Source organism: Hydra vulgaris, chromosome 10 (assembly GCF_038396675.1).
Source record: "Hydra vulgaris chromosome 10, alternate assembly HydraT2T_AEP".
Lineage (NCBI taxonomy): Eukaryota > Metazoa > Cnidaria > Hydrozoa > Anthoathecata > Hydridae > Hydra > Hydra vulgaris.
In genome coordinates, this window is record NC_088929.1 from 24,465,573 (window position 1) to 24,526,520 (window position 60,948).

General features: G+C 28.3%; 1 protein-coding gene across 1 annotated transcript; it reads right to left on the reverse strand.

Annotated features, from left to right (window-relative positions):
* Nucleotides 1-35,451: 35,451 nt before the first annotated feature.
* LOC100201151 (small nuclear ribonucleoprotein Sm D3) lies at nt 35,452-45,961 on the reverse strand. Its single transcript, XM_065807579.1, has 2 exons — nt 45,595-45,961; nt 35,452-35,724 (listed from the first exon to the last, which is right to left on the reverse strand). Exons 1-2 carry the CDS (start codon nt 45,917-45,919, stop codon nt 35,657-35,659), a joined length of 393 nt encoding a protein of 130 aa, XP_065663651.1. The 5' UTR covers nt 45,920-45,961; the 3' UTR covers nt 35,452-35,656.
* Nucleotides 45,962-60,948: the final 14,987 nt, after the last annotated feature.

Consider the following 60,948-nt stretch of genomic DNA (forward strand, 5'->3'; position numbering starts at 1 on the left):
AAATGTTTACTCGATCTAACTGCAATACAATTTGACCCTAAATAGCCTACTGATTTTGGCTTTCCAAAATTGTTACTTTGAATAACATCAGTCTTAATAATATCAAATAAGCTGATCGTTCGATTGCTGAAATCAAATCAATGTAAACTCTTGATTTATCATTTTGACTGAGGAAACAGGTTTGGCTATCAAAAAGCGGTACAGAAGTGGCCATTAGAATATTTTACATGGTGGTCATTTTGGGCACAAATTAATCAGACAGGTACAGTTGTTTTGAATTTTTTCCTCTGAAGCTATTGAAGGTATACTCCATCTATTTTGACTTTAAAGCCATTTTTTTTAAAGTTGTTTCATCGAGTTTTTTAATGCTTCCATAAAAAACATCACTGCCTCTTATTGTGAAAGAGCCATGAATTGCTTTGTACTGTAACAGGTTACAATAAAAGATGTTCAATTCAAGACAGTTTTCAACTATTTTTTTCAAATTCTGCTTTTCGTTTTGTTTAACTTGATTTTTTTTTTTAGTAGCTATTAAGCTATTTCAAAAAGAGCAAACCAAAACCAAACTAAACCAAACCAAACCAATGTCCTTTTATTGAGACGAATAAGCGACATCGGTATGGAAGTGGCGCTTTTACCTTAATATGTCTAGTAAACATTCTTAAGCGGAATTTCAGTGAACCTATATAGTTTTGCTAATCGATTACTTAGTGGACCATTTGTAGAAGCCGCCAAAAATGACTAGCTGATGACTAGTCAATATATTACATCTTGAAAATTTATCAGCTAGTCACTTATAGCGGATGCCTTTAATGGCTCACTAAGTAACCTATGGGCAAAACTCTAAAGTACCAAATTTTCTATATAGGTTCATTGAAAATCCATTTCAGAAATGTTTGGTTGGAGAAGTAATTACTCAAGCAGAAGATTAATTAAGGTGTAAAGTCGAACCCCTAATCTTTTAGTTTTGAGCCTCTAACCACCGCCACGGCTGTTAAATTTTTTTTGTGTGTGAATAAATTTTTATTTTTTTATTTTTTTATATTACCTGTTTATTTTTCATGTTTGACTACTAATTGCTTAATTATAATCTTGATTTTTACTTTTAAAGTTAAGCAAACATTTTAAACGAAAACTAGAAACTATGTAATTATCCATATGAAGAGCAAGATTTTTGAGTTTAGTTTTTGAAGAAATTTAATTGTCAGAGTAATTTTTTTTAAATGAAAGGTCTATTTTGTTTTTAATTTTTTATAAAAATAATAAATAAAAAACAGCCGCAATAAAAAATAGACAATGGAGAAATTTATTATTCCGAGGTTACGATAAAGTTATCAGTTGCTCTTGAGTTAAATTTATTGATATACTATGAATTTATGTAATTGTGAGTTTTCAATAATCAGTTCAGATTTTTTCTCCTCTTGAAAACCTTGATTTTTTGAGATAGATGAGTTAGAACAACGATATGCTAGCGTAGATATTATTTTTTTAAATATTTAGCGATTTCATTTACTTTAATAAGGGGGGCACCAATGGGTAAGTTTATATTTTTTTGGTTTGAGTGAAATAAAATATATCTAGTTTATTGTAAGTTTAATGATAACTTGTTAGCTCTGTAAGTTTTTAAGTCCAAAAAGACTATTAAAAAGGTCATTGATAGAGGTACAGTATTGGATAAAACATTTGCAACCAACATCGAACAATGCTAAAAAGTGTTCCTAATTTTACAAGTTTTAAAAACGAAACGAACTATACTACCACAGCAAACAGTTCAGGAGTCTGGAGTCATAGCATGCTATGACATGAGCAATCAGCTGACAGGTGACAGCACACAGGCAGAATTTCGTTGACAAGTCTCATTTTGCAGCGGACAAAACAAGTGCAACTTTTTTGGTTTGTTTCATTTTCTTAAGCCTGGTCCGTGTCAACGTCACAGAAGTTTTTTAATAATTAAAGGAAGTATCCAGAAGTTTCCAGAAGTTTCCAGAAGCATGCAGAAGCTTCCAGAAGTTTCCAGAAGAAGCATCTGGAAGCATCCAGTAGCATCCAGAAATATCCAGAAACATTCAGAAGCATCCAGACGCATCCAGAAGCTTCCAGAAGCATCGAAAAGAAGCATCTAGAATCTTCCAGAACAGGTTCACACAGGTTTATTTTACTATATAAGAGACATGTAAATCGACATGTAATTTAGTCAGTATATGAAAGTCAATCAGTCAGTATTATCAAGACAGTTTATCGAAGTGAGTTTTATCAAAGTGTTTTATCGAAGAACATCAATACAAGAAGTGAAATACAACAAGTGTTTCATTACATCAATACAGTCAACATCCAACCAAGACGATGTGTTCCACAGAGCATTATTGTATCATCACAAGGTAAATGTAACACGGTAAGCTTTGAGAAGCGTGATTATTTATTTTTATTATTTTTATGACTTCAAGGGCAAAAATGGTTCCCGACAGTCTTGGATTGGAACTAAGAAAGAAAATTATTGGCGATTACGTAAGTGGAATGTCACAAAAAAGTATTTGTGATAAATATCGCGTGAAAAAATAGACCGTATCAAGACTATGCTCCAAATATCGTTCTACGGGGAAGTTGGCAGGAGATAACAAAGGTGGAAGACCGCATTCCACCACTTCTAGAGAGGATTCTATGATCGTCAGATCCGTCAAGAAGGATCCCTGGATATCATCAGTCGAGATACAAAAGCAATTAGAGCTGCCTGTATCGGACCGAACAATCAGACAACGTGCTGTTGAAGCCGGATTGTTTTCTCGACGCCCTGCAAAGAAACCGCTGATTTCACTAAAAAACCAGAAGAAAAGACTCCTGTTTGCTACATCTCATATTGACTGGAATGTGCAGAAATGGCAAACTGTCCTGTTCAGTGATGAGTTGAAGTTCAACATCATTGGGAGCGATGGCATTTGCCGTGTACGTCGACCGGCCGGAAAACGCCTCGATTTACGTTACTGTCATAAGACCGTGAAGCATGGTGGAGGCAATGTAATGGTCTGGGGGTGTTTTTCTGCTAACGGTCTTGGTCCAATACATCGAAACGATGGAATAATGGACCGTTTCATGTATAAAAATATACTGAAAGATGTTATGTTTCCTCATGCTGAATGGAATATGCCAATAAAATGGGTTTTTCAGCAAGACAACGATCCGAAACACACTGCAAAAGTAGTCAAGCAGTGGTTTCAAGACAACCACCTATCGGTGATGGATTGGCTGCCTCAATCTCCGGATTTCAACCCTATCGAGAACCTGTGGGAGATCGTCAACCGTAGAATTAATCGTGAAGGTGTTCGTAATAAGGATCAACTGTTTGAACAAATTCAAAAGGCCTGGGCAGCGATTCCACAAAGTTTCATTGATCACCTGATCGAATCTATGCCTCGAAGATGCAAGGCTGTGATCGACAACAAAGGATTCGCCACGAAATATTGATAGCGAAATACAGCTTGGTCAAAATTTTGTCGAGTTGCACTTGTTTTGTCCAGAAAGAAATCAACTTTATTTAAATACTTTTGATTAATTTATTAATTTTCGTGTACAAATAATGAACTTTGTGATGAATAAAATTTGAAGAACTTTGTCTCTAAACAGTTACATAGTTATTTCTCTAAATTGAAAAAATGCAGCACTTTTATCTAAAGAAACTAAATTAGCGTTATTTGGTTGCACTTGTTTTGTCCCATGCTGTAGATGAATTGATTGATAGAGGTAGATGAATTAAACAAGTTTGTATCAACTGCTAACAATATAGTCAAGAATTGTGGAGGCTTTAGGGAGCTCGTAAATGGTTCAAGGAATAGCAAAGATAGATCACCGGGGACACCACATTTTACTTTTTAAAGTTTTGTATCAAACTGCTAGTGAACCATTTGATAGTTTGGTTTTGAACACCATGTTTTTTCTATTTTTCAAGAAGAATTTTGTAGTCGACTGTATCAAAAGCTTTTTTAAGATCAATAAAAACTCCCAAAATAAATCTCCTTATACCAAAAGATGTTCTTATATTAGAAATATGCGCTAATATTATTAGGTCTAAGGTTGCATGTTCCTTTGAATGATTAGATTGAAAACGGTGTTGACTTGAGATTTTATAGTCTGTTAAACATTTTAAAAGTCTTATGTAGATTGTTCTTTCCAGGAATTTGGAAAAAATTAAAAGAATAAGGATCTATAGGGGTTTAAATAAGGGTTTAATTGCTTAGCAATGACGTCCCAGTAAAACATTAAACAGTTGGTAAGTAGTTGGCCCGATCCTAATAACCAACTATTAGCTACAGTTGGGCCAACAGTCGGCTATTTAGTTGGTACCGTGAAAAAAACGTAACGCTTTTACCAACATTTAGCCAACTGTTGGTACCATTAACGGCCCAACAGTAATAAAACAGTTGGTACCATTACCGGCCCAACTATATAATTTTTTTTCGCGAATTTCTAAATTCGCTTTTCCACTTTAATTAAAAGTGCAAATGTTATAAATGTTTACAACTATCTTTACAACTTGACGTGATGGTGAATAATGAGTTGCATATTTGAAATCAAAATGAGAAATGCTATACAAAAAACAAATTGTTTGCTCGGCACCATAAAAAAAAAAAAAATTATTTTGACCTGTGTAATAATACAGTAATAATCATTATAATAATAACAGCAGTAATAACAATAACAACTAGAATTATAATAACAGTAGAAATTTACAACAGTAACAATAATAAAAAACTAGCAGTAAGCAACCCCTAATACAGGTTATGAATAATTAAATCATTAATAACTTGATATATTATCTAATAAATTAAATACAAATTTATCTATAAATAATATTTTAACTTTGACTCCCTATCAGCAATGTCTTTGCTTATAGTTAACGACATAAAAACCACATTAACATCTATTAAGTTCTTTTTAAAATCTGCCACAACACACCAGAAAAAGAAAGTCAAGTAAAGCCTGCAAATACCTAAAAAATGAAATAATAAAAAAAAAAATTACAATTTTTAATTACAAAAAAATTATTTGAATTTTATCGTTAGTAGAATTAGGATAATAATATAACAGAAAACATAAAGAATAAAAAATAGCTATAATCTATCAGCCTAGATCTATTAACACAAAACACGGTAACAATAGCGCATAGCATAAAATATTTGTAAGCACACATTCCTGTCTCCAGAGTAATTAAAAAAGAAAATAATATAAAAAGGCTAGACAACACAATGTAGTAACACTAGCAAATAACACCACAACTTAATAAGATATTTTATTAACTAAAATACTTGGACTAAAAAGATTTTATTTATTACAATATTTGAACAATCGAGGGACAATTAAAGTTAAACAATTTGAACAATTATACCATAAAATAGCAAGCAACTCGCAAAATATTTCTTATAAATGGTCATTGTCAATTGTGGTATTAAGAAATACGTAAGAGGTCAGTAATTACATAAGTTTTGTTAATTCTCCCTCTCATCTAAGGAGAGTGAGGGAGAGAAAGTGTTTCCAAAGCAGCATGTTAAAAAAAGTAAAAAAACACGCAATAAATAGTAGTAACTGGTTCTATTATGTTACCAGTAAACAAAATTATTTTTACCTTGATTTAATTTCCAGCATTTCCTTATTAAGCTCCAGCTTCTCTTTAACTGTTGACTAATGATTAATAGAGTAAATTTCACATCATATTAAATTTACAAAATTAAAACCATTTTTTAACAGTAAGCAAACTAATCAAGTGATGACAAAAGCAACTAAAAAAAAAGAAAAGAAGAACATAATTATGTTTGAAACTATAAAAAAATTTAAAATTATTTAAATTTAAAACTGTTATTAATTGTTACTATAAATAGTAAAACTCATACTTTGCTTTGTTCTAAATTGTCTAAAGTAAAATCAAATTAAAACATTAACAATGCTTAACACTGAATTTTGGCAAGTAAGTTTTCTGCTTGCTGAGCAGCATTTCTTCATTTCAATAACGATTAATTTCATCTATCTCTTTCACTTGACAACAACTATTTTCAAGTTGCCTATTAGCATTTACATTAATAACTTCTTTGAGCCTAATATTATCCACTTCAATTTCACTATTATCATTAAACATATTACTAGTAATATTACTATTGTTACAACTGAATAATAAAAAAATGTAAAAGAATCTTACAAATTATGATCCTTTCTAAATCAAAGATTATATTTAAACTTAAGATTTATTGAAACCCATATCTTTTTATGTTTATATACATAAGTCATTTATCAAAAATATTAAACAATATTTATTTATATCAATTATTTTTAATTTAACAAAGAATCTATAATGCAATGCACAAAATTATTTGAGTAAGTGATCAATGAATTACTGACTGTAATTTGTCGATCACTTTCGTGTCAACAAATTAGTTAACAAATTAGTTAAAATTATTAAATTAAACAAACAATTTTCCATGTTAAATACATAAAATATATCTAATATAAAATAAATCCAATATAAAATTAAAAAAAAAGTAAACTTACTCAAATCAGTACCAGTTATACTGTGTGAAGTGACTAAAAAACACTTCAGTTCTTTCCAATTGCACTAAAAAATAAAACAAAACTTGCTTAGCTAAGTTGCCTAGTTCCTAAGAATCTGAAAACAAATAAGTAAAAAACCAAGAACAAACAAACATTTATTTATTAAAACTACTATATTTAAACAAATTGAATTAAACAAAGAACAACATCAATTCTCCTTAAAGGCTAAAAAAAATTTTTCAGCTCAAACTTGCTTGCAGACCTTGCTTGTAAAACCATGTGAATAAGATAAACATTTAGAAAAGTCTCGAAACTACTTAATAATGACATATGCGACATTGAAGCTTAGATGTTGACTGGACTTATTATTAGCAGATGTTTTTAAAAAATTCATACAAATTTACAATAGTGTGTTCTTCTATATCGCATAAATCCATCATATGATAAATCTGAAATGAAAAAACGAAACGAATAAGTAAATAAAAAGAAAAACATCATATATGAATTAGGGTGGCCCTAAAAACAATTTTTTTGAAAAAAATCTGCTCCCACCCTTTAAATGTGTTCTAAATAATACAAAAACACTAGGTTTAAAATTTTACTGAATAAAAAATATTTTTAGAGGTCCCCCAAAATCCTTTAATATTTAACGGGTCCCTAATATTTAAAAAAAAAAAGTTTCTCGAAAATAGGTCAACCTGGTACTCAAATGAAGCGAAATTATATAAAAATTTCAAAAATAACATTCATTTTGAAATAAAGTTATTTTAGGTTTTACTACGTAAAAATCTTGTTTTTTAGCAAAAAATGAAATAAGTGAATTTTTCATAATAATTGTGATAAATAAGTTTAAACTTCAAATTTATTTTTCAAAATGAATAATATTTTTGAAATTTTTATATAATTGCGCTTCATTTGAGTACCAGGTTGACCTATTTTTGAGAAACTTTTTTTTTGAAAATATTAGGGACCCGTTAAATATTAAAGGGTCTTGGGGGACCTCTATAAATATGTTTTTTTCAAAAAAAATTTAAACCTAGTGTTTTCGTATTATATAGAACACATTTAAGGGGTGGGAGCAGATTTTTAAAAAAAAAGTTGTTTTAAGGACCACCCTAATATGAATCGAAAATTAATGTATCGATAGATTATTGCCAATAACAATAAGGGCATAGTAGTCGTTTAGGGAAGTGCTAAAAATAATACCATATAAGCTACATATACCTACATTTATAGATTCAGTCACTCTCAAACACAAAATGCATACATATAAATTATTATTTTATAACATATTATTTTATAACATATTATTTTATAACATATATATATATATATATATATATATATATATATATATATATATATATATATATATATATATATATATATACACAAATATATATTATAACATATTATAACATAGAGATAGATATATATATATATATATATATATATATATATATACACAAATATATATATATTAGAATATAATAACTTTCATGTATTCATGTTTTATATATATATATATATATATATATATATATATATATATATATATATATATATATTATATATATATATATATATATATATACACACAGAAATACATATGTAAACATACTACTATATACGCACATATACATTTTAGCTGTATTTTAACTCTTATTAATAGTTAAAATAGAGCTAAAATGTCTAATACAAGTACAACAATGGTGTTATCATAAAATTAAATTAAAAACTCTAACAAATATCAAAATTTATATATGAAAATTTATAACAAATGTCAAAATTTATATATGAAAATTTATAACAAATGTCAAAATTTATATATGAAAATTTATAACAAATATCAAAATTTATATATGAAAATTTATAACAAATATCAAAATTTATATATGAAAATTTATAACAAATATCAAAATTTATATATGAAAATTTATAACAAATATCAAAATTTGCGTAACTGCAGGTATATGTACTGCAAAAACACCAAAAAAATCTCAATAACTTTTTTATTATTTGCTTTTGAGAAAAACTGTTTTGAATGTGTTGCTTAAAATCAGTTCTTCCCCGCTAGTTTGACTAATTTTTAAGAAATAGTTTTGTTGTTATTGTTAACTGAACTTTTGTTATTTTTTGTATGTGTACCCCAAAAACCACATTCAATTTATCGATTGCATCTCTGCAGTTAGTGAACCTATGAAGCTTTGGCGTGTCCTAATATTATTTGATCTGCTTTAAATAAAACCAGTTTCTGCTAACTTAATCTTGAAGAAAATACCAGAGGCACCACAAAAACCACAAGATAGGTATACCTAAAAACAACATTGTTGTTTTTAAAATAACATTTTATAGGCTATACATGTGTTCTCGCTTTTTACTATGATTATACTTGATTCTATGTAACTTCTTGATTCTAAATTCATTGCAGTGTTTTAAACAAAGTTTGCATCGTGTTTTTTACGCATTAAAAATCAATAACATTTTTGGAACATAATAATTGCAAGAATTTATTAAAACTTACTTTGTGTTTGAACCTAGAGCAAAATCTAAATTTTTACTTGAAAGTTGTTTTTTAGTATTTAGATATATTCTGTAAGCGACTAATGTACTCTAAAATGTTTAACGATAATTTTTTTAATCAAATAGAGTTAGAAAAAATAACATAGATATAGCATAAGAAGGAAGCCAAAAGAAAGAAAGAAGAAACTAAAGAAAAATTTATTAAATGTAAAGTTGAATGTTTTTGCAAACAAAGAAAATGTCAAGCTCTTGGCCTAAAGCAATGTCTTAATTGTCTTGATGTTCTCCGTTTAATTTGCAGCAAAGTGAGTTGCAGAGTTGATGGTGTTATAGCGGTTATGCTTTTACCAGCAAACCAGCACTTCTCCACATCTAAAAGACTGATATACGACCATTATAACGAATGCAACGACAATCAATAATCTTTTTTTGAATTAAAGTAATCAGTTAAAGTACTATTTTATTTATCTGTTATCTTAACATTGTTGCGGTAACCTATTGTTGTAATAATTCAATGAAGTCTGCAGCCATTTTAGATGTCTGTGTTATTACCGCTGTGTTCAAATATTGTTTTTAAGAAAAATATATATTATTTTCTTTAAAAAAAATCAAATACAATGGTAATTTATTGTTGTTGTTTTTTATTTTAAAACATAGTCTATAAAGTGAATTCCATAAAATGTACCCCGAAAACAACAATAATACCTCCTTTCTTTATGAGGGTGTTATAAAGATTTATAACCACTTGAGAAAAAAAAATCTTTTTTCAGTATCTAGTTATAAACCATAGGTAATAGAAAAACTACAAAACAAAAAAAACTAAATAAAAACTTTTGTACACACTTTTATAATTGAAATTTTTTACTCTATTGCCAATACCAAAGTATTTAACAAATAAACTTTATACGCTTAATACGCTTTTTTTTTCGTTCACCCCCCCCCCACATTTTGCAAGAAGCTTTTTTGAGTCCCCTCCACCTCCCTAACAGTACCTACGTTTTAAACCTATTTATCTAACATTTTATGATACTTTTTAAATTCAGGGTTTCCTTTCTTTTATAATTGACCCACTGCCCTCCCATCTCATATACCCCATTTGCAGACCCCCTCTTCTCGACCGAGCGTACGTAATTTATGGATGATTCCATAATTAAAAGGTAAAAAAGGGTTTGAAAGAAAAAAAAACCATTAATTGCTTTAAATTAAACTAACTCTATTCACCTAGATCATGCGGCTAAACATTTACATAAAATATATTTATAAATACATTTATAAAACTTACAGGAAGCATATTTTGAAACCCTATACAGGCTCAGAATAGGCAGAAAAATGAGCAATCTGATTTGCTGATTTTGAAAGAGATGCAAGTGCGATTTTGTTGAAAAATCATAATTAAAATCAAAACAGATTTTTGAAATAAATTTCAAAGTAATGATATACTAAGTTTATCAATACAAGTCATGTATTACTATCAACACAGGAAATTCATTTTATTTTATTACTCTTCAGAGTATTTAAAATGTATTTGTTCAAGAGAATTTTCACTCGTAAGAATTTCAAAATTTCAATAAAGTTTATCTTGGTGATGAAGATTTTATCTATTGTTTCTTTTAAGAAACAAAAAAAAAAAAAAATGTGTTGAAGTAAATTTGAAAAAATCTACAAATGAGTTTCTTTTAAAATACGCTCTTGGCCTTAAAGCATTCTCAAATACATAGTTTATATAAGTATGTTGTACGAGACTAATAGTGAAGCTTTTTTGCATACATAGTTTATATGCAGTTTTACCTGACTACTTGTGAAGAACTTTATTTATAAACTGATTTACATATTTATTATAAAGAGTTGAAAATTAGAGTTTTTTAAAAAATAAAATTTTTACTAATTGCAAAACTAGCTTATATGTTCGATGTCAATATATGAGCTCTGAGATTTTGTTTTCATGCTTTGTTTCAATCATAGTTTGGAGGAGGCTGAAATATTTTTTTATTACGTAACTCTAATAAATCATCGTGTTAAACCATTAAAATTTTTTAAAAATTTAAAATTTTTTTGGCAGACTACATTAGTTTATAAAATATTTGAAAATTTAACAAAAGAAGTGAAATTTATGTTTGTCTACAGAACAGTAAATTTTGTACAGTTACATATAAACACTGACATTAAAAGCAAGAAAAAGTGTTGAAGTCAAATAAGTTAACCAAATAAAAGTGGATTTTTTGTATTGTAGTAATTGAAAAAAAAAAAAGATTTAATAAACTAAACTAAGTGGTTAAAATCAAATGTTTTAATGAAAAAAGAGTAATAAAAAAAAGAAAAGAAAATTATCAAAAAAAAAGAACAAAATCAGTCATGCTATAAATATTTTTGCTATTATAAAATGTGTTTTGTATGTATAAACTCTTGCAATATTTCACTTGAATTTGCATGTGTGCAATTTTGCAAGATTTCTAAATGTGTTTCTCATCAAATATAATGTCCATGTTCTATAAAGCATGCTCGATACAAAGTTTATATGCAATTGCACCAGACTACTGGTAAAGTACTTAAAATATGCAAAGTATAAGTTTTAATCTGAGGCAGCGGTTGTTCTAAGCTTGTTACTGCATCTTTATACCAACTTGTTAATTATAAACAGTTAAACATTTAAAATTTTTACAGATGTTTTGCCAAACTAGCTTACATGTTCCATATAAATCTACGAACCCTGAAGAAGTTACTGTTCTAAATTTTGAGAAGGCTGATAAGGTGTACATCAATATTTTTCTTTATATATATTATATAGGATGAAAATAGGATAATAATCTAATGGAAATAGTTTGAATAATAAATTGGATAATAATCTATTGGAAAATTTAACAAAAAAAATGATATTTTTTTACAAAAATTGCCATAATTCACCTTTATTTGGTTAAATTTTTTGACTTTAATACTCAGTAAAGTTTTACTAAACATTAAAACTTTACTGAGTATTAAAGTCAAAAAATTTAACCAAATAAAGGTGAATTATGGCAATTTTTGTAATAAAAATAACTTCATCAAAATTAGCTTTGACATTTGAAGAAGCAAGTTTTCTAAAAAATTATTAATATTACATCAAAATAAAACATGACGCATCTCTGTTTTTTTATTATTAAGCAAGAGATATTCACAGAAATTTAAAAAAAGAACACTTTTTTTTATTGGTTAGACCAAAAATTAAATAATGAAACTATTCATAAAATTTGTAAATATGGAGTACATTTTATTTAAGGTTTTTTTTCTAATTTTTTAAGAGCAGACATATTTTCATTTTCTTCTGGAGTATATAGTGTAAAATAAATTATTAGCATTATAAATATATAAAGTTTATCAAAGTTTGCTGCTTTATTTAATATTATTTACCACCAGTTGCTAATAAAGGATACACATTTTATATTAATTATAGAATACAATAACGAGTATTTTGTTCAGGTTAAAAGCTATATATCAACAAACATGTATTGAGTTTTGAAATTGAAATAAACAGCAACATGAACTTGCATGTTTGCAATCTTTCTTGTTTCTACCTTTTTACACTTAGTTTTTCATAAAGGTGTGGTAAGTTGAGAGTTATTGCTTTTAGTAATCAGTTTATTATATCAAAACACACTTGTGGACATCAGGTTATAGATTTTTTCTAATAGCTTATTAGGCTACAATGCTTTGTGATCTTTTATTAATATACATTATTAAAGGATATCTAAATTCCCTCTTACTTACAGTTGCTTTTAATTTAAGAGTGTTGCAAATCATCTGGGTTAGCTATAACAACCAATAAGCAATATTCTCAAACTTTTTTAGTGTTGTATATAATTTATATATGGGAGTAATATGTGTAAAGTTCTAAAAAGAAATTAGGCTATATTTTCAAAATACTTTTCTTGCTAAATGATTGAATAAATGGGAACTTAATTTGAAAAAAAGTATACCAAGTTAATAATAGTCTATTGATATTAGTAGGTAAATTTTAAAACTGTTTTAAAAAATTTATCGCATGAGAATCACAGCATAGTCAAGTTTTACCATCTGGTTTATAGTTTGTTACAATGGTTGTCTTTTTTATATCTTAGAGTTAAAACAATTAGAAAAACAAACTAATTTTTTTAAATCTTTATTTTTAAGAAAAAATTCTGAAAATCACGGATGTTTTGAGTTGTGAGGGTTTGTATAAGTATTTGTATTATATTGCACAAAATTAGATAGAAAAATCATAATTTTTTTTGCAAATATTATTTGGCTTTTATGAAATTACTCAAATTCACTTTTATTATTCAATATGTTTTTTGACATTTGTTTTGATTTAAACATACGCGCAAAAGCCTCTCTTTCAAAATCAGAGAATCAGATTGAGCATATCTCTGCCTATTCTGAGTCTGTATAGGGTTTTAAAATATGCATACGGGAAACTTTTACGATTCAAAAACATGCGGTATACAATTGCTTCATGGTTGGCACGGGATGCAAAAAGCTAGCCAACTATAGCCAATACTGGCCCGTCAGTTGGACCAACTAAAGCGTGTTTACTGGGGTGTCTCTAGTTTTAAACATTGGTAAAATTTTTGTCAAAGTTTTTAATTTGTCAGAGACGACTCCTGTTATAATTGATGAGTTAAAATTAGGTTAGCAATATAAAGCAGAAGTCAAAAGTACGCCTTGTTTTTAAAATCGAAACAGTTGCCGTAATTATAGTTTGCGTACTTTTAACTTCTAAAACAAATGTTATACCATTATATTACCAATCTAGAATAGACGACACAATTATACCTCGCGCTGTACTTTTGACTTCTATTGTTGGATTTGTACTTTTAATATCGCTAGTATTATAGCTGTACCTTTGACTTCTATTTTATGATTTGTATTTTTAACATCGCTATTTTCGGCAGCCGTACTTTTGACTTCTTTTACATAATTTGTACTTTTAATATCGCTAGTTTTATGGCTGTACTTTTGACTTCTTTTTTATGATTTGTACTTTTAACATTGCTACTTTTGGTAGCTGTACTTTTAACTTCTATTCTATGATTTGTATTTTTAACATCGCTAATTTTGGTAGCTGTACTTTTGACTTCTATTACATGATTTGTACATTTAATATCGCTAGTATTATAGTTGTACTTTTGACTTCTATTTTATGATTTGTATTTTTAACATCGCAACTTTTTGTAGCTGTACTTTCGACTTTTATTTTAGGATTTATTCTAGAAGTACTTTTGACTCCTATTAAATGATTTGTACATTTAATATCGCTAGTTTTATAGCTGTACCTTTGACTTCTATTTTATATTTTAACATCGCTACTAAAATGACTTAAAGACTAATCAAGCAGAAATGCGAATAGATGAGAGCTGTTCAAGTTGATCGCCCAAAATACCAAATCACTTGAGTATAAAGAAAATTTATATTTTCAACATGACAAATACAATATAGTATAGTAAAATAACACATAACAAATAGCAATAAATAGTTTTAGAATGTTACCATTAAACAAAGTATTAAGTACCATAATAGTATTGATTTCCAGCTCTTTCTCTATATTGTCTTCTAACAATAACAGTAATAAATATTATAATATATATACATAAATAAATAAAAAATAAATATTAAAAAGTATTTTACATAATAATAAAAAACATAATTGAAGCTCATTTATTGCTTGAATAACTTCAATAAAGAATTTTTTTAACATTTCTACTTACCAAAATTATGACCAATGTTTATCAAGTTTGAAAAATAAACCATAAAAATCTTTTATTTAAATAAGAAAAGTTTATAGGCCTCAGAGACGATTATAGACTAATAGCAATAGAGAAGCAATATTTATTAAAATATATAGCAACTCTATTAAACTTATTATTTTGAATTTATTAGACAACTGACAAGATTATAGTACATAAGGCAAATGAGAATCTGATAAAGTCGCGAAGCCAAAATATAAAACTCTACATCAATGTAACTATAATGAAGAGTGCAAACTTACATTACAACACTGCAATGTAAAGTTTCAATGCTTAATCCATCTTTAAGATCTAAATTTATAAGTAACAATCACACTACCAATATCTCGGTTAAAATTGAATGTATTCAATTTTAATCAATGAGGATACATACCTGAAAAAGTTGAATTGTTCAAAAACTCAAAATTAAATTTATTCATTTCATTATTATAACTTGTAAGAATTCTTACAATTTATAATAAATCATGTTAAAAAAGGCTGTTGAAATCAAAAGGAAACTCTGTTTTATTGTAAAGAATGTTATTATTTAATACAATAAATAATCATGAAACTGTACTTGCACAACAATGACAAAACCATGATGATCTACGGTTCTTTAAAAAGAAGACAAAAACTGGAATGTTTTCACACATTCTGTGAAACCACTGTTTACACCCATTACACTGCGCCGTTTGTTTATTTTTGTTTTGATTTTCCATGGGATTCCAAGGCATCCTAAAATTGCAAAACAGTTCAATTAAAAAGTCTTTTTGAAAGCATCTCTTGCAACTTGCTAACGATTGAGGGAACAAAGAAACTTTATTAACTTTAATGCAATGTAACATATGTGTAACAATGTAACTTCTGATATAGAAAATGTTACATTGTCTGGTTTTGTTTTTGTACTTGCAACATGATATATAAAAGCAATAGCAAAGACACCACAATCCATTTGACTGTTGTTGCACTGGTAATACGCAAACAGTTATCTTGTCATATGTGCATTTCATGATGGCACATATCTGTTGTATTATAAATTTAGCAACTTTACCATGAAATAAACTGTCCATCAAGAAAACCTCACCAGGTTAACAACCATATGTTGAAACTGCTACCCAGTGATTACAACCATCATGCAAAACTTGAACAAAGGGTTTATTTATGTAGATACTGGAAGTAAGATTTTATCTGAGCACAGTGTCTTGAAGGCCATTTACTTCTTTGAATTGGTCTTTTATCGTGTTTTGAAAGATATTTATAACATTGTCAGATAGCCATTCATTGTTTAATATATCTGAAAAGTCGCTCTGACCAAGATTTATTTTACTTATGCAGTATCTTTGATCTGTATCTACATTTTCCTCATCACTGAAAATTATTATCGTGTTATCTGCAAGTTCTTTTAAGTTTCTAAAGTCTATCAAATTATCATTTATAACTTCAGTTTCTACATTGCTTTTTCCCTCTGGTTTCAAGGTTACTTCAATTTTGGAAGCTGCCAATAATTTTTTCCTTTTTTTCCCCAACACGTTTATTTTGCGTACTCTTTTTTTAAGGGGCTGGTAGCTTACGAAATTTAATGGAGCTTTTCGTTATAGGAATTTTTTTAATTTTATTAGGTAGTAGGGGCAAGCAACTTTCTTTGGGTACATCACTTTTCACACTTGTGATGAGATTGTTTAACTCTTTATATGTATTTTCAAGGAGATCAGTATCATGTTCAATTAAGAAACTCAGACTTCGTAAGTCATTCAAAAGGCTTCTTAGGGATTCACCTGTTATAGACTTCCTTCCTGCATTTTTTACCTTTTGAGTATCAGCCTTTACCAACGTTTCACCCACTTTATTTGTCTCAGTAATAGATGATTTATATTCATTGTAGAAGGTTTCATTGAAATAAGTAGAACTGAGTTTATCATTATATCTTTTTATCTTTGCTTTATCAAGATCAAAATCAATATCAATATTTAAATAAGGAGACATTCGGTATAAAAGAGAAACTGATTCTCAATTCCAACAAGGATAATTTTTGAAAATGACAAAGAAATGCTTGCAAGGATAACAAGAGTTTTTTGAACCCATGCAGGTACAACTAGGCATGTTGTCTTCATTTCCAAAATCTACTACATAACTTGGTTCTTTGTTGTCTCTATAATATCGCAATGAGAATTTTCCAGATCCTTCAACTTTAAGTGCTGTTATGTTTAAATTCTCAGCAAGGGATTTCTTTACTAGACAATGCTTCACCATTGGTCGAGGGCGATCAATCATCCAATCATCAACATCATCAGAATAATGCATGTATTTAGAGCTCATTAATCTATTGTTGTCAATATAGCTACAAAAATAAATAACTTGTTTCATTATAAAATATGTATTACAAAATTGTCTAACAGTGACATAAATAAGAAATTATTTTAAATCTAAAATTTGTCAGAAACAGCTAATTTTATCATACCTCTCATACTTATCAGAAAGAAAACCGTCAATCACTATAAATAACATTCCACTGAGAGAACTATTTCTGTGATTCAAAAGATACTTTTGCTTTAATGTGTTGTGTTGTCGCTCCACACCATTATTTGTATTGCAATTGACTAACAAACAAGCCTGATGATATGCTTTCACCCAACGCTAATAATAAAGAATAATTAGAGTAATTAATAGCTGCCTCAACTGTAGTTGCCTGTATACTTTTTACTTGCCTGTATACTCTTTAGAGGTAAAATAAAAAATAAAAATTATACAGTTTTCCATTTGCAGGTTTCACTCAGCTTTAAAACTCTCAACAAATAAAAACTTACATGCTTTATTGGTAACCAATATCTTGATAAATAATTTCTTAGAGTTTCAATATTTATCCAATAAGAAGAATTTTTTTAAATTCTGTATTTCAGCCTCGCATACCCCAAGTGTATCTGCACGGGCTATCATTCTAAGTAAGCATAAGATCTTAAATCTATCTTGAGCTAAGCCACTGGATTTTGTTTTCAGCCAACGATCCCACGCCTAGTTTGGAAAATACGAATAGTAAAGATTTTAGCTCGCACCAACAAAAACATTCTCTTAACTATTAATTTCTTCAACACAATAATCTGACATTCCATATTTTGGATTTAAGTTATTATTCCAAGACCTTATATACAACAGAGCTTCACTGATAGAAATCTCAGTTTCGTTTTCACACACAAATAACCCAACCACTTGATAATCAATGTTGGTTTTTACTACAAAAAAGAAAAGTGGCAATGCATAGTGTGTGGTACGATATGTTGCATCCAACAATACCAGTTCATTACCATATTTAGCTAACAATCTCTTCTGCCATCCATTTTGATAAACAAAGAGTAAGGAAGTTTCGTTTGTTCCTGTTAGTTTTAGATTGTCATCTTCATGGTCACTGTCAACAGTAACGTCTTCTACAGAATGCCCTGAAGTTTAAAAATATTGTTTTACTAAAAGCAATCCAAAAATGGATATACACAAAATTGATCAAAAAGAGAATAACAAACCTTTGGGTCTAAAGAATATACTTATAGTAGGATCAGATTCTCTCCATTCCTTGATCTTTGACTGGAGACATTCTTGATCAATAAGAGATTGGCATAACTTTCGTCCTGAAATTGTTATATGATTTTGAATGGTGGAATTCAGAGGATAAAATCTTTTATTTGAGGATTCTGGTAGAACATGATCAGCTTTATTAAAATTGTTTTTTACTTGGATTTTTATTAAGTGTTTCATTTCTTTTGTGCTCAATACACCCTCTTTAACGTACATGTCAATAACTGATACCAGTTCAGGGTCAATTCTCTGTGTTATACCAGCATCCTTATATAAATTTTTTATTTATTACTGCTCTGTTCTATAATAACACTGAGAACTCTATTCTATGAAAAAACAAAAATAAAAACCATGGATTCAAAAATACATATATATATATATATATATATATATATATATATATATATATATATATATATATATATATATATTATATATATATATTTGTACATATATATATATTTGTACATATATATATGTATATATATATATATATATATGTATATATATATATATTATATATATATATTTGTACATATATATATATGTATATATATATATATATATATATATATATATATATATATATATATATATATATATATATATATATATATATATATATATATATGTATATATATATATATATATATATATATATATATATACATATATATATATATATACATACATATATATATATATATATATATATATATATATATACACACACACACATACATATTAGTATAAAACACTTATCTTTTTTCTTCTACTCTGAGTTTTGCCATTACTGGTTCTTTAGGAAGAGTTACTAAATCTCAGAGTTGAAGAAAAAAGACATTGAACACTCTATTTGTAAAACACAAGTTAATAATCATATACATAAAATTACAATAAAAAGTTTGCAATAAGATTACAATAATAATTTAAGAATTCATGACAATTTTAATATTTTTTGAGCTGGTTCTTTATTTGAATGAGGAGTCAGAAGTTTACATAAATTATTTAAAAAAATGCTTGAAAGAATATTTCCGTGATGTTGATGCATCTCAAAGTTGTAAAACTCTGATACCATCATTAGAATATTGCTCAATGAAACTCTGCATACTTGATCCTTGATCGCATTAAAAATTATAAAAGAAAATATTACCCATTGACAGGTATTATCAGTGGGAATATTAAGTCCACCACGGTCAGTTGAGTCTATGTATTGTCCATATTTTTGGTGGTAAAAAGTTGTTTTTTCTAGCAGCTCATTTTCTGATAGTTCGATATCTTTACGAGTTAAATATCCCGATATGTATATAAGTGCCATATTTGTATCAGGAGAAATGAAAGATTCAAGATCTGGTAAGTTGTCGAATATCTCAGCAGACGACTCATCCAATAAAAAGCCGCAATTTGGACAAGAATGGGTTGTATCAAGACTTATGTCAACAGCCAGGTTATCAAGTGACAGAAAAAGCTTGGCTCTTGAAATATTCAATTTTTCAATCACCTGTTGTACTGTTATAAAATATGTGCCTCCGGAACCTTGTCGCAATTTACTAAACTCTTTTTCTAATGGATCAGTAGAAAACTCACTAAGAATGACATATTGATGTGAGCTATTCAATAATGATCGACATAATTCAACAACACCATTGCACGTGTGGTAAATTGATTGTGCAGTGTCACAAGTAAGTTGTTTCTTTCTTTTACCTTGCTTTCCAGCCATCTTTAAAGCCATATTTCCAAAATTTAAAATATCACCCAACCTATTATCATTAGGATCTCTAATTACTGCTTGAAGTTCATCATTAAATCTAATATCTGCACCTGTTCCCTTAACATTGAGAACTTTCCACCACGATACAACAATGTTAATAAAATCTGCTGTTTCTTGTCTTTCTTTTATATGCTGCAGTCCTGGATGGTTAATCAAAGCATGGTAAGTTTTGTCACAAAATATCCTTAAACAGGTAGAAACTGACTGCCTCTCAATTGGCTTTGGAAATATTGAAACCTCGTTTAAATTAGATAATTTAACTAAATTTTTGGATTCAAGTTCATAAAGCTTTTTAAGATGATCCCATTGTGCTACTTTAAGTACTCCTTTATCATAAAACATAAGTTGACCAGTTTTTTCAGTAAGCCAATTATTTCTAATGTTTTTAAGCAAATGTACATAATCAAAGATTAAGAAAATACCATCATTAGTCAACCAGGGTTTATTTGGAACTGTTCTTTCGAAGATTTTAAAAAATGCCTGATTAATTCTATTTCCATCACATATTATGGCTTTGACTTGACCCAATGATTCCTTTATTGATTGGATAGTAATGCTAATTTGTTCGAAAAGAAATTGCGAGTTTAATTTACTTATAGGTATCATTTTGGTAATGAACGATGGTCCACCGAATAAGCAATTAACCATTAAACCCAATACAGTTTTTGCAAGAGAAGTTGAATCGTCCATTGCTTTTCCAAACAATGTACCACCATGATATAATAACATTTTTTTAACATAAACCTCATCATGCAATAACAAACAAAGTTTCTGTTTTTCTTCAATAGATTGGAAAATATTTGTCAAAAGAAGCTTCTCTTTTAATTTAGAAACTTTTGAAGTTATTCTTGTCAGAGTTCTTACAGAAGGCAATTGGTAATCTGTTCGCAATTGATTATACAAACTTCTGGACATAGCAAAATACTGAAAAGATCTAATAATAATTTCTTTAGAATAAATCTTACTACCAATACACTGTGAACCCATAGAAGCCAAATGTTCTTGAATTACAATTTCTTTTCTTCCAAGAATCAAATTCTTTAAATAACGTAAGACTTCTTCTAATATTGACCATGCATTAATTTTGGAAACTCTGTTTTTAGAAATTGTAGAAATTTTAATTTTGACTCCATAGTGATAGGTTTCAAAATGCAAATCGTCACTAATCTTGATTAAAAAACATGGAACCCCATTTGAATAAGCTTGTGATTGCAAATGAATAGTGTTATTAATCATAAAACATACCGATGGAATACCTAAATCTCTTTCATTACTTAAAATAATTTTTTTCATTTCAGCAAAAGTTACTCTATCTTTTTCTAAAAAGGTTGATAGTTCATCTTGAGCGAAATTTCGAAAACACGAAGAAGCACAATTTGTTGAACGTGATGGAGGAGATTGAGTGGGAATTTGACAAGAAGGTATGCCTGGCCAAACAGATGGTGGGAATTTAGGACGATATTTTCCTCTGACTTGTTGTTTTTCAAAATTTATCGGCCAATGCAACTCACAAACTACAGTGTCATTTGTTGCGTTTAGATTTGCATTTGGAATTACTTTAATCCACATTTGTTTTTCTTCTTCATTTTTAGGAAATCGATATACTGAGATCTTCAAATTATCCGATTTCTTTTTAGCAGATAAATAATTTGTAGTACAGCCATAAATACAACACTTTTTACCCATATTTCAATATAACGAAAATGGCGATTATAGTTAAGTACAGTTTAAAATAGGCCCCCAGTCAAACACGCTGTTTGCGCGATGGCAAGGCCTTCAGTATAGATCGCCGTGGTTAAAACCATGCAACCCTGCGTAGCAATCAAGGCTTTGTGGAGAAATGTTAATTTCTCCCTGCTGAGGTAAAAAAAATATAAATGAGTGATAAACTGATGTATTTTTTGCACATATAGTTTTAGTAGTATTTTAATACTATAATAATAACAATACTGAATAATAACCATTAACATTAGATTATTTAAAAATATAACATTTTTAGATTTATTTCAATTTTCAAATGACATTGGTATGAAATATCCGGTATATAAAAAACTGGATAAAGTTATTATCCAGCCAGATATTGGATACCAAATAATACTATCTGACCCGGATATCCAGCTGGATAGCTTATCTGGTACACCCCAAGAAAATACATACTTATATAAATGTAAAAAAGTATATATAATACTGATTAATAGTTTATAAAAAAAATCATTCACAGTGTTTTGTTACTTTTTTTAAATGTATTTCAATAATATAAAAACATAGGTAAAGATCAACTTAATTCAAAGAGCTTTTAAAAAAGTTTGTCTTTGTGTTCTTCTCAATAAAATCTTTCTTCTTTTTGAGTGTATTAACTTTAGAGATTTTTGAGTGTATTAACTTTAGAGATTCTTATATAAAGTTTATTAAAGAGATAATTGTTGTTTAAAGTCATCACTTATAAAATTTAATTTTTTTTTTTTTAAATAACATTTATTATAAAAAAATCTCATAAAATTAAATAATAATATAAATATAAATTTATACAACTTTCATTGATATATTTATTAAAATCATTACTTGCTATATTAAAAAATGCTTTGCTAATATAAAAACATTAGTAAAGATAGTCGTGTTGAAGTTATTTTTGTTAATGTAATTAAAAAACCATTTTTTTAAGCAGATTTTTAAAATTTTAAAAACCGTGGTCAAATCGTCAAAACAAAATATTATTTGCGCTGTCATAAAAAGCTTGTTTTCGCATGCCTTCTTGGTTAAGCCTGCTTGTGCTTTCTAACATGCAAAAGGAATTGGTTTTAGGTGAGGATGCAGATTTGCTTATCTTTTTATGACTTATGATTTTATGGTTAGAAGCATTAGTGTTTTAGAATCTGGTTTGCTTTACAGATTTGCAGCAGAGTTGATCAATTAGCCATATACACCTTTAGACAGTCACACATGATATTCATGCAGTATTTTGAGGTATGACAAGTTTTAGTCTACCTGTTTTTCTGTATTCTGCCAAAGAATTTACTAAAATATTTTACTATATGTACTAAATGATTTTTAGGTTGTATTTTAACAAATTCCTTTGAGCAACTATATTTGACTGAGCAACCATATTTAACAACATCATTAGTTGTCATCAATATAAAATTTTGAAATTCTAGGTGTATAACTGATTAAAATGCTGAATTAGTTGCAAAAATTATTCTTGTAACAACATAATGTGACAATAATCCAGAATTGGCATAATCGGTTAATTTTTTGTTGTTGATCTTTTTGAAAATACACCTGAACTTGTTGTTTCATATCATCAACTTGACTGTTGGCAGATCTAGCCCAATTTGTGGGCATAGCGCCTGCGGAGTCACTGGCACTATAGCCAAGCCAATTAGATGTGATTAGCAATAAAGTCACCAACAACAGCGATATTGGCTGAAGTATTAAAAGAAAGAGCTTGGTCTAATTGTTGAAAGAACGTTGAGTGTAGTCTTGAGATGAAGTGTGATTAACAACAAAGAGAAAGGTGAAAGAGTGAAGTGGTGCTAAACGAAAGCACATATGTACATGTTAGGTAATTCTATAATATGAAGCTATTTTCTCCTATTTCCCTCTATCCTTTCCTTCTTCCCAGCCTAAACCAGGTTTAAAAAAATCTTAAGTTGAGGTCAAAGTGTTATCTTGCTCTGTAGACTTCATCTTTTCTCTTCCAGTAACTTCCAACTCTAATAGTGGTTGCTTGCAGCCTTGTTGAAAGTGAAGATGTTGAAAAAAAAAAAAAAAAAAAAATAGATTCATATATACTTTTTTGAACAGTTATAGCAAGTAAAATTAATATGCTAGAACTATTTTTAAAAGTTTGCTAATAATAAAAGTTGCAATGAAATGAAACCTGATCTGACCAGAAACATTTTTTTGTAAGTATCAGTTTAACGTCTTAATTAGGATGTAGGTTTACAAACATAAAAATCTTCTACTCACTTTATATTCCGGAAATTCTAAGTATTCCGTTATAGTAAGTTGTGCTGGGCAATAAAATTTCTTACAATTCTGTATTCTAGTATATTTTCTTCTGAAATCATGATCAATGTTCTATAAAAAGATTTTTTAAACCCAAATATGGAAATGAAATCATAAAATATTGTTAAATATTATGACATATATATATATATATATATATATATATATATATATATATATATATATATATATATATATATATATATATATATATATATATATATATATATATATACATACACACAAAAATGTACATATATATTTTGCTTAACTCACTATTGCTTTTCTGTTTTTTTTTGTTAAATTCTTTTTGACTTTCTATCATATCCATGATGACAATCAAGGATTTTTGTGCCAATCATCATGAATGGTATACCAGAAAACTCAATGGAATCAGTGGACCAATAAATTTTGTGGGTTTATTTCTTAGCATCTATAAAATAAAATTAAAAATATATATATATATATAAGTTATACTGCATACTTCCGCTAGAGCAATAACGCCAAACTGATTTAGGGATACTGATTAGGGATAGCCTTCAGTACATACATAGACTGATTTAGGGAGAACTTGCAAGGGAGTTGATAACACACTGAAGAGTTTGGGTTAGGGCAGGGATCCATTTATTTTAATTTTCTTTCTTTTTCCCTCTTCTTTTTGTATAAAAATTACACTTAAAAAAAGGTAACATATTTTATCACGCTATATTTTTATGTGACTGTAATTGGAAGAACGAAGTGTGTATATATATAAATATATAAATATAAATATAAATGTAAATATAAATATATATATATATATATATATATATATATATATATATATATATATATATATATATATATATATATATATATATATATATATGTTATTATACCAGTATTTCCAAAATCTTTGGTAGAAAAGAATGTACTGAATCGAACAGTATACTCAAGTTCATGGTCTTTAATGAAAAAGTGTGCTTCATCCAAACTAAATTCAGTTTTGAAAAGCAGCATAATCAACTAATTTGCATTACTAAACATAACAACTGTATTTATATACAAATTATAATGTACATTTATATATACTTATATAAATGTATATAAATGTATATAAATGTATATATATATATATATATATATATATATATATATATATATATATATATATATATATATATACATATATAAATGTATATAAATGTATATATATATACATATACATATATATACATATATATATATACATATATATATATACATATATATATATATACACATATATATATACATATATATATATATATATATATACATATATATACATATATATATGCAACTTTAATTATTAAAAACATATTTCTTACATCATCCATCTAGCTAATTCTATAACATACTTAATTTAAAAATGTTTTAAAACTCGCGACCCTTGTATCCTAGTTAAAGTTTTAGAATATTTTTCTCCAGTTAGGTTGCCACAATAAATTAGATTGATTAAATCAGTTAAAAGTGTCCAACAAAAATTTACTAAGAAAATTAGGAACTTAAGAAATTTGTCCAATCATAATAGACTATAGTTGCTTGGTTTGGAATCACTTGAAGTTCCGTGCCTGTAAAATGACTTAATAACTTGTTTTAAAATTTTCTATTAACCTATTTGTACAGAACAATCTACGTTTTTTGCGATTGACGAAAATAGAATGGTTCTACGTTTATGACATATATATCTTTTATATATATTTATTTAGTTAAAAATCATTAAGTATACCAACCATGACATTTGCGAGCACAAAAAAGACATACTTTTTCTCTGGTTTTTTGGTGATCTAAAATAGTCTGAGGATGTGATTTACCGGTTCTTATCATTTTTTAAACAAAATTTGTTCTATGATTGTTTTTTGCAATTAAATTTGTGACAGAAAAAAAAGCGGATTAAAGATGGTTATAAAGACAAAAAAGGCGCGAAAATAAGGCGCGAAAAATCTTTAAAATGCCATAATTACTTAATAGGAGTTTTCTGATTTGGTGGACTATATGCATAGTCAGTGTCGTAACTAGGCAGGTGCAACAGGTGCACTTGCACAGGGCCCGTAGATGGAACTTTAAACTGACGAAAAATTATTTGTTCTATTAATAAATACTTCTATTAATTTTTTTTTTTAATTTTTTTTTTCCTATTAAGTAGCACTGTATTGTATTTCAATACAGTCCTACTTAATTCTATACTGCAATTTAAAATTTCTATATTCATTTCCAATTCCGAATTGTAATATTTTGGCGCGAATTCAATCAACGATATCTGGTGGGCAATAGAATAAAACGTATTGTGTGTCTAGTAATGTGGTGAATTTAAAAAATGTGTGAAGCAATTTTCATTTTTAATCAAAGCAACATAAAAAAACTTATTGTCATTATTAATGACACATTATTAATGACACATTATTACAATTTATAATTTCCAATTAGAATTTAAAATATACTCGTTTATAAAAACATCGTAAGTTTGTTTTATTTAAATATAGATTGGTTAAAAATAGCTATAAAAAAACTAATTATTAAACCACATCAAGCCAATTATTCTATTAGTTACATTAAACTAAATCATCAGGTAAGCTTTCTAAAATAATAAAAACTTAATAAAACACTTGAATCGTAAGATAGCGTTGGCAAGCACATATTTCAATTTACCGATAAATATTTTATTTACAATTTTTCCAAAAAAAAGTTAGGCTTAGGGGGCCGAAAAATGAAATTTTGCACAGGGCACTAGAAAAGCTAGTTACGGCGCTGTGCATAGTGATCAGTAAAATATACTCTTTCAGAAAACGTTGAAATTAATTTGGACACAATTCAGAAAACCTAAATTTAGCTAAGGCTAACCGTGTTACTTTATGTGAGATATATTTGTTAATATGATTTAATAACTTTACTTTTTATTTAGTGTATGTAAAAATAAGTTCAGGAGGAAAAGAAAACCTACAACAAAAAATATAAAGTTAGCAAAGAAAAAAACAAAGAAAATGGAACAATGTTATACCAAATAGTGTCTTGAAAGCTTAAAAGATCTCAAATTTTAATCAACCCTCTTGTTCCAGCAAATTTTCGTTCGCTGGAACAAGAAAACTTGTTCGCTGTTCGCTGAACAAGAAAACTTGTTCGCTGAACAAGAAAACTGTTCGCTAGAACAAGAAAAGCTGAAACTTCAAGCATTTAAAACGATAATTCAATGTATCAGATTATTTTATCTTTATTCATTTTCCTGTGTTGGAAAATATTGTTCAGTCTCTTTCATGCCTAGATAAATAGAAATAAAAGAAAAGAACTTTCACATAATCTATTATTACAATGTTGCAATGAAAAGTGTAAGTACAATAAGTAAAATGTAAGTACATTTCTATATCTCTCGAGAAATAAAAGCAAAATTCAAGGAACCAGTTTGTAGGAGATAAACACTCGAGCTGTTATTGCTTTTCGATAAATTAGCTGCGAATATGCTACAATGAAGACATTCGTGTCAGTTATGAACATTCATTGTTTAGCTGAAAGTGCATAGATTCGCAACATAGACTTGCAGGTTAGAAAAGCCTATAAAAAAAACTGCAACAACTACCATAAAAAAGACAGCTATAGAAGCTCCTCATACTTAAATTATTGATAATATTCGTTATATTTAAGTTTCTGTCGATGGCTTACGGAAACAACGTGGTTATTCTTCCTTGCGTACGATTGTTACAGTCATAAAAGGTGATAAATGTGTTGATGTTGATATCAATTCAAGACATTGCAAATTGTGGGCAGGGCCGATGAAACCGAGGGGAAGGCACATGCCCCATCCCCCACTTTTTTCTAAATGAGCTTTATTTTTTAAAGAAAATTTTAGATATAGAGGACTTTTTAGAAATTAACGATTGTGCCCTGCCACTTTGAAACCCGTGACGTCGGCCATCGTGGGTAGGTAAAGAAAATACATTAGAATACGAGCAGTGGAAGCTAGACTACAATTATCAAATAAACTATAAAGGGTCTTCAGGATCCATGGAATCATCAGGTGCTGTTGATATATTTCATCGCTTTATTTCAAATTGAAACTTGATTTATAAAGAGTGCCTTTGAGATGGTGACACAAGTTCATTTTCAGATGCTGTAAAATCACAACCTTACATTGCACAATAGGGCCTAACAAAGCAAAAAATGGGCATAAATCATAAAAGTCAAGTTTTAATTTTTTTTAAACTTAAGATGCCAATTTTATATCTTATTTGTAGCTGCATCTAAAACCGATTAGTTTGGATTTAAAAAAAAGTTGGATGTTGAGTTAACATTTGACTCAAACTCATGCTGACAGAAATGAGTGTTAAAATTCCTATTTTGTGTTTATTCTAATTACGGCTGTTTTAAGCATATTTATATATCGGTGTAAAGATAATGAAAAAGTCTATCAATATATGCTGATGGGGCATTAATCAACTGATGGGGCATTAATCTTCAAGGTCTCAGGAATCACCAGATGTAAAAATTAAAATATAATCTCTATAGCCAAAGGGGAAAAACATATTTAAAGTTTTATAGCACTTTGCGCTACTGATCGCACTTGGAGCCCCGTTCTCCCTTTTTTTTTTTTCATATTTGGGTTATCGAGTTTTTAAAAAATATCAAAAACTCTTTACATATATGTGTCGGCTATAACCTGACAAAAATCAGCTCTTTAACACTTGTGGTTTGTGTACAGGGACCTAAAGTATAGGGTGTGGCACTAAAAGCCTCTTTAAAAAGAGACAACGGATGCTTTACGTTTTTATTCTAACCTTATTATGGACTATGGAAGTTTCAAAATTTAATAGAATGAAGCCTTGGCATGTATCTTTCAGGCAAAAAAAATAGAAGCAAGATATCTTTTATCTGTGCAAAGATATAGCTCTTTAAGTTGGAATATCGCCTTTGAAAACGGCCAAAATATAGCAGCATTTTGTGGTTTTTATGCTTTTTAAAGATTCAAAGTTACATCAAATAACTAATTTAGTCACAATATCATGTGACTAGTGGATATAGAATTCTATGGTTGTTAGACTTCACATTTATGCGTACTTTGTCTGCAAAAATCGTCCGCAGAGAATCAAATTTGCTTTAATATAATCACAACTCCAAGAGGTTGTGATTATATTAAAGTCTGGAAAGAAACTATTAGTTAAATGTAAGCTGTGTTTGACGTTAATAGATGGAAAGATTCAACCATTTATTACAAAGACATCTTCATTTTAACGAAGTACTGTGTGCGGTTGCTCTTCAAAAGATATGTATAAACTAGTAATTTTGACACAAGGAGTATACTCCTAGTCCAAAATTTACTAGTTTATTCATATCTTTTGAAGAACAACCGCACACAGTACATTAAATATATTTAATGTTAACCCAGTAGCTCTACAATATGGTTTAAGCATTCTTCACATGCATATATGCTGTTTCAAAATGTTACACATTTCTTGGAGGTTTTGCCTGAAAATCAATGGTAAGTGCATGGAAAAAAAAACGAGTCAAAAATAAAAGCAAGGAAGATTGAAATTCAAAGCCGATTCAAAAACAAACATAACATTTCATTTAGACATGCCAAAATCAAGCGGTAGTAATACAGGAAACGTTGCAAAAAGAGCATTCGAAGATTTGAAGCTCTTGTCTGAAAAATTAGACTTCAATTTGGAGCATATTCAAAAATTAGGAGTAGGGGAGACCGGGGCTAGTTGAATCGGTTTTCACTCTATAAGCTCTGTAGCCCTAACGGCACATTTTTTTGAAAATTTTAAAGTGTAGTCCCAAAGAGTATGAATTTGGGTAACTTTTAAAAGTTACATTCATTCACAAAAAAAAATTCTTGGGGCCTTCCCGAACCCTCAAAAAAAAAAAAATTGCAACAACTTACCCCACCACGGGGTAAGTTGCTTATACTCAAGGGGTAAGTTGACTCACAATAATAAAAATTAAAGTTTAAGGTCTTATTTATATGTATTCCAACCCCCCCCCCCTTTTTTTAAAAAAAAAAGAAATCATAGCTGAAATATACTTTTATCAATATCATCAAACTTTTGGGTCAAGTCATTAGCAAAAGAGTAATTATAAATAAGTCATAACATAAGCAAAAGAGTAATTATAATTATAAAGTATATAATTAAAAAGTATAGTATAACAGTGCTCCCAATTTATGGTTATACAATAAGAGTTAAAACGTATATTGTTTTATAATATGAATATTTTCAACTAATTAAGTTTCAACTCGGCTACCAGCAATTATTGCAAATGAAAAACAAAGAGTTTCCGATTATGCAAGACTCGTGAGCCCAAAGGTGACATTGAGTGCATTGAACCCAGACTTCTTCTGGTTTACTTTTAGAAAACATTCCAACACAAATCAAACAAAAACACTCCCTTTCTACAGAGCTATTTGGACAATTCAAACTTTTTCCTATTAAGTGTATACTTTCTTTACTAGTTGATCTTTTACTCATCATATCATTATCTTTATTTAACTTTTTTATTTGTTTTCTCTCTTCAATTGCTAACTTTTTCTTTTTAGCTGAATCTTTTTCTATTTTTAAAACATTTATTTTTGGTGAATCTGTTAGGATTGATGTGGTTTTATATCTTTTATTAACCCTAACTCTTTTTCTTGGTTCTGCTTTTTTGAATGGTCTTAAATCTTCAGGCAATAGAACTAAAGTTGACTCTGTAGATGCATTGTACATCATTATTGCTTGAATATTATTATGTGGTTCTGTATCTTTTGAGCAACCAGCTTCTAACATGTAGTGTATTTTTTAAAAGGTCCGATTACACTTCGAGCTAGAGGTTGAAGTTTGTGGCTGCAATGAGGAAAAATGAACAAACTAATACCCCATTTTCTTTAAAGTAATCTAAAGCCTCTACTGAAAGATGAGAGTCATGATTGTCTAATAGCAAAAAAAACGGGTCGTTCTTTCGTACTTCTAGCATATTTGACAAAATGATGGGAAAACTGCAAAAATTGAACTTCGGTCATCCAACCAGATGGGTTTGCAGCGCCTGCACTTCCATTAGGAGCACCATTTAAAAAATAGCTTTTAAATTTCACACGAGGAAATATGAAAAATGGAGGAATTAAATTTCCACTTGCAGAAACAGCAACTGCCACAGTTAATAAATTGCCTCTCTCAGCGGAAGTAACACGTCCAATTTGTTTAAACCTTTTTTTGCTTAAATATGACCTGGAGTTTGAACTGTGGTAATACCAGTTTTATCTATATTCCAAATATCTCCACTTTCTAACTTTAAACGATTAAGAACAATTTGTAAATTGTTGTAAAACTTTTGAACATTTGTTGGATTAAAACTGGAAACACGTGCTTGACTTGTTGCCTCAGGTTTTCTTATTGATAGTTTTTTGTGCCTTTTGAGGTAAGCACTGAACCAGTCCTCTCCAGCTGCTTCATTTGCGCTCCAATTATGAGGCATTTTTATGCTATTTGCTTTTCCATACTGATAAGCTAGTTTCCTCACTTCCTTAGAAGAAAGTCCATAATAAATATCAGAGGCTTTGGTCACATATTGTTCTAATAAATCTTCTTGTAAATCAGTAAAGACCTAAATGAACAATACCAATATTAAAATAAATAACACTATATATATGCACACACACAGACACACAAAACACAGTTATAAAATATAACTGCTATGTTCTTTAACACACACATAGGTTAACACACACTAACACACAGTTATAAAATATAACTGATATGTTCTTTAAGACCATTGAGCACTCTATTTGTAAATAAAAACACTAACATAATTTTTATATATAATATATATATATATACATATATATATATATATATATATATATATATATATATATATATATATATATATATATATATATATTATATATATAAGATATTATATATATATACATATATATTTATATTTAAACAACTTTAAAAAGTATTCTACACAATAGAGTGCTCAATGTTCTTAAAATAACAGAGCAATTATATTATTAGTAGAAAATCACTTAACAAAAATTTTTTCCATTTAACACTGTGTTTCATCAACAAAGATTCATCGGAAATGGATGATCAAATTAATAAAACTTCAATTTATACCCAAAAATTAAATTACAGGAAGTTCCAAATGTCTTAACTACTGTAACATATATACATATATATACTGTGTACATATATACATATATTTTTATATATTTTAATATAATATTTCAAGAAATTAAAAATGGAAAGCTCTCGAAATTTACGTCCGATCGCGATCGGATCAAGTTGAAATAATAGGCCAACTTGCCCCGCCAATATTTTGACAACTTACCCCGACAGCTATTTGGTTACAAACTCCCGTACCGATCCCTGAAAAAGGTAAATAATAAAAAATGGATGGTTGGACATATTTCACTGAACCATGCAAGATATAGCTTTAATCAAGTTTACGTGCACTTGATGCAATTGCTTTTAAAAATCGAAAAAATAAAGAAGTTGCAAAAGTTACAAAAATGTGGAAAAAACACATAAATCACAATATCTTTTATGCGCATGCGCAAATCCTTACAATACTACATTGAAAGACGAAATGGTCAACAAGGAAGGTTTCCTGAAATTATTGGCACTTTCTGATGAAAGACTTTGCAGATAAACGCAATTCGTCAACTTACCCCTGCTGCCAATTAGCCCCGGTCTCCCCTACTTCTGTTGTGTATTTTTTCTATCGATTTCATTTTGACCTAGTCAAATTTAATGACTAGTGCTTCTCAACAGCATCTCGGTATGTTAAATTAGAAATTTCCTATGTATCCCACGTTACATAAACTTTTGATACATGGCTCACAAATCATATTAAATTTAGTTGTCCCTGTTAGCATATTATCCAAAGAAGCTTCGGAAAGTAGAAGTAAGCTTTTTAGATCAATCGAAAAGATAGTCACCAACACAACCTCTTTGATGTATTCAAACGTGAAATGGAGACTTTGTTGTAATCTTGAACCAATTCTTTCAAGTTCAAGATTAGTTCAAGAAAGAAATTAAAAGTACAAGAAGCATAAGATGCCTTCCGAAGTAAGAGAACTTTAATAAAATTTCCTTAAGCTTAAATACAAATATTATTAATGAAAACTTTGATGATGTTTTTTAATAGTGAAAATGATATGGTTGATTTTGAAAACAGTGATATGTATGAAGCAAATGTAGATTCTAAAATATATCAATAAGATGATGTTATGACATTTTATAATAAAAAATAGCAGACGTGGCGCAGTGGTTATAGTGTTGCACTCTTTACCAAAGGGGTTGCGAGTTCGAATCTTGCTTAAAGCATATAAGCGTTGTCAAATAATTTGCAAAAGTGAGTACCAACCCATTAAATTATCTATGATAAGATCATTAGGCCTTTCTGAAGTTTTCTTTAAAAATAAAATACAGTAGCAATAATACAAAAAAATTGCTTATATTTAAATATATATAAAAAAAGATCGAAATATAGGATTAAAATTGAACGAAATATTTTGTACATTAACTTTTCTCTATTATTTGTTTGCAACATAGATAGTAGCACGGGTTTTCATCTTTTGTAGAAAATTTTTTTTTCATATTATATTTTACTCTTTATTTTAAAAATTTGAAAAAAGTATTTTTTTCCGGAAGTCTTTGATAGAAACTATTTTGATAAAAATAATGCTGTAAAAAATTCACGGAACGTAAAGTTATTGCTAAAGCAATCCTTTTAAGACTCTATTTTGAAAATAACAGTGACAATTTTTTCAAAAATATTTGTTTTTTCATTCAATTTAGAATACTCTTTTTATAAGTGTGCAAAATTTCAAATCGACTGGCAGTTTTTTCGATTTTTGGACATTTTCCCTTTGATAGGCCTCATTGTGCAGTGAACAAGGAGTAGTTAATAATAAAACTTTAATGTATTGGACATATTTAAAAGTATATGGGTACCCGATTACGGAGTTTATTAAAATAACACGATAGCACTAAAACACCATTGTCTGGTAGAAATAAACTGATAGATAAGATAATAAATTCGATGCAGGACTACTATGACATCGCTATTAGAAGGAACACTACTAATATTTATGCTATATAGAAATCTATATATGCCTTTTTTTTCTTCCACTTTAACAATATTTCAAATCAAGATGAGCGCCAATTTTAAAACGAAAGATATTACGTGACAAAGTTATTCAGTTTAATGCATTTTTAAGACAGCTTTTACGCCATTATGGATGTAAAAAAAAAACTTCTAGAAAAAATTTAATTTCAAATTGTTTTTTTTTATAAATTTCTGAAAAAAATATCAGAAAAATATTGGTTTTAGGTTTCATTTCAATTTTACATTAAAAAAGTGTTTTTTAAATAGTATACCACCTTAACTAAGGGTGGAATGCAAGAAGCAAACTTGAGTCAAGTTTGACTTGAACCTTACTTATAGCGGCAGAGTATTTTTTGAGGGGAAAACCCATACTCTGCCGCTATTGGTTACAATGTAAAGTTCAAGTCGAACTTGACTAAAGTTCGCTTCTTGCATTCCACCCTAAAAGTTTTAAATGGAAACAGAGGACTCCTCAGTCAAAAACTGCTCATCTTTTTTAAGTCATTATTTTTCTTTTTAATTTTTTATTGGTATAATTAGTTTATTATTGGTTTAATTTTTCATTGGCATAATTTTTAAGTCATTATTTTTCTTTTTAATTTTTTATTGGTATAATAACTAATCCTTAAGAAGCTTGATATCAACAGAACAAGTCACTCTTTATTCTTTTTTTTACAAAAATTTTAAAAACATAATCATATTTTTAATAAACGTTGTTAATCAATTACTAAATAATAAATAAAAAAGCATAATCACAATGTTTAATTGTTTAATTCCGGAAAATTTATAATAGTTTTAAATATTTTGATTAAAATTAAAATTTAAGCTAAAATGTTATTTACTACAAAAATAGTAAACAATATTATTTACTTCTTGAGCTAAAGCCATATTGTTCTTTCAATTTATTTTTTTGTGTCATCAAAATTAAGCAAAACAAAATATTCTGAAATATTAGGAATTGATAAAAGATATTTTTTTCAGACACCCTACTACACGACCTTTCGCTGACATATTAAAAATTTGTAATATGTGATTTAACAGCAAATAATAAAGAAAAAAAAATACCAACACTCGCAAATACCATAAGATGAACCTAATCCATGCATTTAACATTCAGCGGTTCTGGAGTATTACAATATTTATTGTTATTATTACTATAATATTTATACGTATTATATTATGAATTTTTAGGTAGGCAATGAAGAAATTTTAAAGATATTGTTTGTTGAAAGTACACTTGAAATATATAAATTTGGTAATCATAAAAATAAAGTTCTTCATAAACCTTTGTCACCAACAGTGTTTCATAACAGCAATGAAAATCCCAATAGATAGAAACAACTTCTTAGATTTCTAAAGGTGTTTTTTAGTAATGATTTAGTTTATAATGGAAATCTACCATTCTTAAGCTGCTTTATACGAGTTACCGCCTTCTTGGGAAAAAACCTCGACCACCACGGCCACGATCACTTCCACGACCTCTAGCAGCAACTGAAAAAAAGTGTGAATAATATATATTAATTGAAAATTTTACTTAGCATGGTTTTTTTATTGGTTATAATAAAATTACTATATATATATATATATATATATATATATATATATATATATATATATATATATATATATATATATATATATATATATATATATATATATATATATATATATATATATATATATATATATATATATATATATATATATATATATATTTGGGTTCTCACTATTAAAATTGAAGCTAAAAGTAAGGATTATAAGGAGATATTTTCCTAATATTTAAGGAGATTAGGTCGCGAACAACAAACTTTTTTTTTTTAAAAAAAAGGAGAATTAAGGAGTAAATTTATGAAGAAGTAAGTAATCTTATTTTCTTCAATAAATTTTAAAAATAAACAAAAAAAAATTATTATAAATTAATATTACTTTAAATATATATATATATATATATATAATATATATATATATATATATATATATATATATATATATATATATATATATATATATATATACAACCCTCGGAATTAGGGTCGGCATTCGGCAATGCCGACCTAACTGCCGACCTGAAAGTGTTTGAGGTCGGTATAAAATTGCCGACCTCGTTTCTATGTTTTATGGTTAGACCTTTGTATCAAATAATTTTTGCCGACCTGATGCTGACCTCTAAAAGATTGAGGTCGGCAAATTATTGCCAAAATCAATTTTCCTAATTCCGAGGGTTGTATATATATATATATATATATATATATATATATATATATATATATATATATATATATATATATATATATATATATATATATATATATATATATATATATATATATATTCTATCAAAGAATTATATATTTGCTTCTTTATTATTGAGTATTCACTTTAATAAAATTTCCTAGATGATTTAAAAAAAAGAAAAGAAAAAAAAGGAGAAATTAAGAAATTAACTTTTTAAAAGGTTATTTAAGGACTTTTAAAGAGGTCATTTTTTTAAAAGGATATTTGAGGTTTTTAAGGAGTGAGAACCCTGATATAAACAGAATTAAGGTCGACATATATATATATTAGGGCTGCGGGAATTAACGATTAATTAATCGCTTAATCGCTAATTTATTTAATCGATTAAAATTTCTTTAATCAGTAATATTTCGATTAATTTTTGCCGGTTTTCCGTTATTTTTTTTTTTTTTTGCCGTACATATATATTTTTACAAGTTTCGTAATTTATAATAGTAATATTTACAAGTTTCCTTAGTCAAAATATATAAACGAGATTATAATTATAATTAAAATAGTACAGACAGGACTTAAAGAAGATCGTACTGATCTTATCACGAAGCCCTTACAAGTGAATAATATATATTATGTTCAATATAGGTAATATATTATATATTAAGTACAACTAGTTGTATTAAAACTACTCGAATATTAAAGTTAACTTTAATATTCTTCAATTAGAATAAACTCAAGATTACCTGTTTCTCTTATATTATATTTATTAACGTTATTTATAAAGAAATTATTTGTGAAGTGGTATGGTACTTGGCCTAATTTAAATTTTAGCATGAACAATATATTTTGATATCTGTTAATTTGATAAATGTTAAGCATAAAAATTAATAAAAAAAATATATCGTTTTCATATAAATCATTCGCAAAGAAGTTATTTTCAGTTTTAAAAGTTTTAAAAACGTCTAAACGCAACTTTTCAAAATCAATTGTTTCAAAGTCATTAGCCATGACGAAAAAGAGTATTAAATTTAGAATTTTTCAATAGAATTCAATAAATATAAAATTAATTTTGAAAGTGCGTATCTTGAAAATCTCGACTAAAAATTTTGTCATATTTTAAAATACTTACTGACCTGGGAACATTATCTTACATTTCTATATCTGTTTCTAAAGTAAACAAAGTTTGTTTTGCAAATATGGCTGCGGCAACTAATGAAAGCAACGTTTCTATCAAACATTTAACTGGAAAGTTAAGCATTTTGTTTTCAAGTTGAATGCTGATGGTAAAGTAGACGAAGGTGACAAAATATACTGCGTTCACTGCAATAAACAGTTTGCTTTCCGTGGCTCAAACACATCGCTGACTTATCACCTTCAGCACAAGCATCCTCTGAAATATCAACAGGTTGTCGACAGTGAACGTAAGATGACCCCTCAGATAAAATCAATCACCAATTTATTTACGTCAGTCAAACAAGCCTGTCAGTGAAAAGGTCTCAGCCGACCTGAAGGTGGCAATAGCTCATTGGATTGCCAGTTCTGGACGTCCAACAGCAATTGTAGAAGATGCTGGACTAGAGGCGGTGCTTCGTATTGCCCTTCAAAACCAGACTTATACTTTGCCCAGTCGCCGTACAATCGACACTGTCATTGGAGAGATGTACAATGAGAAGTTGAATGAGCACAAGAAAGCTCTAGAATGCATTCATAGTATTGCTCTAACTACTGACTTTTGGACCTCCACCAACAATGAATCGTACTGTGGGATAACAGGTCATTGGATTGATTCTGAGTGGAAACTGACGTCTGTCGGATTACAGCCATATACCGTGTATTGCACACTGTCTTCAACTGAGCATACTAGCAGGTTTAAAAGCAGCTGATTCATCTCCTATTCTGGCTAAATGTCGACACCTAGTTGGACATTTTAAGCGCAGTTCAAGGAATACATCAGAGCTAAAGGCCAGCCAAGCCAGTACCTCTAACAGGTCTGACAATGTGAAGTTTCACAAATTGCAGCAGGATGTAGCTACGCGGTGGAACAGTACCTACCTAATGTTAGCCAGATTGCTGGAAGTGAAAGATGCCATTAAGCAGTATCATATTGACCATATCGAGAATTACACTGGAGATAAACTAAGGGAGTTGGACTGGGAGAAAATGTCAAAATTTGTCTTGGTATTGGGTCCACTTGCAGATGCTACTGAGTATATTGGTAGTGAACAGTATGCTACATGTTCGGCTGTACTTCCATTAGAAGCATTTTTGCGCAGACTTCTGCGGGTTAATGATGACGATCCAGGGTATATAGCACGTTTCAAATCTGCAACACTAAATGACTTCTCAGGTCGCATTGAAAACATTGATGAATTGCCAACGTTGCAAATGGCTGTGGCATTAGACCCACGTTACAAAAAACTCGGCTGTCTCTCAAGTGAGAAACGTGAAGCAGCTTGGACAATACTTTCTAATGCATTTCGGGTGTACTGTAACCAAAGACAGAGAGCTGAACGTGAAACTACTACCAGCACTGGTGAGGCATCAGAACCTGTGCGTAAGAAACTGAAACTTACTCTGTTGGTCAGCGACTCGGAATCGCAATCCTCATCAGATGAATCACAAACAGTACATGGCTCACTGGCTGAGCTTACACGATATCAAGAAGAAGGTGTAATTCCAGAAACTGAGAATCCCCTCATGTGGTGGCAACTGAACAGGCATCGTTACCCTAACCTGAGCAGTTTTGTGCAGACAATTCTGTGTGTACCTACCACTTCTGTTCCTTGTGAAAGACTGTTTAGTTCGTCAGGGTACATTGTCAACAAACTGCGATCTTGTCTATCTCCAGAAAACGTTAACGTCCTCGTTTGTTTACGTGACTGGCTAAAGTGATGCCTACTTGTACTTGTCAATTAAACTGAATACAGTATAGCAGGCATTAAGTGTCTTGTTTGTTAACGTTTGTGAATACTGTAGTTAGTTAACGTTTACCGATAACAACTTCACCTCACCAGTGGTGAAAAGCAGGTTATTCTGTCGACTTCAGAATTAATCAAAATTAATTGATTAAAATTTTAGACGATTAATCGAACAAAAAAAAATTAATCAGTACCAGCCCTAATATATATATATATATATTTTTTTGTTATTTCACCTCCCCAAGGCCCAGAAGGCCACTACAGATGAGGAGGCTACTTAATTGTGGTTATAACCCTCTCTCAACTCTATAACTCCGAAACACGAACCTTGACGAACAAGGCCGCTGCGCGGAGAAACAAGTTGAGCGCAGTACTACCAGGGACGTGGTGGGGATCGAACTCGGAACCTCTCGCTTATGAAGCGAGCGCACTACCACTACACCACTACCGCACATATATATATATTAGTGATGTACCGATAACACTTTTTTGGCTGATGCCGATGCTGATGGATGGGAAAAGGCCGATACCGATGAATTAACTAATTATTAAAGTTTTGAAGATATTAAGTGAAAAATATTTGTTGTCATATGAAAGTCATTTACATAAACAAAAACATGACACATTTAATTGAGACTTCCTTTTTAAAAAAATTTTACAATGGTAACTCATAGTTACAATGTAGCAATTTAATTTTTCTATTATCTAACTTTCTACAGTTATATAAAAAATTTTGATAAAGCATTAAACATAGCACTACTGATGAAAATAGTGAAAGGCCTCTAGTGCTTTTTTATCATTTATATATTTATTTAAAAGAAATAAATCTTTTTTCAATTTTAAAAAATTCAATTATTGTTTTTTTTGCTTGGCATACCTTTTTCCATTATATATATATATATATATATATATATATATATATATATATATATATATATATATATATATATATATATATATATATATATATATATATATATATAGTTTACGGACGGCAAAAAATTGTCGACCTCATTTCTATGTTTTATAAGTAACCCCTTTGTGTTAAATTTTTTTTACTGTCCTGATGACGGCCTCTAACAGTTTGATGATCTCATAAATTTATAACACATTATATATTACAAATTTATGCTTATTTAAACAGCAGTGTACCCTCCAGTTTTTCCCTAGTCGCCCTGCGGACAACTGAAACATCTTTTATTTTTCATGAGTCTTCCGCTATGATAATCAGAAGTCTGGTGTAGCTTTTTTTTGGATTTTTTCTCGTTTTTTTTTTGGATTTTGGATTCTGTAGTTGCCCTGCAGACGACTGAAACATCTTTTATTTTTCATGAGTCGTCCGCTATGATAATCAGTAGTCTGGTGTAGTTTTTTTGTGGATTTTTTCTCGGGTGAAAATAACAAAGAAAACAAATTTAAACGTCTGACTACTAAATAACATCATATAATAAACGGTTTAAAAGTAAACTAATTAATTAAATTAATTAAAGATGTGTTGTCATTTTTGTCGTAGTCAATATCTGCGTTGTATTGTTTGTTTTTGTCAATCTTAACAAAGGTTCATAACGTGAAGCAAAAATGTTGAATACTGGCATATAATATTGATATATGAGTTTAAACATGCATGTTTGCTGTTTCTTTACATGCTGACATACGATATCCTTTTAAATTTATACAAACTTAAGTAGAAGAGAGTTGCTAAAATTGAAACATCCAAGAATTAAATATTTTTTAATCAAAGATGGTTTAACTATTACAAAAATTATGTTTTAATTAATAAAAATAGATATTCTTTATATATTTTTAACTATAGTTTGCCTAAATTGATTGCACTTTGGAAATAAATTCAGTTTTGTCAAGCCATCACTTTGTTCCAATCAAGGCAACCAGTTTTTTAAATCAGAATTTTTTTTTTTATTACAGAGACAATTTATACTATTCATGTAAAACTTATAATTGGATTAAAATAGGCCGAAATGAAGTTCTAACAAATAATTGTACAAAAACTTTAACTATTATAATGTTTTATTTTTTTAATTAAAAATTACTAAATAAAATATTAATTTTAAGGTTTATTATTGAAATTATTTGTTTTTAAATTGCGCCTAAATTATTTCTTTAACCCTTTGATTGTATTTCTGATTAAGTAAGAAAAGCTTTATAGTTCCAATCATTGAAACTTTAAACTATTTTGTTATATCATTGCAATATCATGCTTGTTGCAATTATATATATAAGCTCGTTGCAATTATATATAAGATGAGCTTATGTTAATACTTACATTTTAAATCCCATTTGCATTAAATGCGAAAAACCGTATAACCGGCAGAAGCATAGTTTGCTCTGTGGAATTAATATAGTTCAGTGGTTCTTTATCTTTTTGTAGTCACATACTGCTTTCAAAATTTTAGCAATCTGACGGATCGAAACTTAATTGGAAATGTACAGAGAAAGAAAAAAAAGTTAAATGAATATATACACACAACTTAATTTTTTATACCAAGTAAAATTTAGCACAGTTAATTAACATGATTGTCAAAATTTAACATGATTGTCAAAATTGACATTAATGTCAAAATTTAGCCAAGTTAATTGACATACTGCTTTAGATCAATTTATGTCAATTAACTCCTCTTTAATAAGATCTCCATCATTGATATCAATCATTAATAGGGTATATATAAATGCATATATATAAATATAGTATAAATAGGGTATATATAAATATAACTACTATGTCTCTTGATTAAGGATTTCAGCACAAATGTACCCTTCAAAAGAGTTCTGTAGTGTTTCAAAATGTTCTGAGACTTTGAGATTTGTACTTCTTCATTTAAACTTCTCACTGATTGCACTTCACTGTGTGGCAGCAGTTCCTCCAACAGCCTCCAGAATTTGATACAATGTGCTTTTTTTATCTTTCAGGAGTATCAACACTTCTAAGCGTAACTCAATAAGTGCTTTAAAACTTATCCTCTTGATAACCAGTAAACTTCTGTATAAAACAGCAGTATTAAGTCAGAATAACAGAAACTCTTTATTCATACTTTGTGTTTCAAGATGTACATAACATACAAACACCAAGAGCTGGCTAAACTCTGATACATCTGCGCTTTTATCTAGTTGCATCTTAAATGGAAATGACAAAGAGTTCAGTTCATTATTAACCTGCTGCAAAATGTTGGAAGATATTTCAACAACTCTAGAATGAATGAAGTCATTTGACCAAGCTTTAACTTTCCTTGATCTCTACCACACAGGAGTTTTACTTGTGTCTAGTAAGCAAGGCTTTAGAAGAGTTTCTGAAAGAGTTTGTGAAATAGTTTTTATTTTTTCTAAAAATGGTTTTTGTGTTGGAGTAAAACCTAGCTTGGGTTAAGTGCCAGAATTCGGGCATATTGGACTGCACTTTTTTTTTTAAACATCTTCACTTCCAACAAGGCTGCAAGTTGGAAGTTACTGGAAGAGAAAAGATGAAATTTATAAAGCAAGATAACAATTAACAGACGACTTAATTTTTGGAGCACTTAGGAAAAGTAAAAGGATGAAATACAAGAATGAATTCTAGAAGATGGCACAAGAAATGCTAACTTATTAGAGCAGCGCCCATTATAGTACTTATAGAAAAAGAAGCAACATTACGACAATGTGCTGTAAGAGCAGGTCCCACTACATTTACAATGCATTTTTGCACCTGGTCTATATAAGAAAGGGCATCATTTGAAGATTCTCTCCAGATAAGGCAACAACATACAAGGACGGATTTAAGATTTACAGAGATAAAGAATAGAATCTGGAGTAAGAAAGTGGCTAGCATGATAAAGAGATGCAACCTTAGCAGATGATAATTTTGCAATAGATTGGATATATGGTTTCCAAGAAAAAGCGAAAGTAAGAATTAATCCTAGAAGATGAAGGGTAGATGATTTATAGAGTACATTACTGTTCATAAATATAGGAAGATCTATATTATTGCAATAACAATTAGCAATTAGTTTTATCTGAGTTAAAGTTCTTGTTTATCTGAGTTAAAGTTCTTGTTTATCTGAGTTTAAGTTCATATTAACACATATCTAGCTATCAACCATCATTTAAAAATATAAAAATTTTCCTTTTCAAAAAGTCAAAATTTCACCTTGTAATTTTTCTAAATCTATACCTGCTACATTGACCCTCAGAAAGCATGGAAGCCTGAGGGGTCAACAGACCACAGATTAAGAAACCCAGATAAAGTGTGAATATTTAAGTGGATCACTTAAAAAACGATGCAAAAAAGCTTTAAATTTTTTATTTCAAAATCTCTCAAACAAAAAAATTAAGATGTTTTACATTTTACAAAGTATAGCCGGTTTATTTCCAAAATAAATGTGCTTAATACAAGTTTATACACTATTTATATGTTGTAGATCTAGTCATGAACTTAGACAGAGATTGAGAAAAGTGAGCGCATTAACCAAGATTCACCAGAAAAGACAAAGGCAGTTTGGAGTTTGGGTATGCTTAGCAATGAGGATGCAGATGATTTAAGCTGAGGGAGCGACTTCAGGAGGAAAAGCTAGAGTTAGAAGTAAGTAAAATTGGAGAGAGTGTGTTATTATAATTATATAATAAAAAGTTATATATAAAAGTATACACATGCACTACATAGACGTTTTCATATAGGGACAATGTTACATTACTCGTTACATTAAAATTATAAAAATATATTTTACAAACAGATACCAACTTACAGTTTCTCTTTCCTCTTTAAAAAAAAAAATATAGGAAAATCATTCTTATTAATGTCGACTTGAAACATTTTTTTTTTTTGCTTTGCCTTTAACAAATTTAAAAATTTAAACAGTTTGAAAATTTAACAAATTACTTAAATAATTTTGTTAAATTTTTTCCATTTAAATTTATCTTTATTTCCTATTTTTTTAGTTTTGTTTTCTTTGTTTTTGAGATTTAATATAATATAACTTGCAAATCGCCCTGACAAAGTTGTCTAAAATAAAATACTCATGTGTGGACATACAACACAAAAAACCACACCAGTTTCCTGGGAAGGCTTGTAGGGTGTATCAACATTTAATAAATCTGGCCCCTAGTCAAGTTTTAACCCCAGTCACTTACTAGCCTTGACAATACAAGAATAATATTTTTGTAACACATTAATAAAAAATATTAAACCGGCAGATTTTTGTTCTTTTTTATTTAGCAAAAAAAAAAAAAAATTCTCAATTAAGCATACTTTTTGTGATTAAATAGTTAAAGATGTAAAAACTTTTAATATAGTTAATTCAACATAAATATTTAGTTCTTTAGTTAGCTTGATGAAGTTCTTTTACATTTTACTTACATTATACACAATAATTAGTTTCTTCCCTCTAACAATAACTATTAGTTACATACCAATGCAACAGTTTTTTGTAGACTCATACAAAATGCAACTTTAATTATTCGCACAAAACTTCAAGTTGATTTTTAAATGACTTTTTATAAATTTTATGAGTTTAGCATTACTGAAAAATAACTTATATAATTTTACTTGAAAAAAGATTTGAACTAAGATTCCTTGCAACCCGCAGAATTAGGGAAAACAAGGCCCGCAATAAATTGCTGACCTAAAAATGTTAGAGATCGGCATTAGGTTGGCAAAAAAAAAAATTGACACAAAGGAGTTACCATAAAACATAGAAACAAGGTCAGCAATTTTTTGCCGACCTTAAACACTTTATGGTCAGCAGTTAGGTCAGCATTGAAGAATGCCGACCTTAATTCTGAGGGTTGCCTTGTGATATCAAAAAAAAAAAAAAAATGAAATTAGCTCTACTCTAGAAATCATTCTCAGGATTCAAAAACATATTGTAAATGTAATTGGCCTACTTTATATGCCAAGCTCAAGTCCCTGTCTCATTGTCACAAAGTTGCATCTCTTTCTCTTTTCAACAAATACAAATGAAGTTATAACTTGTTAATTTAGATTTAATGCGTTAAGTTAAACATGCAATGTTCTTAACAATCGAAGCATTTAAGAATTAAAATAACATTTTCATTAGGTTTTTAACCTCCAAGTTAAGGATCAGTTTTTTGTCTCAGTTTTTAAAATTTTTTAAATACAGTATTAACAATAAAACCTAATTTATTATATTCAAAGAAAATTTGTTACAATTACAATATAACCACTTGAAAGTTTTTAATAGAAACAAATTTTAATATAAAAATGATATACCTTGTGCTTTCAAAAGAGCAGATTTTCCCCTACCAACACCTGTGTTCTTTTGTGAAACAAGCATTTTTTTAAACATAGGAGCATTCTTTAGCATATCTGGTAAAATAACAAAACGAATTTTACTCCCCCTAATAAAAATTTGCTCTAGCTGAGCAACTTTTCCATCTCTCGCAGTCATAGTAATGTGTGTAAGCTGACAATTCATATTATCCTCTGCCTCGAGTAATTTTCCACGATACACCTCCCCTGTCAATGTTTCTAGAGTTACTATATGACCTTCAGCTTCATGTAGAACCTTAATAGGCACACCAATACTTCCTGACATGATATTCTTATTTTAAAACATAAATATATTAAATACAAAATGAAAATATACAATACAAAAAATATATACATAATATACAAAACCTAAATATAGATGCAAAATTCTACAATAAACAAACAATGATTAACAACTTAATGTTCTTTAACAATAGTGCAATAATATATTATTAAAAGCAATAATATATGTCTATTATACCTGACAAATTTAAAATTAGATTACAGTTTCATTAAGCAAACACATATAAAAAATATTTATTTTTATTAATACAATTTCTAGCAATTCCTAGAACTGTCCTGTTTTGTAGGGTGACATTTACTACTAGTTTTACCACTGCAAAAATATCTGAAAAACAATCTGGAAAAACTGCCTAAATTTATGCAGACTTATTTAATGTGCAAAATATATTAAAACAGTGCCAACTTAAACTAGTAAAAAAGTGTGTATAATATATATATATATATATATATATATATATATATATATATATATATATATATATATATATATAGAGAGAGAATTTAATACAAATATATATATATATATATATATATATATATATATATATTTGTATTAAATTCTCTCTCTCTCTCTCTCTCTCTATATATATATATATATACATATATTATTATATATATATATATATATATATATATATATATATATATATATATATATAATATATATACATATATTATTATTATTATTATTATTATTATTATATATATATATATATATATATATACATATATTATTATTATTATTATTATTATATATATATATATATATATATATATATATATATATATATATACATATATTATTATTATTATTATTATTATATATATATATATATATATATATATATATACATATATTATTATTATTATTATATATATATATATATATATATATATATATATATATATATATATATATATATATATTATTGTATTAAATTCCTGTAGTGCACTACATAACTAAATTTTCACTGAAGTTTAAGATTTAATGAAGGATTCAATCAAAGTCTTCTGGCTTAACCTTTATCTTCTACAAATGCAGCAATTTTTTAAACAAAAAAGGAACTATGCCAAAAATTAGGTTAAAAGTACTTTGGAAAGAAAAGATAACTAATACATAATAGTCTACTTGCAAGTCTATGAAATGATTTTAAAAAATAACTTTGTGTTTCACTATTTTAACATTTATACTTTCGAATCAATTTAATTTTCTAGTATTAAATCAAAGCTTAAAGGTTAAGTTAATGAGCTTTAATTGAAATATATTTTGTATAGGGTAACTCAAAAAAAAAAAAAAAAATTAATGAATCGACATCTTTAGCAAATGGACTACTTGTATATTTATGAAACTATTTCACCAAATAAATAGTTACTCCAATACAATGATACTATGGATTATGGCTTGTCGATACAAGCCATATTAAACTAATGACAAAATTTAATAAATAAAGTATATTTCAACTTGATTGTTTTTTTCTAATAATAACTGATTAGTGAAATTTTATAAGATATAAAAATGATTGACAGCAACATCACTTGCAAGCTATTCGCCATTTTGTCGTTTAATGTAAATTCGATGACGCGCGCACTTCCCAAAAATTTACTGAAGTTTCCAAAAATTTACTGAAGTTTGAACTTCCCACAAATTTACTGAAGAAATTAATTGAAATTGCGGCATTTGCGGTAACCCAAAAGGTCTCCTCCATTTTCTAAATACTTAAAAACAATTGACATTTTTCCGATATACTACTAACTTATACTATTCTATCTAAGTTCTAGTTCAGTTGAATATATCAGCTTATTCTTGGACCTTGTTTAATTTGTTTATACACAAACTAAAAGCAGATTACAATGAATAATACATAACGTTTAGCAATTGCAAATATTGGGAATTTAAATAAACGTAATACAAATATCAACATTTGATACGTTTTCCTTAACCTTTTTTTTTGGTGCTAAGCAAGTAGCACTAAGCATTTTTGCGCGTTTAAGCAAAGACTCAATCAAGATCTTGTATGATTTGAATGGGATAACCAACTACGCGTTGTACAACAATTTGTTTACAATGTATGAAATAAAATATCGTACATATAATAAGCCAGAAAATGCTATTAGATAATCAAAAAAGAAAAGAGCTGTATTTGATACATATAAATATATAGTTACATGGTTTGTTATACTTAATATATTGACAGACATTTATGAAATATAAATAAAATCTAATATTTACTAAGCTTTGAAATTAAATTTTTTTTTTAGTTATTTGTTTTAATATACGTTCGTAGAATTGTTTAGGACCTAAAACAAGTTTCTTTTAATGGTATTTTTAGAGAACTTGGATAATTTAATTTTGTAATCGTAGTATTTTTAGATAATAGTTTGTTGTAGAGGTAAGGGCCGCAATAAGAAATTTTTTTGTTATATAATGAAATGTTTTTTTATATGGTTCATTAAAATTTCCTATTCCTTGAGTGTCACATCTATTTCTATTGCATTCAAAAAACTCTTTTGAAAAGTATGATAGGAGAAGTCCAAGTTTATATTTAAGTATGAACAACAAATTTTGATAGATGTTAATTTGTTAGACGTTTAGTGCATTAAGAAGTTTTAGCAATGGTTCAGCATGAGTAAATTTATCTTTATTCTTGCGGTATGTTTTTGATGTCCATAGAGTGCCACTAGGTTGATGAATACTTGCCCATGCTATATTTCCATAGGTTTGAATGAAAGAGAAATAAAGTAATAGTAATATATTTAAATAAGTTCTCTTCGATAAAATAACAAATAATTAAAAAACAAACAAACAAAACCAACAAATTATACAAAAATTTATGATTTGTGAAACAAACTTTAAGTAAAAAAAAAAAGCAATTGTATTTCATAGTAAGTAAGTTGATATCAAAATTGAGAAAAAGGGAAAAAAGATTGCTTTCATTTAATTAAAGTTTACATCTTATGACAAATAGTATCTAAAAAGTAAATATTTGTAGCTGCTAAAGCACGAATTAATTAATAAACGTGCCGCTCATCTTTAGTAAAAGATGTACTGTTTGTAGCTGTAGAAAAAAAATACTTGTCAATTCTATTCTTAAATGCGTTAACTGATGGAACGTTAACGGATGCGTTAATGTTGGAAGATGATCTGCAAATTGATGGATTATGCCAATTGATACTCTCAAAACAGTTTTCTAGCTTAAACTGTTGATTAAGTAGCCACGTCTCCTACGAGTTTCCAAAGTAATGAAATTGAGCCGCCGACACCTTTCAGCATAAGGTAATCCTATTGAATCATGAGGTACTTTTGTTGCTTTGTGCTAAATTTTTTCAATTTCTTTGATGTCACATTTTAAGTAATGACACCATACCGGAATAGCGAATTCCAGGTGCGGCCTAACATACGTAGTGTATAATTTACTCCAAAGCTTCATATCTCTTGATCTAAACATTTTCTTTAATAGGCCAAGTATTATATTTGCTTCACGTGTTGCAACCTGTATGTGTTGATTCCATTTTAGATCATTAGATATAAAGATACCCAGGTCTCTCTCAATATCCGTTGCCTCAAGAGTGAGTGATGTATTTCCATCATTCATTACATATTCATGATTACTATTTCCAAAACCAAGGTGCATAACTTTACATTATGGAACATTTAACTCCATTAGCCATTCCTTTGACCATTCTGTGACAATGTTTAAATCGTTTTGGAGGATCAGGCAATCAGCATCGTGAAACTCAGGTCTTATTTCTTGTAACAGTTTAGTGTCGTTAGCATAGATTTTATGAACTGACTTTAACTTATCTGTTAATCATTTATATAAATGATAAATAATGTTGGACCAAGACCTGGATACAGACCCTTGAGGAACTCCGCTTAGAACATCGGTCCATTCGCTAGAGTGTTCACCTAAAACAGTTCGCTGTTTTCTACTAATCAAAAATGACTCAATCCAATTTAGAACATTGCCATTAATCCCGTATGCTTTCAATTTATGAATTAGTCTACGGTGAGAAACTTTATCAAACGCTTTCGCGAAGTCAAAAAATGCAATATCAACAAAATTTCTTTTACTTAACGCTTTCGTGATGTAGTCGAGACTCTCCAATAAGTTAGACGTGCATCCTTTTTTGGACATTAATTCATGTTAATTATGTGAGATGCAGTTCGTTTTTTTAAGATGTTTAGTTATCTGTTCCCTGATAATCTTTTCCATTACTTTACATGGAGCTGATGTGATAGACACTGGTCTGTAATTAGCGGCATTAAGACGACTTCTTTTTTTAAACAACGGTGTGACGTGTGATTGTTTCCAAGCTGTAGGTGTTGAGCCTTCGGACAGTGCTTTATTGTAAAGTAAAGTTAGAGGGTAATTCATTTGAGCTGCGCATTCTTTAAGTATTTATTCGGGTTCAAACCTTTCAAATAAGCTAGCGTCGCTTCAAAATCAATAACTATATCGCCTAAGTCCTTTTGGTAATGCCTTCTCTCAAAAATAGGTAACTAACTACTTTTACTATCATCAACAAAAACTGATTTGAAGTGTTTGTTAAGTTTTCAATATGTATTCCCTCGGTAATGTTTCACCTTTTGCATCAAATATAGCACTAATAGATACATGAACATTCTGTAGTGCCTTAGCATAAGCGTACACCTTTTTAGGATTACTTTATCTGATACTAGTTGTGCTTCAAATACTCGAACACGACGTTTACATGCTTTCTGCACTTTGCTTCTTAGTTTCCTATATTCACGAATCAGTGTCGCTGATCGCCAGTTAGTCGCAGATAAGTAATTGCTCAGTTGTTTTTTTTGCTTTATCATAGCCAGTACCTCCTTATTCATCCACGGCGCATCACGAGTGGTATGGACTTTTAGTCGCTTTAAATTTTTTTAGGGTAAAATTGGTCTAGCTTTGTAAAACATACAAATGTTTTTTCTTATTTAAATATTTAAAAAGTATATGTGGACTTTCCATGAAATATTCTCATCGATAAGTATCCCTTAAAAATTGTGTTACTTTGGTTCTTTCGGTAATTTTATTTTCTATTTTTAGAAATGGTAATATACTTGGCATATATTTTTTTCTTTGATTAGAATAGAATAGAATGTAGTTGGTTTTTTTCTGTACTCAATGATAATTTGTTAGATTTAAACCAAGTATTAAGTTTTTCAAGTTCATTACTTGCAGTTTCAAAGAGTTGTGTGGTAGAAGTAGGTTAATAAAATAAATTAGTATCATCTGCAAACACTATCGAGTTTGTTTGAGACTTTTCAAAGATCGTTGATGTATAGCAAGAAGAGTGAGGGAGCTGGAATGGAACCTTGGGGAATTCCACATTTAATTTTAAGCAGTTTTGAATGGAGATTTTTATCACTTTGCTGTCTGTATATAAAAAAGCTCTTAAACCAGTAAAACAACATTTTAAATGCCTTAAGTAATATAGCATGATCAACAGTATCGAATGCTTTTGATAGGTCAATAAAGATTCCTAGAACAAGTTTGTTATTATCAAAAGAGTCATTCATTCAATTTACAAGATCTGATATCACATGTTTGGTTGAATGCTGTTTTTAAAATTCGAGATGTTTTTTATTCAAAACATTGTTATAAGTTAGGTATTTATATAGTTTATTGTAAACTAATCCTTCTAGAAGTTTAGAGAAAACAGACATTCTTCTAGATGTCATTTACAAATGTGATGATATAAATGGTTCTTTTTTTTCCATACTTATCCAAATGGCTTTAAAATAGTTAGAAGCAAGTAAAATAGTACACACTCTGGTGTGACGTACTCTTTTCTGTGAATCTGTGAAAATATTGATTTCATTGTGGACCAAAATTACCAAGAAAAAATTACCTGTCTTGTTAAGTTGTTAAAATATTTGCTTAAGCTATAAAGAGAGATAACGCTACAGTTTTTTATAGTTTGATATATATATCCAACCTTTAAACATAGAGCAAACTCCAAACATTTATATGTTTATGTTTATATCAATTAAAATTGGTTTGCAAAAGATTGCAATGGTTGAAGCCTGGGAATAAGAAAAAACTAAAATTTGGTCCCTCTTTATCTCAAACATGAATATAATTAAATTAATTATATTAATTAAATATTCTTTGATAAACTTTATTAAATAGTCTCTTAGTATTTAAAAAGTAGGAGTTCCCTTTTGATAAATAAAATCAATTTGAAAAAGATTACAACTTTAACAGCAAGATTCAGCAAAAAGATATGTTCAGTATGAATATATACCTAACATATTTATTACATAATAATTTAAATAAAAAAATTAATAACGACAGGAGCAAGTAGAAGACAGAAGTCATGTCATCAAGCCCCTATAGTAAGCGTAAAATTTTTTTTACAAAGTTCTCATTATATAAATTTACAAATACTCGTTATATAAAACAAGTTAAGACATAATTACAGCAAGAATACGACAAATTTCAAAAATTAAATAAATAGATACAGTAAGAAATATTACAAGATTTTTTTTTTTTCATTTAAAAATACAAAAATATGTTTGCGTCTGTTAATTAAAGTAAATACTGTTTAACTATATTTTTAAAACAATTTATTGAAGTTATACTTTTCATATTTTCATTAAGAACTATGTTACACAGACGAGGCCCTCTATATGAAATTGAGTAATCAGATGTTTTAAGAGTTGACTTAGGTAAATTAAAATTATAGATAGAGCACATCGTTAAGTATTTATGATTTATTTTTAGAAATTGGTTATTAAAGAATTTTGGAAGCATGTCATTTTGATATTTAAACATGAATACCAAGTTTTGGAACACGTTTAACTCATAGACATTAGGAGCTTTTATTTCCCGGAGTAATGGCTTGGAGTGGGCGTATTTATGCACATTACATATAATTCTACTGGCTTGTTTTTGCCTAATATATATATTTTTTAATGCTGAACGGCAAGTACTTGCCCAAGTAATATTACAATAGCTTATGTAGCTATGGATAAAAGAGTAATATAAATCCATTAAACATTTTTCACTTAGTAGGTGTTTTGTTTTATCCATAATGCCTATAGTTTTAGAAATTTTGTTTTCAACTAGCGTAATATGAATTTTTTCCAATTGAGATGTTCATCAAATATTATTCTTAAAATTTTAAGTGATGAAACTCTGTTTACTATATTGCTATTTATTATTAGCTGAGGAAGTTGCAGAGGCAAGTCATCGGATTTAGATTGATGATGAAATAAAATATACTTAGTTTTACTGATATTCAAAGAGAGTTTGTTTGATTTAAACCATTCATTTAGGTTTTCCAGTTCACGATTTACTGTAAAGAAAATTGTTTTTATATTGGAATGGGTATAAAAAAAAAATTAGTGTCATCAGCAAAAAGAACAAAATTAAGCATGTTTGAAGATAGGTAAATATCATTTACGTAAACCAGATATAGTAAGGGTCCAAGAATAGAGCCTTGAGGAACTCCGCAGCTTATGGTTTCTAACTTTGTGCACGTTGAATCATAAGATATTCCTTGTTTTCTATTTTTAAGGTAACTTTGCAGCCATTTTAAGTTGCTATTTATTACTCCATATGTTTCTAGGTTGCACAAGAGAACTTTATAATCAACATTGTCAAAGGCTTTTGACAAGTTCGGAAACCAAACTGTTTGCTATATAAGATATTATGTTTTTCAAGATAACTAAACAGTCTGTTATACATAATACGCTCAAGCAACTTTGAAAAACAAGAAAGGATAGAAATAGGTCTGTAGTTAGATAATATAGAATTGTTGCCATTTTTGTATACAGGGACTACTCTTGCTATTTTTAATTGACAAGGAAAAATACCAGTTGTTAATGAAAGATTGAAGATAAACAAAAGAGGTAATTTAATAACATCAAAAACAGCTTTTAGAACATTAAAATCAATATCATCAAACTCGGCACTTTTATTTATTTTAAGCGCATTAAAGGATGCCTGAAGTTCATTTAAAGACAATTCCGACTCATCCATTACATTGTGTTTTTTTTTAAATAGGATTGGAATGTTTTATTTCCAGGAGTTATATCTGCTGCTAATTTTTTTCCAATGTTTATAAAAAATTTGTTGAAGTTTTCAGCTATTTCTTTTTTTTTATCAAATATTTGTTTGTTCAAGGTTAGCTTTAATCTAACCTTGAACAAACAAATATTTAATTTAATCTTTTTGGTAATTGTTTTTTCCCTGTAACTTCTTTAATTACTTCCCATGTCATTTTACTATTTCCAATTGAATGTTCTTAGAGGTTAGAATAATAATTTTTTTTAATTTGCTTTTTTATTCTTTCAAAACAATTTTTATACTTTTTGTATTTAATTTCATTGTTATAAGTTTTATTTTTTAAAAAATTTTCATACAACCGTTGTTTTTTTCTGGATGATTTTCTAAGACCATTTGTCATCCACGGATTATTAAAGTTTTTGGAATTAGTTGTTTTTTTATTTTTTGGAAAGGATCTTTCGTATTGTTTAGAAAACAACCGTAAAAATAAGTTGTATGCATCCTTAGCATAATTGCACTCAGTTAAAACATAAAATTCGAAACATATCTTAAATGTAGTAACAAAATTCATTTAAGAGAAAATAAATGAGAGTAAATGATAATTTTAGAAATAGTGTATAAAAAACTAACTCTAACAAATTAGGCGAGTCAAACAAGTGTAATATGATAGAATTTCAAGAATGCGTTAAACAAAAAACTAAACAAACTAAAAAAAAAAAAAAAAAACTAAAAAAAACTAAAATGCTAAATTTAAATTTAACAATTAAATTTTTATAAAATAAACATTTAAATTACTTTTTTTAATATACTGTACAAGTTTATGTGCAAATAAACTGGTAAAATTACCTGGGGCGACTGTAATATAAAGTTAGAAACAATATTAAGGGGCCGTCCAAAAAGAACGTCACCATTTTTAGACAATTTTTGACAATTGGTTAATAATATTGGAATGATTAATGCTATTATGCTTTTTTAACATGACTAGGAAGGCAAAGTACAAGTTACAATGCTCATGCAATGCTGTTTCATTAGCAAACACAATACTTAAAAGATTTGATACTATATGAAAGTCGTTGATAAATATTAAAAACAAAAGTAGCCCTAGTATGTAACCTTGCGAAGCCCCACAGGAAATAATGAAAATTGTTTATGATTAAGATTGAAAAAAAAAAAAATGTTTTTAGATAAACAACTTTTAAACGATTTACAAACTCTTTTCTTCATTCAAAAGTAGTTAAGATTTTAAAGTAAAATACAATATTACTATAGCAATATTGTATTTTACTATAGTAATATTGTATTTTACTTTAAAATCATTTATATATATTACTATAGTATAGTAATTTAATATATATTACTATACTATAGTAATATATACAAAAAATATATATTACTATAATATAGTAATATATATTTTTTATCCTCTTTCTGTCCAAAAAAACTGTATTTCTTTCACCTTGGCCTCCTGAAATCAAAGCCAAACTAATTTTCTTTCCTTTTTTTTTGAGGATCTTCTCCTCAAATGTTCTAATAGAAATGTTGAAAAGTTTTCTACTTTCCTGAATTAAAATCTTCTTGCATCTTGGTAAATCTATTGGTGCTGATCTTAATTTATATCTCTTTGTTTCAATCATTAGTTTGCAATACTTAACTAATATATATATATATATATATATATATATATATATATATATATATATATATATATATATATATATATATATATATATATATATATATATATATATATATATATATATATATATATATATATATTTATATATACATAAATATATATATATATATATATATATATATATATATATATATATATATATATATATATATATATATATATATATATATACATATATATATGTATATATATATTTAATATGATACTTAATAATATGTATTTAATGTTTGCATTTGAACTTTTCTTATTTGCAATAAAAAAAAGTTTTTATTTAAATAGAGTGCACATCTTATATTAAAAATTCATAATCTAAATCTATTTTTCGGAAGGAGTTTATGAAAAAATATCCGAGTATTTTTGATGAATCGTTCGGTACAACTATAAGCAGAACAGAATATAAACATTTTTTACTTAAATAAAGTAAAATCAAATGTCCTTTAAAAATCTTTTTTGCGTTTTTTAACTGTGTTCAATATGGTTTTTAAATCCTCACAACCGCGGCTCAATTTAGATATCTGTGTAATATATATAATTGAAATAAGATCCCACTAAAATCAAGTGAGATCTTAGTTATCTGGGCTCAAGTTTGGTTTTGATAGGTAAATATAAAACAATGTGAGATCTTGTTTAAGCGAGCCGGGCTAGTCCGTCTTATATATATATTTATTTTAGGTGCCCCAAAAAGTCCATATGGTCTTATCACAGGTCACCGCGGAAGAGCATTTGAAAGGAAGTTCACGCCTCCTTCCTTATTGATGTTATAAAACTTTCCCAGAGCACAGTGGGCCAGTAGGTGGACAAAATGGGAAAAATTTTAGTTGTCTAATCTTGAAAACCTATTGAAATTTTAGTATCTACATATATTAGGAGAAATCTATTGATAATTTATTTATATTAAATCCCTTAGTTACCAGGACTCTAAGCATTTGAATATTGAGATAAAATAAAATAAAATAAAAATTATAAATAAGTAATTAACGGTGACATCAACGTTGTGTTATATTTCAATTACATCTACGTTTTTGAAACAAAAAATTAGTACATGTTATTCTAGAGTATTTAGAGATAAGAAAAAACCAATGTGTGAAATAAATTTGTCATAGCATGTTATCTCAGTTATACTTTGAAAATCACAGATTAAAAAAAAAAATTTCTTAAGAAACTTATTTTTTGCCGCACAATAACTAATAATTACCACAATTTGCCATGTGTTGTCTTATATTTATTTGAGCTATATGATGCTTCAATCGAGTTTTAATTGATTGCTCGTCCCCTTAAATCCCCGTTCAGATTTTATGTATGTTTTAACTTGGTTGCTATGGTACTAAATTTTGCATAGCAACAACTCATTTTTACATTAACGTTGTTTTAACAGTATTTTACTTGCGCTAAATACACAATATTGGGGGTATGTATTAAAATGAGATTCAGAATTCTTATGAGGTTAACTTATTTTGGTTACTATGGATACCTTACTTTGCATAACATAGCAACAACATATTTTCGGTAGTTGTTAGTAATTTAATTACTAACACTGACAGTAATTTAATTACTTTTAATTTTAATTACTAACACTTGTAGTAACTTAATTACTAACAAGTATTAGTAGTCCAGGCGGCATATATATTATAACATTTTACTTTTAAATACAAAATACTTGTTACAATAATTATTTAGATATGGTTTTGTTAAACTTAGACATTCATAATTTTCTCCAAAAAAACAATCTTAGTATTTCAAAACAAAATATTACTGAAGATATATTAAAATTTATTCAGCCAAAATTTGCTGATTTTAAAGACGTTGATTTTAGACATGCTGTTCAACGATTTGTTTACTTGTAAAAAAAAAATTGCAAATCTGCAAACTATACTGTGAAAAATTTTGAAAAGAAGTTTGTGAACTGGCTTAATGAATATTTAATTGTCAGAAAAAAAGACAATGAACCAACTGCAAGTAGACGTGGTCGAAAACCAGTTGCATTTGATAATAGTTCTAATAAAACTAAAAAACGGCGTGTATCTTGTTTAATTGAATCTCATTCATCCAATGAATTATTTTTTGCTGCTAATAAAAAATTTAGAGATGAATCTGTTGTTATTGCTGCCAAGAATGTTTTAAATATATCAAATACAGATAAAGCAACTAAATATTCAGCAGACGAAGCACTGGCTTTAATAATTGATGCAAGTCTGACAAAAGCTTCCTATCAATTGATTAGAAGCGGAGCCTTGGAGAAAGAATATAACATCTACCCCGCTTACAATGATGTCAGAGATGCAAAATTGAAATGTTATCCTGCAAACATAACAGTGGAGGACTATTCAGCTTCAGTTCCTTTAAAAGATTTAATGACTCATGCTTTGCAAAGAATCTGTGCAGTTCAGGAACCTGTGCTAAGGCACTTGATATTGAACGACAAAGCAATAAAAACAATGACACTAACGTGTAAGGCTGGTTTTGATGGTGCTACTGGCCAAAGCATTTATAAACAAGTTTTATCAGAACCCGACATTAACAGAGATTTAAAGCGTGAAGAATCATTATTTATTACTTGTCTTGTCCCATTGGATTTGACTGGATTTAACAACAGCAACGAAAAGGTGCCTATTTGGAGAAATCAAAAGTCGTCCTCCACAGCCTATTGTAGACCCATAAGATTTGCATACAAAATGGAATCCAAGGAATCTGTGATTGAAGAAGATCAGTACATTAAAAGTGAGATAGAAAGCTTGGGTATGATTTTGTTAGAGGTTTGCGGATCTTCTATTGAAGTGAATTGTATTATTGAACTTACAATGATTGATGGGAAGGTTCAAACAATATTATCTGAAAAAAATAACTCATACCAATGCTGTTCAGTGTGTGTGGTGTCTCTCCAAAAAATATGAATAGTCTTGATATCCTTAATATAGATTATACTAACAGAGAGTTCAAATATGGTCTTTCCAGTCTTCATGCATGGATTCGATTTTTTGAGATGTTATTGCACATTGCATATAAAAAAGAAACAAGAAAGTGGCAAGCAAGATCTAAAGAACACAAAGAAAAGGCATCTGTGGCTAAACAAAAGATTCAGACTGATTTTATGAACAAAATGGGACTTGTTGTTGATTTCCCTAAAAGTGGTGGTTCTGGAACAAGTAATGATGGCAATACCTCAAGGCGTGCTTTTGCAGCATATGAACAAACAGCTGAAATTCTGGGTATTGACCAAAACCTTATATTCAGATTTTACATTATCTTGGTAACGCTCTCTTCAGGATATGAAATAGACTGCTTAAAGTTCAAGGATTATTGTTTTGACACTTTTAGACTATATGTGTCCCTTTATCCATGGTATTACATGGCTCAACCAGTTCGCAAAGTATTGATACATGGACATGACATAATTAAAAGCCTTAAAACCCATCGGACTTATATCAGAGGAAGCTCAAGAGGCTAGAAATAAAGACTTTAAATCTAATCGCGAAAATTTCAGCCGAAAAACATCCAGAAAAGCAACAAATACTGATCTTATCAATAGACTCCTAGTTTCCAGTGATCCTGTTATTTCATCATTGCGTAAATCAACATCACACCAAACAAATAATAAAGCATTTCCTTCAGATGTTTTACAATTACTTAAATAATCTTCAAACGATACTATTGTTTTATAATTTTTTGATGTAATTTAAAATTGATAACGATTTCTTGCACTATTTTTTGCTTTTATTATTCCTAAAACATTATTTACCTAAATACTCAATTTTTATTTAATATAGGTGGGTCAAAAATCCGATAAGATATTCAAATATCAATTTACCACTTTGTAACTAAGGAAAGTATCCGGTAACTAAGCAATATAAGTATCCATAACAACTAAATTAAAAAAATTATCACTTTTGTAAGAAGTGTGATCTCATATTGGTACTCATGCCAAATTTAGTGAATATAGCACTTATATAATATCTGCAGATAACAAAAGTAGGTTGTTGCTAAGCAAAATAAAGGTATCCATAGCAACGAAATAAAAAAATATTACCTTCATAAAAAGCGCAGACATCATATTAGTACTCATACTAATTTTAGTGAATATAGCTCTAATATTAAATTAGTTATGAATTTTGTCCAGTAAAAGTGCATTCTGGCCCACTGTGCAGAGGTGGCGTTGAACCAGGGATCTCTAGCTTCTGAGGCAAGTGCGATAACCACTACGCTACGGCTGCTCTGACAAGAAACCCCTCCTAAATGTAAGCAACCCCTGATATAAATAACTCTTTACTCTAAATAACGCGTGTTTTTGAGCACAATTCTATTAATTATGGAAATCGTGAAGGTTCTTATGTGGTACATAAAAATTATCTAGTTAAGCATAGTCATAAGAAATAATTTTATTTATCTATTTATTATTTGAATTTATTAAAACTATATCTTAATAAATTAAATAACTCGAATTTAAATCATAAGCGTACACCGAATATAGGAATTTTAAACTTAATAACTATTTTCATTCTGTATTTGTCGTTAAACCTCGAGATCAAATGGCAAATTTCGGAGACCAAACTCAAGCAAAGTGCAAGTTATTTGAAGCCGCAATCACTCAAGCAGTAGCTTAAATTTTTTTTAGATAAAGAAATCTCCTGAATTTTTATTTTTTTGTAAAAAATAAATTTCCTTAATGCAAATTTAAAAAAATAAAAAAATAAATTTTATAAAACTTTTTTTATTCCACAGTAAATACAATGAGTTAACTATCCCCAACAGCCTGTCTCCCCTAGGGTTAGGACTATTGTAATTGTAATGAAAACAATAACAGTAACAATAATTTATGTTATTGTTTTAACATGATTTAGAAACAATAACAATACTTGTGATTTACAACTACTGTAATTCTGTAATACAATAACAATATATTGTTATTCTAATAAAAAAAAATATTTTAGTGTTTAAATTTAATAATGTTTTAATAGTCCAGTTCCCAACTATATACCCTTGTACACTTGAAATAGGGTTCAACTAATATTTAATGATTGATTCTATTTCACTGAAACATAATGGAAGGGGAAGGTGTGCCAGAATGGTAAATTGGGCAACTTTAAATATTGAAAATCAAAGTTAACGGGATCAAAAAAAAGGGAACCATCATTTTTCTGCAAATAAAAGAGATTCGGCAGACCTAAGACAGCGATTCAACATAAAATACGTCCTGAGAAAGGTAAAATAAATAATAAAAATGAAGTTAATAGTTTTCTTTAAGTTTAAAAATTAGAGAATATTTTACAATAATAAACTACAGAATGTTCATCAAATTAC

Bases quoted from the DNA above. Each gene is read 5' to 3' on its own strand.
- LOC100201151 (XM_065807579.1), bottom strand. From the start codon at position 45,919: ATGTCAGGAAGTATTGGTGTGCCTATTAAGGTTCTACATGAAGCTGAA. The intron at 35,725-45,594 runs GTATATCATTTT...ACTTTTTTTCAG, and splicing joins TGCTCTTTTGAAAGCACAAG to TTGCTGCTAGAGGTCGTGGA.